The sequence below is a fragment of the Artibeus jamaicensis genome, unplaced genomic scaffold (genome assembly GCF_021234435.1).
Source record: "Artibeus jamaicensis isolate MK-2021 breed Jamaican fruit bat unplaced genomic scaffold, CSHL_Jam_final scaffold_2172, whole genome shotgun sequence".
In the NCBI taxonomy this organism is placed as follows: Eukaryota; Metazoa; Chordata; class Mammalia; order Chiroptera; family Phyllostomidae; genus Artibeus; species Artibeus jamaicensis.
Genome location: NW_026522031.1, coordinates 3,527,706 through 3,599,075, shown reverse-complemented (window position 1 = coordinate 3,599,075; position 71,370 = coordinate 3,527,706). Strand labels below are relative to the sequence as shown.

Below are 71,370 nucleotides of genomic sequence, written 5' to 3'. Positions count from 1 at the left end.
GGATAAATGTGTTATGGGTAATATCTCACCATGAAACAGCATGATGAGAGTAGTACATCTGTGGGTACCAAAGTGAAAAGACAAAGTTCTCTTTCTTAAATCCACCTAAAGTTGTGGCAGTCTGCCTGCCATGTTCTAAACTTAATTCAAGATGATGCTGCCAGTAAAAATTACAAGGCTGACCAATAAGTCATCTAATGAAAGCACAAATCTGTGAGATCCCCTGATAGGAGGAACTCCCACAGCTCCTGGTCCTCCTTCCCACCCTCATATGTGTGTGTGCGCAGATGCAGGCCCACAGCCCCCTCCCCACAGTGGCTGTGTGTGCATTGGGGGTCGGGACTCCTCTCAGGAAGGCCTCTGAAGCAGTTGTGCTGACTGAGGAAAGTGGCCACTCTGAAAGTGTCCAGAGCAGGTGTGTTAACATGTTAGGAACTGAGGTGGAACTTTGGAAATGAAGGTAAGATTTACTGAGCAGTGTAACAGAACACTGGCACTTAATTTATCAAGGTAGAAAAAATTCCTTCTGTGTCATTTGCAGTGCATAGGATTCACTTAGTAACTGACAAACAGCACAGAAGTGTCACTGAGGATGCTTTCTGAGGGAAGAAACAATGACACACACAGGTCTACCATGTTAAACACGTCTCTCAGGGACTCAGAGGTGCTGAGCTCTCTCTCTTGTTCTTTCCCAGGAAAATGGGGGGCAACCAGACTTCTGTCACAGAGTTCCTCCTAGTGGGATTCCCACTCAGCCCAAGGATGCAGTTGCTCCTGTTTGGGCTCTTCTCCGTGTTCTATGCCTTCACCCTGCTGGGCAACGGGGTCATCCTGGGGCTCATCTCACTTGACTCCCGACTGCACACCCCCATGTACTTCTTCCTCTCCAACCTGGCCACTGTGGACATAGCCTATGCCTGCAACACAGTGCCCCAGATGCTGGTCAACCTCCTGAACCCAGCCCAGCCCATCTCCTTTGCTGGCTGCATAATCCAGACCTTTCTCTTCTTGATTTTTGCTGCCACCGAATGTCTTCTCCTGGTGGTGATGTCCTTCGACAGGTATGTGGCCATCTGCCTGCCCCTTCGGTATTCTACCATCATGAGCTGGAGAGTCTGCATCACCCTGGCAGTAACATCCTGGACTGTCGGAGTCCTCCCAGCCCTAGTACATTTGGTGATGCTATTACCATTGCCCTTCTGTGGTCCCCAGAAAGTGAATCACTTCTTCTGTGAGCTTCTAGCTGTTCTCAAACTCGCCTGTGCAGATACCCACCTGAATAAGGTTATGGTTTCAGCTGGGTCAGTGTCAGTGCTGGTGGGACCAATGTCTGCCATAATTGTCTCCTACAGTCACATTCTGCGTGCCGTCCTGAAGATCCAGTCAGCAGAGGGGCGCTGGAAAGCTTTCTCCACCTGTTCCTCCCACCTCTGTGTGGTGGGACTCTTTTACGGCACAGCCATGATCCTGTATGTTTGGCCCCAACATGGGGACCCTCAGGAGCAGAAGAAATACCTCCTCCTGTTTCACAGCCTTTTCAATCCCATGCTGAATCCTCTGATCTACAGTCTGAGGAACAGAGAAGTCAATGCTGCTCTGAGAAGGAGGCTGAAAAGGAAAAACCTTCATGAGAACCTCATTGATAAAAAAATAACTGAGTATAAACAGACCCAATGTGTCTCCTTACCCAATATGTGCACAGGAATACAGAGATGCTCTAGGCCTAGGGCATTCTTTGCATGTTCTTGAACTTCTCTGTGACTATCTCCCAATGAAGCCATTTTGCTGCCTGTCTACAAGGATGCTGCACAAGGAAATGAGGGCTCTTTCCAGCCCTCTGCTTTGTGCATGCAACTTGTAATATGGTCATGAGGGATATTCTGAATAAGATGAAATAGATTTATATATTCCATAATCAGTATTTATAGACAAATTTCTATTGAATAAACCAAGATATTGCCAGAATATTTAAAATTTAGGAGTTGAGATTGATTATATAGTAATTATTGAAATATTGTATTTTTGGCAATGGGTCATCTTCAAAAATTGCCCTAAATTTAAAATATTTGGTTGTTTTCCTGCATATGTCTATGACAGTGATGTTTTCTGAGGCATCAAGAACTTAAATTAGGAAGAGCAGGAGCCAGGACTTCAAGGGAAAGAAGATTAAGGGTGTAACTCTGATGGAACTAAAAACAAGGAGAGAACCCTGAATGATGTCAGGCTACACACAGACACATTGGAACTTTCTCTGCCACTGTGTTTCTCTGCCTTTGCAAAGTAGGTGGAGATCCTGGATGGTGGGGATGAGAGGAAGAAGGCAGAATGGATGTAGCTGAGAGTCCAATGTTTTCTCTCATTGGTTTGGTCACTTGTCTCCTATGGGAAATGACCAAAACTTAGAACATTGTCACAAATAAGAGCAGACTGTGTAATTGCTGTGATGACTGTTTTACCAGTGATATGAGGCTATAAATTATCAGTAATAATTTGCTCTGTAAAGCAAGAGATATGAGGTGAGTTAAATAACCATTTAGCATGAAACTCCAACACAATTATGAAATGATAGAACACAGTTTAAGAAGTAGTGGAAAAGAGTGTATAGAAACTTTTTTCAAAGCTTTCCATAAATCATATGCTAAATTAAACCTGAATACTTAAACTGCATCAAAGGGAAATATTTACTTTTAAAATTATGTTTTATGTGTGTGTGAAAAGTTTTTAAACAAAAAAAATGTATGGATTTCTTTCTTACAAAGCATGCTTAGATTCTTGGAAGTTTAGATTTTTTATGTGTAAAATAAATTCACTAACTAAGGTTTATTGAGAGGAAATACTATGTGCAAAATGCTTAGCAGAATCCACAAATTATAATTAGAGCTCAAAATTGTAATCATTAATATTATACTCTACATACTTTTGGGGGGTGACTTCTTCGCAAGTCCCCCAGTGCCACGGACACAAGTCAATGAGTAAATATGGCTGAGAGATGCTGGATCTGTTTAGGGGAGCAGGAGTGGGCTGTGGCCAGTTTCTCAGGGGAGACAAAGGCCAGCAGCAGTCAGTTTCTCTGAGGAGAAAAAGGCCTCAAGCCCCCTCATCCATAGCCTTTTATTGGGTTGTAATACACAGGAATACAGGTAGGCAAGGATCAAACAGTAGATAACACTTCAAAGATATCTGAGGGCTTCAGAGTCTGAGTCAGTGTCTGTCAGGAAGAGAGTTGCAGAAACTTTGGGAGACATACTCCTTTCCTCTCGAACCCTTATCATATTAATGAAAGTACTCTTAGCAGAGCAGATTTCACAGGATTATCAGCAAGTCTTTGTGATGCCAGATTTTTTCCCAGAACACGCTCTAGCAAGGCAAGGAGCTGCACCCCTCCCCATCAGGTATTCAGGCTTAAGGGAATTAGAACCAGGAAGCCCTTCTCCCAGAGAACATGGGGACTCTGGCTATGTCAAAGCAGTGGGGGGAGGAGTCCATTGCTCTTTGTTGCAGCTCCCCCCAGTCCTTCCATGAAGGCCTCCCAAGTGATTGAGTCTGGCTTAGGTTGCCCCCCACTGTGAGAAGTTTTACTCTTCATTGACTTCTGACCAAGCTTTGGGGGCAGGGAGAGGAACAGAGGCAGTGTTCACTACCAGAGACAGGCTTTGTCTCCTGAGGCTGGCATTCCAGAGGTTGTCCCTCTGGCCCTTAACCACAAGGGGTAGAGATACAATTCCTAAAATCAGGCAGAGGGGTCTACAACAATACTTTTATCATTTAAAAAAAACAAGGACTATGACTTAATGAGACAAATAAAATGCAATTTGCTACTAAATGTCCTGGGCGTTCAGCTTCCCCCTGGCCCTTGTTCTTGATTTGTTGTCCTGAAACTGCCCTTCTGGGGGCTTCATGAAGTCAACCACTTCTTCTGTGAGATCCTGTCTGTCCTCAAGCTGGCCTGTGCTGACACTGGGCTCAACCAGCTTGTCATCTTTGCTGCCTGTGTGTTTATCTTAGTGGGGCCCCTGTGCTTGGTGCTGGTCTCCTACATACACATCCTCTTTGCCATCCTGAGGATCCAGTCTGGGGAGGGCCGCAGGAAGGCCTTCTCCACCTGCTCCTCCCACCTCTGTGTGGTCGGGCTCTTCTTCGGCTTTGCCATGGTGGTTTATATGGTCCCTGACTCCAATCAACGAGAGGAGAAGGAGAAAATTCTGGCCCTGTTTTACAATCTCTTTAACCCAATGCTGAACCCACTCATCTACAGCCCGAGGAATGCTCAGGTGAAAGACGCCTTGTGTAGGGCACTAAAGGTGAGGTCCACATGAAGGGAAAACTCAGAAAGTTCTCCTAAGTAGAAGTTTCCTAGCTGTGTTTCACACAGCTGAAGTTTCACAGCTGAAAAGAGTAGCTGTGTTTTATAGTTCTGAAAAACCTTGAGGTGTTGGTTAAGCAGAGATCAGCTGGGTTGACATCTACATTCTCTCTGCTGCCTCATCAAAATCATGTTGCCTCCAGAAAGACCCCCTGTGAACTTCCCAGAGAGTGAGGATGAAGAAGGCAAAGTGTCTGAGCATGATTGTAAAAGTGGTTCAGACCTCACAGTGCCTTGGAAAGGTTCTCAGATATTTCCCGTGGTCGCTGGGACGCACTCAGAGGACTCATAACAGTGTATTCAGACTTCAAGTTCCACACCTGTAAAGTGAATATTATGATCAGATTGGACTGTGTGGTGGAACTATAAGGGGTTTGGCACATTTTCTGAAACATAGAAGGACCCACTAGTTGTTGTTCATGGATGCTCTAATCATTCCTCATTTGTACCTATGAGCCCTGAGTGCAGACAGGCAACAAATCCTGGCTTGGTGGGCCTGTTTTCTCTCAAGGTTTCCCTAACAGGTTCCACGGAATCCCACCCTCTACAAGATGTAGAGAAGCAGGCATTCATAACAATAATCATTTTAAGAGCATGGCTGCCGTCATTCGTGGTGTCTGTCTCAGGGTTAAAGCTCCTGAGATTCCTGAAAGTTCATGTAGAAACAGCACAGGGCTAACAGCTGCCCCGCCTGGTCCCCAGCTCTCTTCCCCCAGAGACTGTCAGACCCGATCTTTGCTCTCCTCCACAGAGGAAATTCAGAGAGTTTTTCTTTTCCTGTAGGGAGAAGACAACTAGGCAGAATATCTTATGATCCTTGTGGGAATGTGAACTGTCAGTAGAAACTCCATAAGGTTTTTAGTTCATCTGATTCTTGAATGGAAGCTCTGCCTCTGGGCTTCTCTGAAGGACCCACAGTAAGACCTGCGGCCCCTCCAGTGTCTGGGTCTCCACCTGCAGAAGCTGCAGAGGGGCAGGCTGCTGCCCATGTTCACAGGTGCATCTCTGTCCTCCATTGGGTTTATTCCAGGTCAGAGTAGGTGCTCGTGAGAAAATCCCCCACAGAAGAGACTGATTTGTGCTGGGAGTTGATGTTCAGTGTGGGTACTTGGGGCCAGACAGGAGAGCAGTCGACACCACCGTGGCTGTGTGCATGAGACTGGCATTGCTGGGTGCTCTTTCCTCCTGACTCTCACAAGGCAGTGCAGGTCAGTGGAACTGGTGCTTAAAATACACATTTTTTTTTAACTAAAAATGACAATCATCTATTTAACAAACATTTCCTGAGTGCCTGTTTCATCTAGAACTATACTAATTGGTATGAAACATAAAAGATGTGTAAGACATATAAAGATAAAAAGTTCATTACTTGGTGAAAGGGAATCTCAGCTGAAATAAGTGATATTTGATTTGAATCTCCTTTTATCTTTGATATGTCCTGAAGTTTACCCATACCCTTATAATGAGGATTTAACTGTTGCAACTGTTGTTATTGGTGAAGCCCATACTCTTATTGGGTTTCTGAAGAGCCCCCCACAAGAACCTAGCCTAACTTCCAAGGGTAGAAAGACACTTTTTTCAGGCTGTCTGACAGCCACCCTTTCACTGGGACCCAGGGATGATCAAGCAGGCAACCACCTTTCTCCCTGTTGTAACTGGCTGTATCTACAATGTCATGGTTCATATGAGGAAGGTGTGGTGCCCTGCAACACCCATTGGGGTAAAACAATGAGGGCAGTGGTTGGCCCAGTGTGTCAGCACCTGGGTGTGTTTGACCCATTTGCATGCCCACCTGAACGCACACCAGCTCCATAATGCTCAGTTACTGAGGCCTGACTGCCCCCCCTCCAGTGAAAGATAGTAATTCTCAGCAGTTTTAAAATTACCAAATTAATGCACACTAACGAACTGTCCGCTCCCCTGAAGCCTTCCTGTAAGGCCTGTGTGGTGCAGAGGGGTTAAGTGATGGTCATGTGTTAAAGGAATTGTTTAACTTGTAATTGCTGAAGAGGTAGGAGCCTTCTCCTCTTGTTCGTATACAGTGAGAGTCATGTAATTACAGGTGCCGTTTACCCAGAAAACAGGGGTTCCCCTGAAGCCAGAAACTGGAATTGAGAAGAAAACACTAGACGAGGCACTAATGAGAAATCTGTGTCTCTTGTTGTTCATAATGTAGATGTAAAGATGTCTAAGAGGAAATCCAAATGCTGGTGTTGGGGTCATTTCTTTCACATGGACCATGTGGAACCTGGGGTGGAGGAGGTAGGACATGAAATAATGCCACAGAGAATGTGTCAGTTCCTTCAAATAAGAGAGTATATAGCTCAGGTGGCAGGTCAAATAAGAAGAAGAGGGATTTTCAGTCTGGTGACCAAATAGCTGCACACATTATAAGTCAGGCTGTTCTAAGCTCTGTAGAGCATTTAACATCCATCTGAGAGAAGAGTGAACTGAAGAATGAAGGAAGGTGAAGACCAGCAGCCTTTCACCTGCGTGTGAGGAGAGAACCAGCACACCTGGCAGCCAGCATGGTAAGAGCAGCCACCCAAAGTGGAACAACTGCATGGTGGAAGTGAATTCAGGAATAAGGGAGCCAGGACTGTGGAGTTAGACACCCTTCCCACTGGGTGGTTTGTTACAGAACTGAGTCTCCCTGCTGCTGGGTTTTTTTTGTTTTATCTTTAGATGACTAGAGATAGAGCGATATGTGAACACAGATACATAAATTGTGTGAATGATTTCACTAAGCACTGTCAAATCTCAGACTTACTAGAAGAATTCATGAGTTTAAAATTTGCTCACTGAAGAATTATATTGCACAAACCTAATGAGATAATAAATAAAATACTTATACTCAAAGAAATAGTGTGCAGCTGTTCACAGCATGTTCCATAGAAATGTTTTGACCTAGAAAATAGTTTCTGATATGTTTCCAAATGAAAGAATTGTCAACTAGCAATACTGCTTGATGCATGTATTTAAATTCATAATACATATGAAAATGTACAGTAAAATGGTATAACTGTATATACACATTATTAATAATGCTTATTTGTTTTTTTCAGGGTATTACCTCTTTAGTATTAAATAGAGTTTCATAATGTTTTTCTAGGAAAGTTCCAAAACTTGATGTCAAATGCTCATACAAGGTGAGAACCACCGTAGACACACAACAACCCATATTCTTAAACTTTAATCTTTAAAATGTTTGATTCTGTGATTTTCTGAGTAGGAATGAAACAATAATACAAACTTGGTAATTAATAAGGTGTTAGTTACAAATATATATTTTACCTAAAAATAAACTACTCAATAATAACAAGACTATTTTCTTCAATGCTAATGTTAATTTAGTGAAATAGATTTGACTCCTGAAAGGGAAGTCAGTTAAGCTGTTTTCAATTTTCAGAAACATGAGAATGTGTTATCTCAGGAACAATTTGTGTTCCTTGCTAAATTTTATGCTTGCCTTTTTAAAAGAGGAAATCAGAAATGTGACAAAAGTTCTGATAAAAGTGTAAATAATTGAGATTAAGATACTGGTTTATGAATATGACTCTTCCCTAAAGTAATCAGACCCTTTTGGAAAAGTGTCTGTGCCCGTGGCTGAAGTGGGGAATTTATGAGAAAAGTGTGAAACAGAAGTACAGAAGTGCTCAAAAACTATGGAGACGTGTTAGAAAACAAAAGGGCAAGCTTGTAGGACACTGGGGGAGCTTCTTTTCCCCCTTTTTTGGCTTATTTTGAGCCCAGTGTGCTCTTACATATCTTTAGTCTGGAGTTTCTGACATCTTTGGCATGTTAGTGAGAAAGGTGAGGTCGCACGTCTAGCAAAAGAAGAGAGAATTTAAAGAGCATGGGGTGGGGCTTCAGTGAGGACAAGCTCTGAGCTTCCTAGCTCCTAGAAACATTGCAATGATGGCAGGTATTTATTACTTGATTGCCCATAGTGATAGAACTGTGATAGACATGAGAGTCCCTATCCCCGGAGTTTATCTTGCTTAGCACACTAGCCCTGTGACTCCTTGGCATATATCCTGGGATTCTGGAGGCCAGAAAATGGTCAGAGCTTGTACTGGAGCCACCAGATCCAGCTGCGATGTGGCCACCATTTGCGGGATACCCCCAGCGTTCTCATGAGGCCTAGGATACTTTCTCTGTGTCCATCAGCTTCACCAGCCAGGTTTGAAGGTGTCAGAGTAGTGGACATGGCACCCAGACCTGACTGGGTGCTGTGCCTTATGACATCCCTTCTTGGCAGGTAGGTCTTTTCCTCACTTCTTTTCAGAAACTTGGTAATCCAGATGTCAGTTTCAACTTTTATATGGTAATATATATGTCTTCTTTAGGTGAAGGAGTTCTCATACCTACTATCCAAGATATCCCAGTTCTCTTTTCAAAAATCTGAGAAATGTATAAAATATAAAAATGTGGCTCAAGGTACCCAGAATCACAGACAATAAAATTTAACAATATGAAAGGGGATTTAAATAAATTCTTTAAGGAAAACTTTCCTTAATCAATCACAATGATCACAATCAGAATGTTATCCTAGATAGTAGAAGTGCCAGGGAGTCTTTCCCATTGGGCAAGATGGTGGCCCGGGGAGGTTCTTTTTTTTTCTTTATTTTTTAAAGTATATTTTATTGATTATGCCATTACAGTTGTTCTATTTCCCCCCTTCATTCCCCTCCACCCTGCACACCTTCTCACCCCACCATTCCCCCCCTTTAGTTTATGACCACGTGTCTCAAGTTTTTTAGATTCTATATTTCCCATACTATTCTTGCCCTCCCCCTATCTATTTTGTACCTACCATCTATGCTACTTATTTTCTGTACCTTCTCCCCCCTTTTCCTTCTCCCACTCCCCTGTTGCTAACCCTCCATGTGATCTTCATTTCTATGGTTCTGCTCCTGATCTAGCTGTCCTCTTAGTTTGCTTTTGTTTTAGGTGTGGTTATTAATAACTGTGAGATTGATGTCCTTTCACTGTTCATCTTTTTTATCTTCTTTTTCTTAGGTAAGTCCCTTTAACATTTCATATAATAAGGACCGGGGAGGTTCTTATATGAAGAGTGCCAAAAGCTAGAAATATGAATGGATAGGGCCCTAAGCCTGCCAAAAGCTAGCAAGATAATTGGATAGGGGAAAAAAGCCTTCCCATCCCTATCCCTGTGAAAATATTGTGCTTGAGCAGGAAATCATATGGTCTCTCTGACAGAAGTCCACCATTCTTTTATGTTGTATAACATCTGACTAAAACCTCTTTCATTTTGCCTCAGTGCCTGCGTCACAAGTTTGGCCTTCATTGTGGCAGGCAGCCAAAGCTTCATTTGTTTGCTTACAGCTTTTGGGATCATGTGGACCTTGGTAAGTCCTGGAGGGCCCGGGCTGTCATGCTAGCTATTTGTGGCAGGCCAACCCCAGGAGAGAACTGTGAGGGTTTCCCAGCAGGTGCTGAGAGCTTTTCTCAGGAATTTCCTGCACTCCTTCTCAATCTGTCAGCTGCCTGAAATGCTTGGCTGTTGAGAGGAAATGGATTTCTCGGGAGAAGACAGACTCCAAGACTGTGTAAGTCAAACTGGTGTGCACTTTGAGGATCCTCTATTTCTGCTGCCTGGGCTTTGTGCCACTCGGGTCCAATTAGGACTATTTGTGGTACTGGCCGGTAGGCTATCCCTGCCACTTGGGCTTCAGGCCATTTGTGTTTGGTTTGGACAGCTTGTGGTATCAGTTGGCAGAAGATAAGACACTAAGATTTGCTTGTGAAAACTCATGTGGAGTGATAGAATTGTGGAACCAAGTTCTGTTTACATGTTCCCACTTTCTCTGGGGTCTTGTTATGGTTATGCTTTTGAGTTTGTACTTTCATGCCATCAAGGGTCTTTCTGTTTCAACTCCTGAACTAGGAGCTTATTGGGCCAAATTTTAGCAGATTGGTCCATGTACAGCTATGATCCAATGACTAAGAAGGAATTGGTTTTTTATTGTAACACTGCTTGGTCTGTGTATACTATCCATTATGGGGAAAAATAGCCCCTAAGTGTTTACCTAAAGTACTACATTGTTACACAATTGGAATTGTTTTGCCAACAGTCAGGGAAATGGGGTGAAATCCCTTATGTCCAGGCATTTATGTCTTTACACAATAAGGATTTGAAAAAGACAGGGAACAAACTAATGATACAGAGAAGGGAATTGACTTCAAAACCTATCCTTGATAGTAAGACACAGGAAGAAGAGGAAATGAGTCTCTTTAATGTCCTGTCTGAACCCAGGGGATGCAGTAATAGCAGCAGAAAGATCCCACCCCCTCACTGCTAGGTACCCCTGTATGATGAAGGAGGGATCTTTCCCTCAAAGACCTAGCAGGGAATCCAGTTTGGCCAGGGGTATCTCTATCCTGAGCAGGACAGCTCTCTTTGAGGCAATACCCTACAGGTGGGACAAACCAGGTAGGCCAGTCCACAAGATATTGTTGGGCCCATACTTCATTTTTCACTTCAGATTTACTGAGCAGGAAGAATTCCAACCTTTCACAGAATCCTCAGAAAATGATGGATCCTTGAGCGCGGGCCTGCGAACCAGACAATCGCAGTTCGATTCCCGGTCAGGGCACATTCCTGGGTTGCAGGCCAGTTCCCTGCAGGCCAATTCCCAGCAGGGGACGCATGAAAGGCAACCATACATTGATGTTTCTCTCCCTCTCTACTTCCCTTCCCCTCTAAAGATAAATAAATTAAAAAAAAATGATGGATCTTATTACCTCCAATTTTGCTACTCACTATTCAAATTAGGCAGAAGTATAGGTTCTTTTAAACATCCTGCTAGTGACAAATAAAGGGCAGGTAGTTATAAATAAAGCCAATAAAGAGGCTTATTGCCTCCATAAAGGGAATCCCAATGGGACCTCCAACACAACCAGGGCAATTCTGTTGACAGAGCCCAACTGGGACCCAAATAGTGGAAACCTAGTCTTCCTAGAATATTATAAAAGGTACATATGGGAAGGGCTTAAGAAGGGGATTCCTAAAAAAAGAGCCTGAATATCAGACTGCCTGTTCAACAGAAATCAAACAAGGACCTTCTGTATTTTGAGAAAGGATCTAACAGGCCTATTAAAAACACACTGTTGTTGACCCATGGGTACCAGGAAATGTTCACCTGATAAACATGACTTTTATTGGGTGAGTCTCCTGCATATTAGAAGGAAGCTCCAATGTTTAGATGAGGTGTGGGGAATGAATTCCTCCCACATGGTGGACATAGCCTTTAAAGTTTATCATGCTCGAGAAACAAGGAGATTAAGGCAGGTCACTCTTTGCTTAGAAAGAGTGCAGGGAAACCAGAAGGTAAGACAGGACACAAAAAGAAAAGAAAGACTCAGTAGGCTTCAATCAGTGTACCTGTTGCAAGGAGGAAGACCATTGGAGAAAGGACTGCTCAGAACTCAAAAGGAAAAATAGAAAGAATAGAAACCCTTGTTGAGAAATGTTAGAAGACAGCATACTGGCTGACAGCAGGTGCTTGGTAAAATACCAAGCCATTTAATTTAAAAGATAGCCTAAATGTTGCCTTGTAAACCACTGTTATTAAACCTGGTCACCCTATTCCCAGAGTCAGAGGGAGCCTCAGACCTCCAACATGATTGTTTAACCATCATTGACAAAGTTTATTCCAGCAGACTGGATCTATTGTACCAGCCACTGACAGAACCATACTGGGAATTATGTACAGTTGGGAGTGGTTTAATGGAGAATGGTCAATGATGAGCAGTAGTCACTTTAGGCAAGATAATAGGAGCCCAAACCCTTGCCATACGAGCCTTGGCATGAAAGGCTATACTAATAGCCCTCACCAGAGCCTTAGAACTGACCCAGAGAAAGAATATTAACATACACACTGACTCTAAATATGCCTTCATGGTAGTCCATGCCCATGGGACAATATGGAAAGAAAGAGGGCTCTTAACCTGAGGGAATAAGGACATCAAACATGAAAAAGATATTTCAAAATTGTTAGAGGCAGTGAATCAACCCAACTGGATTGCCATAATGTTCTTCCCAGGACACCTGGGCAGAGAAAAGTGGTTTCCAAACAAGCCAGGGAAACCAAACTGCCAATAAAGCAGCAAGATGAGCTGATTGAGGGCTGCCATTTCTTGAGGCTTTAATTCACCACCAGGACTTGTCAGAACTTAAACCCCATTACACAGAATGAGATGAAGAACCGGCCTGTGAATAAGGATTCTCTGACGTTGACCCTAATTCTATGTGGAAGATCAACACTCATGATATGCTTTTGTGCCTGAACCTCCAGTATATCCTGTCTTCAAACACCTACATGAAGGGGCATCCATTGTGAAAAGGATGCTTTAACAGGCCTCATTAGAACACATTTAAAGTGCTTTCATTTACAAAGGACCATCCAGAAGACTACCCAAGCCTGTCAGATACGTACCAAAAACAGTCCTAAGACAGAAAGTGCCCCAGCAGAAAAGTGAGTTTATATAAAGGAATATGCCTATTTGAGGACTGGCAAGCTGACTTTACACAGATACCTAAAACCATAGGATACTTAAATTCTTATTAGTTTTTGTAGACGCTCTTCCAGGATGGGTAGAGGCATGCCCCCCTACAACTGAGAAGTCGACTGAGGTACCAAAACTTCTACTCAAAGTAATGATATTTGGGTTTGGACTTCCTTATAGCATTCAAAGTGACAGTGGAGCATTGTTCACTTCAGAGATCCCCCAGAAGACAGGAAATGCACAACAGATTTTATGAAAACTGCATGCATTTTGGAGACCATAATCTATGGGGAAGACTGAGAAAATGCACTACACAGTAAAGAAGACCCTAGTGAAAATGTGCCAGGAAACACATTTGAAATGGGACCAGGCACTTTCTATTGCCTTACTCTGGATTAGGGTAGTGTCCTGAAGTGGCCTTAAATTAAGCCCCTTTGAAATAGTTTATGGGAGACCCAAGTTTCTGTTTTATGAACACCCATTTATATTTAGAGTATGAATTAAAGATCAAACAATATGTACAACATCAAGGCAAATACGAACAATTTTGCACAAGTTTGCCCATTGCAAGTCCATCTACCCATCTGATAAGCCCTTACACCCATTCCAGCCAGAAGTCTGAGTCTTACTAAGACCTGGAAGACTCAAGGTCATGAAGGCAGTTAGCTCTTCAATGGACCAGACTCTATGATGTCTTGCTGACAATACACTCTTTCCTAAAGCTCATGGGAATCAAGCCTTGGATCCACCACACATGAATAAGCTAGAGCTACCTAAAGAGGACTTGGATATTGCTGCTGCTGTTGATACTTCAAGGGAAAGCTGGACCTGCACTTCTGAAGAAGATTTACAATTTTCAGAAATGGACAGCATCTCCCAAAGCTAAGTACAATGTTACTTTTATTTTATTCTGCATTTCCCAGACAGTGGCTTCCTCAGCAAATTTATCCTGCTGTTGGTGTCCCACCAAAAGCCCCACTGAGGGTTAGATCATGGGGATACCTTAGTCTCTCCAATTTCTGATTTTACTACAATTTTCCCTGCACTACTAGACATCCCTTCACTAAACAATTGGCTGCCTGCACCATAGGTCTCACTTTGGAAGCCCACGTGCAACATTGTTTCTTGAAACATGAAGCAGTCTCCAGCTTCACTTGTACAGCAGTGCCACCTTTTAGACACTGTGTATGCTTCCCTCCGAAGACAGGGTTCCTTCTCCCTTGTGTAAAAGTTTCCCTCCATTCCCAGCCTCCCTTTTTCCTTTAGTAGATAATAGGAATCTCTGAACTTGGAGATAAGGAAGACTATGTTCTTTGACAGCAGGAAGACTATGTTCTTTTAGCTACAGAAGGTGAGACCTTCGCCCATTTACCCTTGTGAGATTACAAAGGTCCAGAATTTTGAAAAGGGGAGTTGTTACTATAGAGAGTCAGTCGGAGTGCTTGGAGACTCTCCTTCATTGGTAAAGATGGCTGCAGCAGGTGATTCTTACACTAAGTGTGACAAAAGCTAGAAATATGAGTGAATAGGTTCTGAATGGATAGGGCCCAAGGGCACTGAAAGCTAGAAGTGGATACGGCCTAAGCAAGCCAAAAGCTAGACATATGAATGAATAGACCCCAAGCACACCAAAAGCTTGGGTAGTCTTCTGGATGGTCCTTTGTAAATGAAGGCACTTCAAATGTGTTCTAATGAGCAACATAATTGGGTAGGAATAAAAAGGTCTTTCCTCCCTATTTCTACAAGAATGGTGGGCTTCAGCAGGAATTGAATGGTCTTCAAGATGGAGTCCATGATTCTCCCAGTTCACAGCATCTGAATAAAACTTCTTTTCTTTTGCACCAGCACCTTCCTCATGAGTTTGGCTTTTGTTGCCAATGGCAGGCAGCCAAGCCTCAGTTTGGTTATGAGAACCCAGGTGGCTATAAACTGAAGTGTCTGTATCATGGGTTGTGTTCAATAAGCTGTAGTAAATTCCACCTGTTTGTTTTTCTCTTTTTTAAAGACTTGACCCAGCTATCTCATTTCCGGGAATATATCCAAAGGAACCCAAAACACTAATTTGAGAGAGCACTCCTATGTTCATCGCAGTGTTATTTACGATCACCAAGATAAAGAAGCAGCCCAAGTGTCCATCAGCAGATGAGTGGATAAAACAACTATGGCACATTTACACAATTCAGTACTATTCAGCCATTAAAAAGAAGAAGAGTTTACACTTTGTGACAGTATGGATGGACCAGGAGAACATTATGCTGAGTGAAATAAGCCAGTCAGAGAAAGAAAATGCCATATGATCTCACTTATTTGTAGAATTTAATGAACAAACTGAACTAATAAGGAAAATGGGCACAGATTTGTAGAAGGAGAACAGCATGACAGCTGAGGTGGGGAGGCTATGGGGGAAGAGATTGGGCAGAAAGGAAAGAGGACTCATGGACATGGTGTTGATTGCTTTGGTGGAGGAGTTATAAGGGGACTAAATGATAATGGAAAAACACAATAAGGATTAAATATAAAAAATAAAGAATCCAAGTGAAACATTGAACTTTTGACTTTTTACCATTCATCTACTCCATAAATAAAATTAATAACAATTTACAATTTTCTATGAATTGTATGCCTACCATGACTTTCTAAATATTCACTCATCATTGACTTGGATATTTATTTGATAAATTAAAAGCCAACATTATGCAACACAATTTTCAGGTAATTTAGTTTGAGAGTTGTTTAAATGATCAGTGTGTTGATTTCTACTTATTCGGCTTACGAATACAAGTTACGTTCAAATTTTAAAGGACCTCCCTAGACCCACAGGAGCTATAAATGCAGGTTGAAATGAGAGCCGTGATTACAGAAAGTGCCCAATGCTGATGGATAACACACATATCAAAGGGCATGTTTATTGCAGTTAAGAGCTGGCTATGTTGTGTGTGTCTGTGTCCTTTGTGTGTGTATATATATATATATATATATATATATATATATATATATATTTTGTGTATGTGTATGTTTTACTCTGTCCACTTTTAGAAGTTGTCCACAATTTAAAGGAATGTCACCTTGAGAGATCATAGAAAAAATGTCATTTTGAGATGATTCATTTTCCTAGGTTAAATTTTGGTACCTTAAACATTTTAATATTTTAATTGTCTTTTTAAGGTTTTTACTTTTTTATATTTGATGCTCAGAGAATGATGAACATAGAAAACTATGTCCCAAACCAGTGATTTTCAACTTTTTTTATCTTATAGTACACACAAACTAACTACTAAAATGCTGTGACACATTAAAAATACATTTTTGCTGATATGACAAAAATAGGTATAATTTTGATTCATTTACATTGGAGGACTGTTGTCAGTGCTATCAAAGAACAAGGCCAGTTATCCCACGAAAAGGATGTGCCAAGTGATGGAGGGCTTCCTCCGAGCCCCAGGTGTGCCTCAGGGGTGTGGTCTGTGCTCCGTAAGGCCTGGAAGATGAGATTACTTATAAGAGGCTGGTTGTCCTGGATGGTGAATCTTATGGGCAGAGTCAAACAATTATGGAAGCCCTTTTAAATGCAATCAGATTTATAGAACTACAGGAATCCAGGACCATCTCTCATTTTGTCTGAGCCATTGTTCCTAAAGCGCCACTGCCTTCTTACCTGATGCTTCCCTTAGGTCTCAGGTGGCAAACACAAGGCCCCCCAGGCCAAATACAGCCCTCCACCTTGTTTTATTCTGCCCAGGACCTTTGTTTCTACCCATGGCAGCACCAGAATTCTCACTTAACTGTGAAGGAGTAGTTACATTTATATAGCCCTAAAATTACACTTGGCCCTTTGAAGGCAACTGTGAGGTTGCCCTGATGTGGACCCCAGTGAAAATGAGTTTGACACCCCTGCCTCAGGTCAACACTTGTCAGAGTTTGAACTGGTGTCACATGGGTCTTCAGGTTTCCTTCCTAGTTATTTTACTTTCTTGTAAACTGGTTTTTCAGTGAAGCAATTTTCCTGAGACATTCTTATAAGAATCACTGCAAAGCAGGTGTAAGACATTAATTCATTTAGGTGTTGCCATTTTCTACAATTATAATATGGTTCTCGTATCTTCACGCTTATTCATGCATACCCTGTAGAAACACTTTTCAAATTACATGAATTATTCATGGCATTTTGAGTTCATAGCAATTTTCAAATGATTAAATTCTGTGAAACTTTTTCCAGTAAAGTAGAATTCATCAGATAGAAACTGATGCTTGAAGATGCTTTCATAGAGGGAGACTGTAGGGAAGCATAAATTCATAAAACTAGAATAAAGTAAGACTTTGGGTACTCTGATTTTTAATATCTCTTTCAGGGTTATGACCCTCAAGATATTTTTTAAATGTTTGTGGTTATAGTATAATGCAGTATGTGACCAGCCATATAATCTATTTTATATATTTATCTATCTATCTAGAGGGAGGGAGGGAGGGAGGGAGGGAGGGAGGGAGGGAGGGAGGGAGGGAGGGAGGGAGGGAGAAGGGCAGAGATAATGAATTACAAGTTATTTTTTTCCGTTTAGCAAACACTTGTTGAGTGCCTGTTTCATGTAGAATTATATTAGCTATCATAAGACATATTACCCACTCACAGGACTATTTTAATCAGTTAAAGGACTCATCTCAGTTAAAGTAAATGATGGTTGGTATTAAACTCCACCTCATCACCAAGTGTATCTTGAGGATTAAATAAATTTCATAGTGAGAATCTAATTCTCTTTTATTGTTATTATTGTCCAAGCCCATACATTTGACTGGGGACTAAAAGGCCACCTCATAGCAAACTACTCTAATTCTCTAGAGTAGAAAAAGGACTCTTGAGTGGATGGATATGTTTATGGCATAGATTATGGTGATGTTCTCATGGTGTGTGCTTATCTCCAAATTCCTCAAGTTGTATATATGAAACATATACAGCTTCTTATATGTCACATACCTCAATAAAGTGTTTTTTTAAGAAAATGACCAGTACAATATTCAGCTTCTCTCCTTCATGTCCCATGGAACCCTCGAGGTAGAGGCCCATTGCTATGTGGGAACCTGGTATGTGGTTTGGAGGGTGGCTGCAGGGCCCTGTGGAGACACGACCTCCAAGGGGCTAGTCTGAGCTTTTCCAAAGCCTTTTTCTGGGTCTTGGAACCAAAGACCAGAACATTTTTCTCACTGCCCTTATGAGTGGAATTGCAAATGTTAGGTTCTGCTCCACAAAGCAGTGAAATGAGACAGGAAACCACACAGGGATCCCATAGGGTGTCCAGTCTTCTCAGAGTTGAATTCCCCACCCCCCACCCCCCCACCCCCCGCTAAGCATTTCTGTCACTCATGGTTCCAGCTGCACTCGGCCACCAGCTATCATTTATTATCCAGCATCTGGTTTGAATAAACCCCAGATTTATTTGCAGTCTCTAAAGGCTGTAGGCAGCAGATGCAAAGAGCAGCTTTCCCTAGGGAGGGCTGTGTGTAAGGGGACCCCTTCTTTTTTGCATCCTCAGGCTATGATGGAGCTCTCTAAGGATGCTCACAGGAACACCTCTTCCCTCAGTCCCAATCTTCCCTCACTGGTCCAGTCAGGCTGAGACAAAAGGTTCTGCCCTGAGATCCCCCCTCTGCATACTACCAGGAGATAAAGCAAGAAGATAGGGATTCATTTTATTTTATTTTATTTTATTTTATTTTATTTTATTTTATTTTATTTTATTTTATTTTATTTTATTTTATTTTGGGGGAGAGGAGTTTTAACTGTGACCATTTAAGTACATTGCTGACCCCGTAGTACACAGACCTCTACTGAAATTTTTCTGACATTGTAATTCAGGGAGGTGCTCCTTCCCAGGCTCTGAGCTCTTGGAGGGTGAAATTTTTGTTGTGTTAACCTTCGAGTTCTTAGCATCTAGTACAGGGCATAGCCCATATGCTCAATATACTTTTGTTGAATGAATAAATACACTCATTTTAATATGGTGGTTCATAGTTTACTATGCACACATATGTTTTTCTTTGGCTCAAAAAAAACCCCACAAAATAGATATTATGATCACCTCTGTTTTCCACAAGAGGAAACTGAGGCTGAGAGAGTTTTCACAACTTTCCAAAGAGCACCCAGAATGGGGACTCAAATCTCAATCTTTGATACCAAAGTCTGGATTCTTCTCATGTGCCTCATCAACTCTAGGCATTTCCAACCATCACCTAGAAACCAGCCAGTTACTCAGCCATCTGAGCAGGAAGACAAAAAGATTACCCCACTGGGCAGGTCCAGGAAGAGACACACAGGCTGGTGTTCAGTCCGGCAGCAGGTGTTCTCAGGAGCGTGAGCATCTCAGGGTTGGGACGTGGCCTTCAGAACATTCCCAAGGCCCCTGTGGGGACCCGTTTGCCAATTTTTACTCCTTATCAACTAGTTTCAGAGTGGTATCTTTTAAAGATTTAGGTAAAAACATGTTTGTTGCCTGGTGTCTGTCCTTAATAGTTCATGGTTGGGGAGAGGGGACTAGGGCACTAGTTGTCTGTCTTACAGAGAACTGAAGGGCTGTGTTTTAGGGATTGCCAAGGGTTGTATGAAAGCTGAAGAAATTGAAAGTGGCAAAAATATTTGGACAGTTGCAATGTTCAAAACAAGGCAAAGCTGTATGAGTGTCTCTGATCTACGGTTAGGGTGATGGGTTTGGAGGTGGGTTCAGTGCCTCCATGGGCTGGAGAAAGTACTGAGTGCATAGTCAGCACACTGCGGCTTGGGGGTCAAATCCGACTCAAATAAATGGGTCAAATGCCTACTTTTGTAGAGCCCTCAACCTAAGATCGCTTTCTGCATGATTAAATGGGTGAAAAAAATCAAAAGATTATTTTGTGCCATGTAAACATTAAATGAAATTCACATTTCCGTGTCCGTAAAGGAAAGTTTGTTGGAGCACAGCTCTGCCCATTCATCTACATGAGTCTCCAGTGGCTTTTGTGCTACAGTGGAGGAGCTGAGCACTTGAGACAGGGACTCTTGTGACCCACAAAACTTGAAATATTTACTATGTGTCCCTAGACAGAAAGTGTGCTGACCTCTAACCTCGTGCCTGCTTCATTCAAAATAGGCAGCTCGAAATAACATCCAGGGGGTTGAACCCTGGAATTCTAGATGCCTTTCAATGTTGCCGGGAGGGATACAAGCTCCCAGAAGCCCTCTCCCAACTTGGATGATTAAGCTGCTATGGAATCCATGGCTGCATCCTGCCCCTGAGCCTGTGGTCCAGGCCTCACCCTCTGTGTGCTCCGGCCTTCTCACACCTCACAGAACCCCACCTTTCAGCCTCACACCCCTACCTTGGCAATATTCACAGCAAACATTTATTGAGAGCTTCCTCTGGGCCAGACATTCATTTCTCAGGATGATATAGATAATCCTAGGAGGTAGGTGTCATCATCATTGTTACTGGTATTCCCATTTTACAGATACAAAACTGAGGTTCAGGGAGGTGCAGTAACATGCCTGTGTCACACACCAGTAAGTATCAGAGCCAGGACCCAAACTTAAGTCATCTTGACTCCAGTGACTGCGTGTCAGGAGGGAAGGAGGGGAGGTGCAGTGACTGAGCAGTGGCTGAGCTGTGATTATTTTTCATTGCTGTTCTACCTCGGAATTCTTCCCTTAGATCCCCTCTCACTGCTGCTGTCACACCCAAACCCAGCCCAACCCAGGGGATTGTTGATTCTTTTTCTCTTTAGACTGTTTTTTCAAAACCACTTTTCTCTTAATTTCTCCTGATGCAACTGAGAGAGGGCAGAACATTTCTGAGACACTTTACATAAAAAAAAAAAGATAAGGAAAACCAAATGGAGACAAACTGGGAATTTATAGACAAATCCATCCCTACCCCCTCCCCACAGCGAGGCTGCTCCACAGCCAGCTTGGCAGACACAGCACCTCCTCAACGTGGCCCCCTGCACAGGGAAGCATCACACCCCAAGGCCTTCCGTGGGAGGTCCAGGAAGGCTGTGCTCTACTCTGGCTGGTGGGGAGAATCCCCAAGGCCCAGCAGGAGCCTAAGGCAGTGCAGGACTGGTCCAGTCTGTTTTTGGCACTCAGCGCCTTCCTGCTTTTCATTTCCAGCTCCTTATGGGGCAGCCTTGCTCCCCACACCTTCTGTGCTGAATGCCACTGCTTTCTGCCCGGGCTTGCTCCTGCTGGGCCACGTGCCAGGTTCTAAAATGCTTCTGTCCTCACAACAGAAACGCCTAACTATGTAACCTGTTCCCTCCCTTCAGAGGACACTGGAGATGAGCATTTCCCTCCAACCTCCAGCTCTGCTACAGCAGGCAACTCTGGCCCTGTCTTGAGAAGAGGTCCAGAGGGCTCCCTATCTATAAACAGGGAGGTTGGCTCCCCAGCTGTTTATTCTTGCTCCTCTTCCCACAATCCATCATTACTGAACATGTCAGAAATTTCCATTCCTCCTGTCTCTCTCCTGAGAATTGCACTTTCTTCCAGAGGGAAGAGGGAAATTGAGTGGGATGGGTGGGCTCTGTCTCTCAGCATCTCCCCCTTCGCATCCTGCTGTGATTGCGTCTGTGTTCGGCTGCCCTCCCCCAGCTTGAGACTTGGTTCATTGGACTTCGAGGTTCTTTTCCCTTCCTCAGTAGATGTTTCTGCCCCAGGAGCTTGATGTCAAGAATAAAAGAGAATTCCTGCAGAGTGTACTCACAGGAGAGCAAGCACCAGGGTGGAAGTTAGTGCACACTGAGTTAATAGAGAGGAAGGTCATGTTTGACTGTGGGACAGTCTGGTGACCCTCCAATCCCAGTCTTTAGCTCTGCCCTGGCCACTAGTCTTGTCTTCATGTGTGAGAATTCGCCCAGGTTGGAGACCCCAGCCCTGAGCTGGGCCTTCCAGATTGGAGTCCCATGGCAGCCAAAACCCCCTTAGCTGTTCCATTGTCCGGGGTGACTTTGTGGGTGAAGGAATCTTCACATCCTAACCTTCAGCCTTTCTTGGGACAGAGGTGTCACACAGAGTTTGCAAAATGGATCCTTTAGGACTTCCGATTTCTGTCGAAAGCCAAGCAATTTGAAGACAGGGTATACTGGCTTGTTCTGGAAGTTTAGGTGGGTTTTACAGAAAGAAAGAGGATGAAAAGAAGGAAGGAAGAAGGAAGGGGGGAGGATGGAGAGAGCTTTATGCGAAGGCAGTGCACATGAATATTGATAAGGGTGTCACATCTTTGAGGCACTTGATAGCTGTCTGCCACTCTTACAAACCATGAGGAAATATTTCTTTATAATAAGCATGCAGAGGAATTATGCAATTTCTTATCTTGGCATGGTTCAATTAATGACACAGTGACTTGAAATCAATTTTCTATTTTTCTCTTTGGTGCATTAGAACACACTCAGTGGACATGTATGTGTGTATTATTTGAAAAAACATGTATTTCTCTGTTTTTAGGAAATGAAATGAAACCTCAAAATCTCATTTGTCTTACTATAACAACTATGCCAACTCTAAATAGTCATATAAATGTCACGTAGGAAAGCTACCAAAATAGTGTGTTTCATAAATATTTTTATTTCCAGTTAAATAAGTCCCAAGACTCTCTCTGAAATATGTGCTCTAGAGCCAGGAGCTTAGATTTTAGTCTTTGCTATTGACCGTACATTTTCATTTGGGAGCTACTTAAGTTTGATATAATCAGTAGCATTCTTTTTACATTTTCCTCAGTAATTCTGATTTTATTTTTTTAGCTTTATTTTTTATTGTTGTCCAAGTATAATTGTCTCCATTTCCCCACCACCACTTTCCTCCATCCCATCCACCCCCAACTCCCACCCTCGATCCTACTCCCCTTTGGCTTTGTCCATGGGTCCTTTATACATGTTCCTTGACGACCCTTCCCCTTCTTCCCTTCTTTATCCCCCTTGCCTCTCCCCTCTGGTTACTGTCAGTGTGTTCTTTATTTCAATGTCTCTGGTTATATTTTACTTGCTTGTTTGTTTTGTTGATTAGGTTCCACTCATAGTTGGGTAATTCTGATTTTAAAAATTGCAAGCACAACAAAACCCCAGCTCCTTCCTTTCTGATTCCAAGATCCCTGGCGGGTAGGGTGTCACTTTGTGAACTGCCCTTTGAGGCAGTGCTGATGGTGTTATTCTGAAGAGTGACAATGAAGAGTAATGTTTTCCTTCTCCACACACAGCCACTCCCAGGGAGCCTGGTCTTGCCCCACCAGTTACTCTGAGGTGACCCAGAACTGGTAAAGCCAGAAGCACAGGTGTCACTCCCATTGTCACTGAGTCAGGAGTGAAGCCAAATAGACTTTCTTTAACTCTGGCCTCTTTCTATTTCCTTTCTGCTTCCCACACCTTTCACCCTAATTTTTCATTCTTCCTTTCCTCTCTTCTCACTTTGTCCCCTATTATCTGGGATAACAAAGCATTCATTTGACTGTCCACGTAGCCAACTGCAACCTTGTGTCTCATCTTCCTCTCCAAACAGCCTCCCAAGATGACTGGTCTTTGCAAACTCCCTCGCTGTTCCCATCGCCTTCTCTGGGAACTCCTGTAGTCTGAATTTCACATCATCACTCAATTAATAGTGTACATGGCCTCCCTGTGGCCAAATCTCGAGCCTTTTACTTCACTTCATTTTCCGGGAAACCTCTCCAGCACTTGGGAATTTTGGCCAGCATCTCTTCCCTGAACCCTTTTCTCTGTAGGTGTCTGGTTTCCCTTTCTTCCTCTCCCTTAACTGGGGGTTAGTTAGGTGCCTTAAGTAGGGTGACCAGACCAAGATATACTTAAGAATTAAAGGTGCTCAGTGACCACAAGCACAAACAGAGATCATCCTCGACAAATGAAGATGTCTGCCACCCTCTCCTGAAGGCCTGGGGGAGGAGGAAGTGGAGAGGCACTCAGGGCAGGATGTGAATGAGCAGAGATCAAAGAGCATTCATAAACCCATCTCAGAGCTGCTTAGCTACTTCTGCTAAGAAGCTGAAGTTAAAAATTCTGCTTCACATCTATGAGAGGATATAGTTACCCGAGGAGAAGTGTCCGAGCAGGATTAGGAAAGAAAAGATGGATGAGAAGAAGAGGTCCAGGTGAGGAAAAGGCAGAGCTGCTTGGACCAGGTCCTGTGGACTCCAGTCACAGAGGCTGCCCTTGCAGGTGAAGACGAACTCGAGACTGAAGCTGCTTCCAGGCCCTTCTCAGCCCAGGGTTGCCCAAGATCAGCAGCACTGAATGGCCAGCTGGGCAGGCAGCCATGACGACTTTGCACAAAATACTCCAGGAACTGTTGCTGTTGAAGACATGGGACATAGAAAGAAATAGAGCACCTGCGTTGACAATGTAAAGAATGAGAAAGTAACTGGTAGCTCTGATGGCTCCCACGTGGGCCTTCATGCTGGGGTCCCCAGAGCCTGTAGCATTGCTTTCCATGTGTAGAATGTGTCTCTTGAGAGAGAGGATGAGCAGGGTGGCCGCCAGGATAAACACGATGAGAGGGATGAAGATCCCCAGGTTGTAGAGTAGAGCCAGGTTGACCACATTGGTCTCAGAGAAGTACTCCTTCCGAGTGGCGTTGGATGAGGGTATGGGAATGGAATTGTTCACATACACATTGAAGATGTCTTTAAAGAAGAAAAAGCTAAAGCCTAAGGAGATGAACAGCGACAGCCTTAGAAGCCCAGGCATGAGCACCAGGATCTTCCTCTTCATCATGGAGAACAACGGGTGAGTAAAGTTTGCAATTTTAAGACAGTAGAAGATGGTAAGCCAGGCAGCGAGCCAGAGGTTGGAGTAGTTCAGGAACACGGTGATGACTTTGAAAGGGATGTACACTGTGTTTTGGTTATAAATGACCCAGAAGAGTAGACTGTAGATATTCTCCAGCATCATCCAAATCTGCAGCAAGAGCCTGGAGATGCTCAGCATCAATAAGATGCTGTCACCCACCAGGAGCTTTTTGCGTCGGGCCCACTCAGCCCCATGGATGACTGCGATGAAGCCGTTCCCAAAAATGCCAGTGATGCACTCGATTCCAGAGACCACCAAGGTGAAGATGACCTTATCCTTGGACATGCCCTTGTCCGTGACATCTGTGTTCACTATCACCATTCTTTTGGGCCCCGACTTTTGGGTTTCCTTGCTAAGAACTGGTGCCTGTTCTGCAGTCTTCTGCCTGTTGCTCAATGGTGTTGGAATGCTTTCTCAGTTAATGGTTATTTCTAATTTTTCTTCATTTGCTTGTCCCATGACTACAGGTTAGAGGCCTGAAATGCAAATGATGCCAGTATCTGGTTACTGGCTGTCTCCATTTTTCATAAATACCATTTGTCTTGGGCTGTCTAGAGCTCACTGGAGAGTCTTGGAGACAGGTATCTGTTAAAGTACCTTCTTACCCGATTTACTTTAAGTCCATATCCACCTGGCAGAGCAAGAGTCCCAGATGAGGAGACTTCATGCCCCCTGGCCTTTTTACTTGTCTCACAAGACCTGTTACCTGCTAAATCATTTGTAAAAATGCTTTCAGATTCTCTGATCTGCCTTCTTCTGCTTTCTGTATGTCTCCCTTATTTGGGGATTTTTTGTTACTATGGTTGGCATGTTTACAAATAAGAAATTCCCATCAGCTCATACATGAACATCTTTGACTTAGAACCACATTTCTTCCAGAAAGGCCAGCTGTTATAATATCCTCAAATAGTACACAGAAAAGCCAACATTGGATGCTATTTGGGTTAATTAGACATGAGAAAGGTGTGACCATCACATTTTTATTGTGTGTGTGCATGTGTATCACTGATGATAGTTGATTGGTATCCACATCACTGCTTGAGCTCAGAATCAGGTGGAGGTAGCCTGGGAAGGCTTCCAAGTGTTCTGAACATGGTGTTGAGGCTTATAATTTGATTCCTCACTAGATCCTGGCCATGGAACCGAATGAACTCCAGCACTTTAAAGACTATGTGGGTGCCCAGGACTCATTCCTGATCTAGTGACTCAGGACCTGGGCCAGGGCCCAGGCATGCTGTGCTTTCTCAGGACCAGGGCTGAGAAACCAGTCTCAGCCAGGGTTCAGGGAGTCTGGGCCACATCTAGTCTGCACTGGCGTTTGGTCTTGTGCTGGGTAAGATTGGACAGCGTCAGTGCACCAGGGCTAATGTTAGGCCTGGAATTAGATAAAAGTAGCCAACAGGAACAAGGAACTTGAGGCAGAGTCCAGATAGAAAGTACAGAAAGTACAAAGAGTGCTGAACAAGATAACCGCCTGTGCATGACCTTGTCTTTGCAGAAAAGTATCCACTGCTGCAAGCAGAAAGCATAGCCATGTGTGTTCCCTCGAGATAGCCAATGGCTAACAGCTACGTCCGCTGCTGTATTTGCTCGCTTGCTCACCCCAATAAAAACCCTAGGCTGTAAGCGCCAGGCGGGACTCTCATTTGCAGCCCTTTCTGGGCACCGTGTCTCCGGACACCTCGAGAGTTGGCCCCTGCTTTGGCCAATAAAGTTCCATTTTAAACTCCTGAAAGCTTCCAACCATTTGTTGCTCGCGTTTGTGGATGCTAAACTAACTATATTTTTTATTGGCCAGCATTTCCATTTAGGAGATTACATATATTTGGGGGGAAAGAAAAATCTGTCTTCTCCTGAAAATGGGAAGATCTGGCAACATGACGTCTGCAGGGTGAATCGGCTGCAGTGGGATCGTGCCTGCCCACCTGAAGCCAGACATGTGCGCACGTCCCAGTTTGTCCCAGCGTTCACCCATTCCTTGGGTCCCCTTGCCCCTATGCCTCAGGCCAGTGCCTGCCCTAGTACACTTTTTATGACATAAAGGGAAGGATGATAGAACTCGAGTTCCTCGACCCACCGAGTATAGACGTCAGATTTATTGCTATTATAAAACTGTCTTGCATTATTCAATCATACTTGCAAACATTGAGAAAGCTTTGCTTGGAGAAATGAAAGTTCCTGTGGACTTGAAGGCTGGTGCAAGAGTGTCCCCAGCAGCTGTATCCATAGCAGCCAGAAACAGTGAGCAACGTCTGCCAGCAGACAGCCACAGCGGCGGTAACCTCTCTCCCTTCTGAGGAGAGAGGAAAGTAGTGTTTGTCAAACAGCCCTCACAACTCCCAAAGCCTCACACTCATCTTTCAGTTTAGTTTGTCCCAATTTAGGCGAGATGGTAAAAAATATCTCCCCAAATTTCTCACACATGATTGCTGATTTCCACAGTTCTGACGCCATCTTCCATTGGCTTTCATGCATATCTTTCTTTGGTTTTAGGAGGTGAATGGAGGCAACTTTATTTTAGGAAAGATCTCAGTGGGGTTGGCGGGAACCGACCACCAAAGGTTCCAGATTCTTGGCTGTTAAGTCCAAAGCTTTGGTGCAGGTGCAGGAGGGAATGGATTTGGAAGAATCTGTGATAAGAGGAGCCATTTCCCTCTCACTTCTCTCTCACACACCACCAAGTGGACTTGAACATGGTTTTCATTAAGAGGAGTGTCGGAGGAGGAAGGCATCTCTGGAGCAGGGCCCTGTACCGGGGCTACCCCTCATAGAGGCAGAGGAGGGGCTGCAGCATGGCCTGCCACGCTCAGCAAAGCCACAGAAGCTTCCTTGAGCCCACAACAAGGGCCTGGGAATTTGCTGAGGGGGTAGTGGATTCCAAAGGGGTCCAGTGGTCCTCCCAAGGCAGCTTTGGGAGCAAGGGCAGAGGAATGACCTTGGAAGAGGCCCCTTTGCCCCCCCCACAAGGCTCTGTTTGACCCCAGGTAACAAAGATGTTATATCCAGGAGGACAGGCAGGAGAAATTCTGAGCAATCTTGTAATGATACTGGTCAAGCCTGGTGTGACTGAGAAAACACACGTATCATTCATTGGTTCAGGGAGCAGAGTCGGCTCAGTGTGACAAACACGAACAAGTTTCTTTCCTTCAGCCCATGCTCAACTCTGTACCATGGTAGCTCCCACATGCCATTGTGGTGTCCTGGGCAGGTTCCCTCTTTTCCAGTCTTTTTTGGTTATGAGTACTCAACTCAATTTAGTTTCCTAGTTGGTTCAAGTCTTTTTAACCTTCTCTCTCTCTCTCTCTGAGCACAGTTTGCACTGAGACCCCATCTGCTTGGATTGGATGGGGACGAGCCAGGTTCTGGGACAACCATCCCTCCCTCTGCAGCCCCGGCTCCGCCAGGGTACTGCTGGGAAGAGAGGCCGCAGATGCCCATTGCTTTATTTTATTGGTTTCTGTGGTCAGTGCACTTTCCTAGGCTTGCTGCTTCTTCCCCACTAACGCCACCTGGCTCTTGGGGACCTTGGGGGACTGGCATTTACACTCATATGTGGGCCGTCTGGTGAGGAGCACGTGGAGAATCCCTCTGTGGCAATTCTCCAGGGTACCGTCTGTCACTCCAGCCACCTTGCTCTCATCTCCCTTCCCTTTATACACACAGAGCTCAATGTGGTGATCGTGGCTGGTTGCAGGAGAGCTGCTCCTGCTGCCTCTCAGTAAACTGTGCAGGGAGGTGTCCATCACCAGTCCTCAGCTGCTTTCTGCAGGTCTCTCGTTTGCAACCTTGCCGACGGTTGTCTCAATTACCTGAAGGGCTTTAAAAAATGTGCATACCCATGTCCCCCACCCTTAAAGACTGTCAGTAATTTCTTTGGAGAAAAGCTAAGCATTTGGCATTTCCAAAGCTTCCCACTAAAATTCTAACGTGGAGCAGGGGAGGGTGGGGAACCCTTTGGGACACTTACCTACTTGGCTTACCATGTGGGCTATCGGGTTGATTCTGGGGCAACAGAAACTGGGCCACTGGGCATCCTTGTGGGTGTGATGTAATGACTTCCTGGAGGGGACTAAGAGGTTGTGTTCTTTCAGGTGGAGGGAGACCAGATCCAGAGGCTGAATTATAGAAAATAATTACCGTATTTTGCAAAACTGAGCTTTTGGCTGTGAAAACTTCTCCCACGATATAGTGTTAGAAAAGCGAAATGTGCCCTGGCTGGTTGGTGCAGCTCAGTGGATTGAGTGCGGGCCTGAGAACAAAAGGATTGCAGTTCGATTCCCAGTCAGGGCACATGCCTGGATTGCAGGCCAGTTCCCAGGAGGGGACACACAAGGGGCAACCACACATGATATTTCTCTCCTTTCCTTCCCCTCTAAAGATAAGTAAATAAATAAAATTTTTTAAAAAGAAAAGAAAAATATTTCCCAAATCTTTACAAAAGGTAGGAAAAAGAAGACAGACCTGGAGGCCATATGCTCCACCTTGTAAATTGACCGTTTCCACATGCTTACTTGGTTGGCATTGGGCATAACTGGAGAAGACAGCTGAGGGGCTATTTGAAACTAACGGCAGCCAGGACAAAGGCCAGGGGTGTGGAAGAGACATACGGAGAACTGAGATGTCAACAAGGCTTGTTTTGCTTTTTTAAAATAAACAGTGTTGTGTTTATGTGAAAAAAAATCTGCCTGGGACACCCAATTCTCCACCAATAGCACGTCGTAAAAGAGTGCCTATTGAATGCAGCGGAATCGTGTCCTGAAAAGATATAAACACATGCAAAAGTGAGACTAGAAACACTGTCTCTCAATGTACTGGAAATAGAGCTCGGAAACGAAAGGCAAATTGTGTGAAAAGTTTAAACACTTCAACATTTGCTCCTGCAGCTGATGATGGTGCAGATTTGGTAATATTCAGATGTAAGTCCTATTGACTCACTGAGACTTTGAGGACTTTTATACGACTGAAAATGTTTTAAACAGTGTGCTTACAACAAGCACACACCAGGAAGTAATGAGGAAATCAATCGTTCTGACAGAGAAAATGGTTGAACCACCTAACAGAGACTGGTGTTCTTGAGACAAACGCTGCTCTCGTTGGACTTGCCATAACACTGAAGTTCCATGTGGTGAGTTATGTAAGGACACAGGTCTACATCTCCTCCTCTGCAGTGTGGCTTTCTGCTGAGAGTTAAAAACGGAATGCGTCTTGGACATAGAGCTCACCACCTGTCAGCTGGCTCCCCTCCTGCGTCTGGGGCCAGGGAGCCTTCTGGAACTGTTTGATGAATTGGACACAACACAGCATTCTGCTCACTGCATGGAGCTCGGGGTTAGTCACAGCAGGATGCTGAGGAGGGTGGTTGACCTGCTGAAGTGAACTCGTGGACATCATCGGAGGAAAGGAACTCGCTGCATGTGCTCAGGCAGTAGATTGTTATCCCACAATCAGCTGTTGGGTCGACACTTTGGCTGTTTCCCTGAAAGAAGCATCCATGAGTAATTTTAAAAGTCCTGGAGAAAGTTATCTAGCTGTTGAGTCCTCTGTTCTGTCTTAGAATTGGTTTCTGAAAATGTAACATAATGGACATTGTGATACTTGAAGACACAGTTCCCAGATCACGTGCAGATTTCCACCTCTGTGAGGCCAACCTCTCGCACGCGTGCGGCTCAAGCGCTCTGTGGTGGTCCGCCGGGGGTCCCAGCGGTGTGACCCAGGACAGGGCACGCAGTGTCCGCACACTGCAACACCAAACTATCGGACAAAGATTTTTGAAAATCCTGATTTTGCACAGCTCGTTTCCATGATTCAACTAAGTAAAACCACGTATGGATTCTAGGCAGGGCTGCCTGTCACGGCTGAATTCTGCATTCAAGCAAACTCGATGCAAGATACAGTGTTGATATGTTGGGACCAAAGGCAAAAGTTGCAGATTTCTGGTTCCAGGACCAAAATATAAAAGCTGTGAAAGAAAATGTTAAAATTAAAATCTTTTTATTTTTATCTTCTTTTTTCTCTTTTGAATTCAAGATATAATCATCAATATCGTACACAATATGCATTATATCGTACAAATGTAGGCTCCAAACAGAAAAAGTGTTTAGAAAAACAAAGTTTGATTCTTTTCCTTGACTTGGTTTGCTTTTATGCCACGTTAAACGTTTATTAATCCATAGACATGTATGTTCCTGGCTCCCGTAGGCCTGGAGTTTTCAATGATCTCTTTAACGCCTGTCTTGCGTGGACAATTTAACTAGGTAATGGTCTAAAGCTTAGCTGTCAGTTTGCACCACTAGATGGAGCTTGAGTCCCGCTTGAACAAATTGAGCAATTACTCAATTCGTCCACTAGTGGGCAGGCATGCTCTTTTTTTCTCTCTCTCTCTGCACAGGAGCCTGAGGAAAACCTTTGAAAACCTCTTAGGCAGTTGGCTAAGAGTTTTATCTGCCCACCTTCAGGGAGAGCTCTGAATCTTTATACTCATGGTCAGAATCATTTCAGACAATTTTCATAAGAAAACATGTTTTCTTTAAGATTTCATTTATTTATTTTTAGAGAGGGGAAAGGAGGGAGAAAGAAAGAGAGAGAGAGAAACATCAGTGTGTAGTTGCCTCTCATGGCCCCACTGGGGACCTGGCCTGCAACCCAGGCATATGCCCTGACTGGGAATCAAGCCTGCGACCCTTTGGTTTGCAGCCTGCACTCAATCCACCAAGCTACGCCAGCCAGGCCAAAACATATTTTTTTTCTTTTTCTTTTTTTAGATTTTATTTTTTTATCTTTAGAGGGGAAGAGGAGAGAGGGAGAGAAATATCAAAGTATGGTTGCCTTTTGTGTGTCAAAACATATTTTCTTTTAGTAAAGTTTCTTTTATTAACAGATCAGTTAATATTTGTTTTTGAAAAACGATGCTTCTTAAACAGACTAACTTGAGTTGACTACAGAGCCTTTTATGAAGAATCCAGAGCATCAGGGAACTAGGATTCTGGTACTGCACGTGACCTGAGAGCTCACCAATCAGGATGGGTGAACTAAGCAAGGCCTTCCAGAGTGCAGGGAGCTGCCTAAGGCCTTACACCTGCCCAGCTCATATTGGGAGCAGAAGTAATGCATCTTGGGTGGTCCCTTTACACTTGCCTTCTGATCACAAGTGAAGTAGTTCTCCACAGGCTCTCTCCACTGCCATCATCACATCTCCTCTGCCTCCACCCCTCCTGCCTCCCTCTTACAAAGACGCTTGTGAGTGCATTGGTTCCATCTGGATAATCCAGGATCATCTTCCCGCCTGAAGGTCCTAAACTTCATTACATGTGCCAAGTCCCATTTACCAGGGAAGGTGATATGTCCACAGGTTTTTCAAGTCAGAATGAGGACATCTCTGAGGAGGGTGTTCTCCTGCCCCCTGCAATCAGTATGTGGGCATGTGCCAAGCAGAGGGCCTGAGCAACCAGGTGCACCAGCAGCAGTCAAGTCAAACCATGCACTTCCTACTCCCTTCTTGCCCCTGCCTTCTCCCCGGACCTGGAAGCAGCTGAGCAAGTGGGAAGGGAAGTGTGAGGAAAACAGGGCTCACTCCGGCCTTCCTGGTCACTGGAGCTGGAGGTGATCTGAGCGGCTCAAGCCTCGCTGGAGAGAGGTTTTGAGCAAAGTAGGACTATACTTTTTTTTAACTGAAAAATCTGCTGTATTCATTCCAAACATGTTTGGGAACCCACAGGCTCTACCTGGAGGGCAGCTCATGGCTGGAGAAAGGAACTCTTTAGCAGTGAACCTGAAGGTAATGATGGGGAGAGAAAGCATCCACATGGCCCCTCGTAGAACCAGCTCATTGAATGAACCTGGCAGGAGTGATTGTGGGTGAGAGGGGATTTCAAGACACTGTTGATTCACTCCATGAACTGGAAAGACCCCCTTCCCAGATGGGGAGAGACAGCTGAGTGTTGAGTCTGCTGTGCCAGGAAGCTGAGGGGTTGGGGGCAGGCACTGGGAGGCCCATGGCTTTCGGATGAACACTGGATGATTTTCCCCTCACCTAGAAATTTGGGCTAGGTGGGGGTAGGTAGAGGAAGGAGAGGAAAGAGTGGGGAAAAATGGAAGGACCTGGACTGGTAATTGCAGACTCTCCCATGGAGACAAACAGATGGACACCATTGCAAATCTATGCTGGCAGGAAGAGCCGGAGTGTGCGGCCACCACACCAAGGTCGGGACACCTGTGGCTCGGCAGCTTTGAATAGACGTTAACGTGCTTCCCCAACGCGTGACTGTCCGGCCTGTCTAAACCCTCAAAGGGTGACAGAAAACTTTCATGGGCTTCTTGAGGGCACCAATTAGACATCTAAACCCAAGATTCTCCCCGATGGCCAGATGACCCTGCTCCCTTCCTTCCCTGCTGGGGCCCAGAACACAGGAGAGCAGGCCCCACATAAGACTAAACATGGTGAGTGGCGATCATCAGGCTAAAACCAAAATTACCACCTACTCTTTTTTTATTACATGTGATATGTAATTATAATGCCCATGTTAAGAATTCCATAATGACAAAACTATTCTATTGACAGTTCTTCTACAAAGACAGACATAGAGGTTTGGGGTGAGGGGACCCCAAATTTTTGGAGGGCGATTACAGAGCACCAAATTGGATGTGTGTTTTGTGCAGGAGATGAGACGTTGGTATTTCTGTTTGAATGGAGTGGATGGGTCAAGATAAAAGGCAGCAGGTAACGAGCACAGTGCAAGGAAACAAGCAGATGTTTTGCGTCTTCCTCATCAATATACGGCCCTGGGAAATGAAGAGCATGAGAAGAGGTCCAGAAAAGTGACCGGGGCTCCAGGGTGCTATGGGGAGTGGCAGAGGGCGGTGAGAGCCGTCAGGGACAGCTCCCTTAGCCTAGGTGCCATGGAGGCATGAACGTTACAAACGACTCCAGGTGCGTTGTAGAGATGCAAGTGGGGCGTTGCTTATGCTGGTTGTTTATGTGGGTGCAAGCTGCTCCTGGTCCAAACTCTTACCCCGGATTGTTTGGCAAAGAACAGAATCTGGGTATCTGGGTACTTTTGTTTCCAGACTTGTAGAAAAGTTGCAAGACAGCCCAGAGGATTCCTGCAGGTCCTTCACCCAGATTACCTAAATGTTGTTAATTTACCACCTTGCTTGATTCTTTCTTCTCTCTAAATACTGTGTACAAGGTCTGTCCAGAAGGTATCCAGCCAGGTAATATGAAAAATAGAGAAACATTTGTTGAAGAAGATACAGGATATGAGAAACATTGTACATAGGACAATGATGCCTCAGTCCCCTTCAAAGTAGGCACCTTGGGACCTCACACATTTCTCCCAATCACCATCAGCTGCTCTATCATATTCTCCTGAATCTCATTGATGGTCTGAAATGTCTTCCCTTTCAAAGATGATTTTAGTTTTGAGAAAAGCCAGAAGTCTCAGGGCACCAAGTCTGGGCTGTAGTGGGGCTGAGTCACCTGGGTGATTTGATGTTTCACCCAAAAATTCTGCATGAGACATGATGCATGAGTGAGTGCATTGTTGTGATAAAGCTGCCAATCACCAATTGCCCATAGCTGTAGCCTTCTGAATCATCTGAATAGTTTTCATAGCGAAATGTTCAAGTTTAATGCAAAATTTGATGCAGATTTGTTGTTCTACTTAGTCATTTTGAGTGAGGTGGCCACACAGTACACATGCTCATTCAACGATGTCTTCTGCCCCCACTGACTAGTACAATGAAGTCATCACTGTTGATGCATGTGCATTCCAGTCCACTCTCCTCAGCTGCCAGGTTACATTGGTGTTGTATAAACCATTCTTGTTACATTAACAATGGCTGGACTTTTTCTGGACAGACCTTGGGCATATGTCTTTTTCCCATGAACTGTGTGAGAGGAAGCCTTAGATATGATGCCCCTTCACTCCTAAATACGTCAGTGGGCTTCCTAAAAACAAGGACATTAGGATTGTGAGTGTGTTGCAGCCTGGCCTAGCCTACTCTGGATGAATACAGACAACTTGGTGGAGTTCCTAAGAGGGGAAGCTTCAGTGTAGACAAGAGGTCAAAGTTGTAGAACAGAAGTTACACAGAGTCCATTAGGGAAATCCAGGCCAGAATCTGGAAGCTTAGAACCTTAAAGCAAACAGGTTTTTAACTGATATTTTATGATATGATATGATATATGATATGATGCAATAGAATTTAGGGAGCTCAATAAGGGTTGCTGGGAAGGGAATTACTACATTCAGGTGTGTGGATAGAAGCGACTTCAGGAAAATCTGTTTCATGAGCAAGACCAAACTGGACTTGGTTTCTGCTTCGTGCCCACGATTAACTATTACCATCACTGTATGTTGGAATGTTTTCACTAATCACTGTTGTTTGCTCCAGACCTGAAAACATGCCACTGGTGATGATGGTGACACTATTACAGAGGATGTCATTACTGAAAGTATAGGAAGGGGTCTTTGGGGGATGGGTGGGAGGGCTAGCCACTGAAAAGGACACTCATTCGACCAATGGGAATTCAGTCCGTTTAGGGTCAGACACTGGGAATGCACTGCCTGTCCCTCTGTCCTGACAGTGGCACAGACTCATTGGTCCCCATTCTTGGAGCTTTGTTCTCTCACTCCTTTTTCCAAATCCACCTCCAACACGAGCTCTCAGGCTGTGCTCAGGAACTGGTTTGAATGGGCCCCTGATTTATTTGCAGTCACCCGGGAATCTGGAGTATAGATGCAAATGACAGTTTTCTCTGGTAAGTGTCAGTGGCAACTGGCTCATTTCCTGATTTGCATTCCCAAGGCCTGGGCTCTCAGGAAACCACATCTCCAAGGCCGTCTGGTGGGGTTATTTTTAATCTCGGCTAGAAATGCCAGTACATAATAGTTCCGAAAACCGAAAGAGCTTCGATATACAAGGCAGAGAGTGATTAGGGACAGCGTCATTCGTTGAGCCAAATTCTGGGACCAAAGAGGAGAGAAGGAGAAGGGACTCTGGGCATGGAGGAGGTTTGGCCTGAGCAATGAGAATGCAGGAGTGTGCTCAGAGAGGGAGACCTCCCTCGGGTAGTTGAAGCATTCTGCAGTTTTCTTTCCAAGTTGGTCTAATGAGAACCCCTATTTCTGAAAATAGTAGTGACTTCCCAGGGTTTATCTTTACTCATACCAACTCTTGGAGTCTTGTCTCTCACTGGCTCTGGGCCTTGCCTGGAGGTGATTTTACTCCAAATCGGACTCCAGGTTTAGAATTGATTTATATGTAGACAGTTGTATGATCTGTGAGGATATTTTGAAATCTCAGATGAGCTCCCACATAAAGCAAGAATGAAGTTTTTTAAATTGCACATGGAGTATGAGAAGAAGCAAATTACATTTAAAAAGTAATTTATTAATGTTACCCTGATGCATTTAAATTAAAAAAATTCAAAAGTAATTAGTTTAATATTGGCATTGGGTCCTCTCAGTTCCCCTGGTGGATGTAAATGTAATTCTGGGCAAACTGACTCATTTCATGCGACACTCATCCCCCTGAGACGTTCTCTGGGGCTCTGAGCCTGGCTGCTAGTGAAAGGAAGGTACTCAAGGGGTGGGTTTCCAGGCCAGACATCCTGTCTGCAGAGTCACTGCCTGTGCCTCCCTCCCCTCTCACTGTGAGACCTCCTTTCAGGTGGCTCTCCATCCTCCCCCTCGGAAGGCCCCTGCTCTGGCTCACTTCCCTGGTGCTCGCTGCTCCAACTTGGGGCTCAGCTCCCTTTGTTGTATGGAGTCCCAGTCAGTACTGGATGGCTGGGGTAATGTCCCCAATGTGAAACAGGTACACTTCTTCCCAGGAAATTGACCACCATGTCTTCTTAGCTTCGTGGCAGACAAGTCAGTGTTGGCCAGGAAGGCCTGAATTTGGCTTTTATCTTTTTTAATGCATATATATTTATTGAATTTTTGGGGGTTATGTTTGTTCATTAAATAGGCTCCAGGTGTGCAATTCTATAATATATTATCTGTGTATTATATTATGTGTTCACTATGTAGTCAAGTCTCCTTCCATCACCATTTATCTCCCTTTACCCTCTTCTGCTTGTCCCTGCTGCCTTCACTCTAGTAATCACCAAAATGATGCCTGTGTCTATGAGGGTTTTTTTTCTTAATCCCTTCACTTATTTCATCCCCTCTGACAGCTGTTAGTCTGTTCTTTGTATCTATGAGTCTGTTTCTACTTTGTTTATTTTCTTCATTAGTTCCAACATGTAAGTGAAATCATATGGTATTTGTCTTTCTCTATTTTCACTTGCCATAATACCCTCTAGGTCCATCTATGCAGTTGCAAAAGATAAGATTTCCTTAATGTTTACAGCTGAATAGTGTTCCATGGTATAAATGTACCACAGCTTTTTTATCCGCTTTATCTACTGATGGACATTTGGGCTGCTTCTCAATCTTGGTTATTGTAAATGATGCCACAGTGAACATAGAGGTGTGTATATCTCTTTGAATTGGTGATTTGAATTTCTTCGGATACATACCCAGAAGTGGAATCACTGGGTCATAAGGCAGTTCCATTTTTCATTTTTTTGAGTTATTTCCATACTGTTTTTCACAGTGGCTGTACCAGTCTGCATTCCTACCAACAGTGCATGAGGGTTCCCTTTTTTCCACATCCTTCTCGCCAGCACTTGTTGTTTGTTGATTTCTTGATGATGGCCATTCTGACAGGTGTGAAGTGACATTTCATTGTGGTTTTAATTTGCATTTCTCTGATGATTAATGATGCTGAGCATGTTTCCATATGTCTATTGACCATCTGTATGTCCTCTGTGGAGAAGTGTCTATTCAGATCTTCTGCCCAATTTTTAATTGAATTAGTTGGGTTTTTTATTTTGGTGTGTTGACTTGTCAGAGTTCTTTATATATTTTGGATATTAACCCTCTATCAGGTGTATCATTAGCAATGATCCCATTCAGTGGGTTGTCTTTTATTTTGTTCATGGTCTCCTTTGAGTATAAAACTTTTGAGTTTAATGTAGTCCCATTTGGTTTTTTTCTTTTATTTTCTTTGCCTGAGGAGATATGAGTATATCAGAAAAATATATTGCTGTGAGAAATATCTGATATTTTACCATTTATGTTTTCTTCTAGGATGTTTATGGTTTCAAGTCTTAAATTTAAGTCTTCAGTCCATTTTGAGCTTATTCTTGTGTATGGTGTAAAGAGGTGGTCTAGTTTAATTTTTTCTGTGTGTGTATCCAATTTTCCAAACACCACTTATTGAATAAGTGGTCTTTACCCCATTGTATGCCTTTGCCTCCTTTGTCAAATAGTAATTAGCCATAAAGCCCTGGATTTATTTCTGGGTTCTCTATTCTTCTTTATTGGTCTATAGGTCTGGTTTTATGCCAGTAACACACTATTGTGATTACTTTGATCTTGTAGTATATTTTGATATTTGGTAGTGTGATGCTTTTAACTTTATTCTTCTTTCTCAAGACTGCTGAGGGTATATGATGTCTTTTGTGGTTTGATATAAATTATTGAAATATTTATTTTAGTTCTGTGAAATTTGACATTGGTCTTTTGATAGGAATTGCCTTGAATCTATAGATTGCTTTGGGTAGTTTGAACATAGTCATGATGTTAATTCTTCCTATCCATGAGAATGACATATGCTTTCATATATTTGTATCTTTGTCGATTTCTTTCTTCATTACCTTATAATTTTCTGAGTATAGGTCTTTTACCTCCTTGGTTAAACTGATTCCTACTTACCTTATTATTACTATTTTTGGTTGCAATTGTAAATGGGATTTCCGCCCCCCCTGACCACCCCAGAATGTCTCACAAAACAGCAGAATATATTTCTGGAGATAGCAGGCAAAACAATGTGAGCTTTGTGAATTTCTCTTCTTTTGTGAATCCATGAATTGCCACATGTTGACAGAAAGGAACTCAGTGAAAAGACTGGGACTGTTTTCTTAGTTCCTCTTTCTGATAGTTCATTTTTGGTGTGTAAAAATGCTAGCAATTTCTGATTCTTAATTTTGTACTCTGCTACTTTACCAATTTTATTGATCAATTTTACTAGTTTTGTTGGATGGAGTCTTTAGGGTTTTTATGAACAGTATCAAATTGTCCACAAAGAATGACAGTTTTATATCATCCAATTTGGATGCCTTTTCTTCTTCCTGTCTGATTGTGGTGGCTACAACTTCCAGTACTATGCTGAATAAAAGTGATGAAAGCAGTTTTGTTCTGATCTTAAGTTAACTACTTCTACTGTTTGCTCATTGAGTATGATGTTGGCAGTGGGTTTGTCATATATGACCCTTATTATGTTGAGCTATGTTCCCTCTATTCCCACTTTGCTGAGAGTTTTTATTATAAATGGGTGCTGGATCTTACCAAATGCTTTTTCTGCATCTATTCATATGATCATGTGATTTTTATCCTTCATTTTGTTTATGTGGTGTATCACACTTATTGATTTGCAAATATTGTACCAACCTTGCATCCCCAGAATAAATCCCACTTCATGATGGCATATGACCTTTTTACTGTATTGTTGGACCCAGTTTGCTAATATTTTATTGAGAACTTTTGCATCTATGTCCATCAGGGATATTGGCATATATATATGTATGTATGTATGTGTATATATATGTGTGTGTGCATATATATATATATATATATATATATATATAATCTTGTTTTAGGATTAGGGTAATGCTGGCCTCATAAAATGAGCTTGGGAGTCATTCCTCCTCTCACATTTTTTGAAATAGTTTCAGAAAGATAGCTGTTATTTCTTCTTTGAATGTTTGGCAAAATTCACCTGTAAAGCCATCTGGTCCAGGACTTCTGTTTGCTGGAATTCTTTGGTTACTGCTTCAATTTCATTAGTTGTGATCTGTCTATTCCTATTCTCTAATTCCCCCTGATTCCGTTTTGGAATAATTGTATGTTTATGGGAATTTATCTATTTCATTCAGTTGTCCAATTTGTTGGCATGTAATTGTTTGTAATATTTTTTATTATCCTTTGTATTCCTGTGATATTAATTGTTATTTCTCCTCTTTCACTTTTGATTTTATTTAATTGGGTCTTCTATTTTTTTAATTTTATGAGTCTAGTCAGATGCTTGTCAATATTCTTTATCTTTTCAAAGGACCAGCTATCATTTTCATTGATCTTTTGTATTGTTTTTTCAGTCTCTATGTTATTTATTTATGCTCTAATCTTTATTATTTCCTTCCTTCTACTTATTCTGTGCTTTGTTGTTCTATTTCTAGTTCTTTTAGGTATAAGGTTAGATTGTTTTTCTAAGATGTTTTTTGCTTCTTTTCTTCTTGGACTGCTTTTGCTGTGTCCCATAGATTTTTGGTTGTTGTGAGTTTACTTTCTTTGATCTCAAGGTAACTTTTGATCTTGTTGTTAACCCACTCATCATTTAGTAACATGTTATTTGGCCTCCATGTGTTTATGTGTTTTTCAGATTTATTCTTATAATTGATTTCTAGTTTATACCATTGTGGTAAGAGAAGGTGCTTGATGTGATTTTGATCTTGAATTTATTAAGACTTGTTTTGTGTCCTAACATGTGGTCTATCCTAGAGAATGTACCATGTGCCCTGAAAATGAATGTATATTCTGCTGCTTTGGGAGTGAAATGCTCTGTAAATATCACTTAAATCCATCTGTTCTAGTGTGTCCTTTAAGATCACTGTTTCCTTGTTGATTTTTTTTTCCTGGAAGATCTATCCATTGATGTCAATGGGGTGTTAAAATCCCCTGCTGTTACTATATTACTGTCAGTCTCTCCCATATGTTCATCAAGATTTTCTTTATATATTTAGATGTTCCTATATTGGGTGCATATGTTTACAAGGATTTATATCCTATTGGTTGGATTGATTCTTTTAGCATTATGTAACGTCCTTCTTTGTCTCTCATCATGGCCTTTGTTTTGAAGTCTATTTTGTCTTATATAAGTATTACTACCCCATCTTATATTTTCATTTTCATGGAATATCTTTTTCCATCCCTTCACTTTCAATCCCTGTGCATTTTTTTGTTCTGAGGTGGGTCTCTTGTAGACAGCACATACATGGATCATGTTTTCGTATCCATTCAGTTACCCCATTTCCTTTTATTGGAACATTTAATTCATTTATATTTAAAGTAATGATAGCCTTGCTGGGTAGAGTCTTGGTTATAGGTGCTTGCTTTCATCACTTTGAATATTTTTGGCCAATCCCTTCTGGCCTGAACTGTTTCTATTGAGAAATCAGCTTTGTAGGCGACTGTCCTTTTCTTGATGCTTTTAAGATTCTCTCTTTATCTTTAACCTTTGTCTTTTTAATTATGACGTATCTTGATGTGACCCTCTTGGGATTCATGTAGTTTGGGGCTCTATGTACTTCCTGTACTTGTGTGACTTCTTCTTTTACCAGGTTAGTGAACTTTTCAGACATTATTTCTTCAAACCAGGTTTTGAGCCCTTGTTCTCTCCTCCTCCTGTTACCACTATGATGTGGATGTTGTTATGCTTGATGTGGTCCCCCAGACTTTCCTCATTTTAAGAAATTCTTTTTTCTTTTTCTGCTCTGCTTGGGTGTTTTCTTTTATCTTGTCCTCTAAACCAGTGGTTTGATCCTCTGCTTCATCCAACTTGCTGTTGATTCCTTCTAGTGTATTCTTCATTTCAGATTATACTCTTTATGACTGGTTCTTTTTTATGGTTTCTCTGTCCTTTTTAATGCTTATGATCTCCTTGTTTAAGTTCTCACTGAGATCATTCATTCTTCCCCTAAGGTCCTTGAGCATTTTTATCACCATTGTTTTGAACTTTGGTTGCTTCCATTACATTTTATTCTTTTTTTCTTTTTTTAATTATTATTTTTTATTTAATTATTTTTCAAGTACAGTTTTCTGTCTATTTCTCCCATCCCAGCCCACCCTGCCCTGTGCTCCCCACCTCCCTCCCATTTCCACTCCCCTTAGTTATTGTCTCTGTGTCCTTTATACTTGTTCCTCTAAATCCATCCCCTTTTTTTCCCCCTTACATTCCCTCCCCTCTCCCCTCTGGTCACTGTCCCCCTGTTCTCTATTTCAGTGTATTTGTTTTTATTTTGCTTGCTTGTCTGTTTTGTTGTTTAGCTTCCTGTTAAAGGTGAGATCATATGGTATTTGTCTTTCAACCCCTGGCTTATTTCACTCAGCATTATGCTTTCCAGTTCCATTAATGCTGTTGCAAAGGGTAGTAGATCCTTCTTTCTCTCTGCTGCATAGAATTCCATTGTGTATATGTACCACAATTTTCTGATCCATTCACTTACTGATGGGCACCTAGGCTGCTTCCAACTCTTGGCTATTGTAAATTGTGCTGCTATGAACACTGTGGTGCATACATTCTTTGAAACTGGTGTTTTAGGATTCTTAGGATATAATCCTAGCAGTGGAATTGCTGGGTCAAAAGGCAGGTTCATTTTTAGTTTTCTGAGAAAATTCCATACTGTTTTCCATAATGGTTGTACCAGTCTGCAATCCCACCAACAGTGAACTAAGGTCCCCTTTTCCCCACAACCTCTCCAACATTTGTTGTTTGTTGCTTTGTTTATGATAGCCATCCTGACCAGTGTAAAGTGGTGTCTCATTGTGATTTTAATTTGCGTCTCTCTGATGGCTAACGATATTGAGCATCTTTTCATGTGTCTCTGGATCTTCTGTACATCCTCTTTGGGGAAGTATTTGTTCAAGTCTTTTCCCCATTTTTTAACTGGGTTGTTTGTCTTCTTAGAGTGGAGTCATATAAGTTCTTTGTATATTTTGGAGATTAAACCTTTGTCTGAGGTATCATTGGAAAATATGTTTTCCCATACAGTTGGTTGTCTTTTTATTTTAATACTGTTTTCTTTAGCCACACAGAAGCTTTTTATTTTGATGAGATCCCATTTGTTTATTCTTTCCTTTATATTCCTTGCTCTAGGGGACATATCAGTAAAAATGTTGCTGCATGAAATATCTGAGATTTTCCTGCCAATGTTCTCCTCTAGGACTTTAATGGTTTCATGGCTTATATTTAAGTCTTTTATCCACTCTGAATTTATTTTGGTGTATGGTGTAAGTCAGTGCTCAAGTTTCATTTTTTTGCACGTAGCTGTCCAGTTCTCCCAACACCATTTGTTGAAGAGGCTATCTTTACTCCATTTTATGTTACTGCCCCCTTTGTCGAATATTAATTGACTATAGAGAGTTGGGTTTATTTCTGGGCTCTCTGTTCTGTTTCATTGGTCTATGTGCCTGTTTTTATGCCAGTACCAGGCTATTTTGATTACAGTGGCCTTGCAATACAGTTTGATATCAGATATTGTGATCCCTCCTACTTTGTTCTTGTTTTTCAAAATTGCAGCTGCTATTCGGGGTCATTTATGGTTCCATATAAATTTTTGAAGTGTTTGTTCTATGTCTGTGAAATATTCCATTGGTACTTTAATAGGTATTGCATTGAATCTGTAAATTGCTTTGGGTAGTATGGACATTTTGATGATGTTAATTCTTCCAATCCGTGAACATGGTATATGTTTCCATTTGTTTGTGTCTTCCTTGATTTCTTTCTTCAGTGTTGTGTAGTTTTCTGCATACAGGTCTTTTACCTCCTTAGTTAGGTTACATTTCATTCTTTTTTTTAGAAAAATTTCTTGCTCTTTCATTGGGGGCATGTTTCTTTGCCTCCCCATTTTGCCTTTTTATGTTTATCTCTCTGTATTAGGTAGACCTGCTATGACTCCTAAACTTGTTATGATGCTTTTATGTGATAGGTATCTTGTGGGGCTCAGTGGCATACTCTTACATCACCTGAGCTGGGTGCTCCAGGAATGTCTCTTGTGTGGGTTATTTGTGCCTTCATGTTGTAGTTGAGTCTTGAATGCTTTCAGCTTGTTTGTGGGTGGGTTAACTCTTGTGCTGGTGGAATATAAGGACAGACCCCAATCACAGTGTATGAGCTGCTGTCCAGGGGCTGTACCCCAAGGTGGAATTGTTCCAAGCAGAGTCTGGATTCTGCCAGGACCCTTCTTTGGATGTGCCACTTATGTGGCTAGTTGGGTTGAACTCTGGTATGGTCTGAAGCCCACCAGTGGTTGTTTCAGTTCTGGGTTTTGGGGGGCAGGGTTCCAGTACAGGTTGGTGTCAAACAGTGCCTGTAACTGGCCTTTGGCTCTATGTCTGGAGCTACCATGCAATTTGCTGTTAGGCTGCCTCTATGGATCATAGGTGTGCATGGGAGGGGCAAAACTGTATACAAGGGTCAGTTTCCCCCAGTTTTAAACCAGGGGCAGACTAATAGGAGGCCCAAGGCATACTGAGGTCCATCTCTACCTGTTGGCCACTCTGCTACCCTGGGAGGTTGCCTGGTCTTCTTTGAGAGTCTTCCAAAGAAAGACTGTAGAGTGGGCCAAGGCTGGCCACAGCACACAGACCATTCTACAAACAAGGTGTGAGCTTGATAGGATGGGGCAACCAGTGTTGGGAGGATGGGGCAAGGGGGACTTCTCCTATGGGGCAGCACACTCAGGCATTCATTGGGGTAAATAGCCCCTACTTTAGAGCCATGTCACTCAGTCTCTGCCAGAGTCTCCAACCCTAGCTCCCTCAGGAGGAGTGAACCTTAGGTTCAGGCTGGGTGCAGCAAGCAGCTCCTTTGTAGGAGCAAGCTTAGCAGGGCTGAGCACCGGCAGTTGGAAGGACAGGTCAAATGCATCTCCCGTTCAAGGGGTGGTGATGACTGTGCTTGCCAGAGGTGAAGTAAAACTGGCTGTAACCCCCTGTGCTGTAACCACACAGTCCAATGCCCATTTGAGTCTTGGTGAAGAGCCTTCCAGGCAGATGCAGTCCAATGATTTCAACTTTTTGTAAATGTCCCATAGTTGCTTTATCCACTCACCTACTGATGGACACTTGGGCTGCTTCCATATCTTGGAGATTGTAAATAATGCTGCAATGAACATATAAGTGCTTAAGTTCTTTCAAATTAGTGTTTTGGGTTCCTTTGGATATATTCCCAAAAGTGGGATCTCTGGGTCAAAAGGCAGATCCATTTTTTATTTTTTTAGGTATCTCCATACCTCTTACTACAGTGGCTGCACCAATCAGCATTCCCACCAGCTATGCAAAAAGAGTTCCCCTTTCTTCATATCCTCGCCAGCACTTGTTGTTTGTTGATTTATTGATGATAGCATTCTGACAGGTGTAAAGTGATAGTTCATTGTCATTTTAATTTACAATTATTTTTTATTAGTGATGGTGAACATCTTTTCATATGTCTCTTGGCCATCTCTATGTCCTTTTTGGAGAACTGTCCACTCAGGTCCTCTGAACATTTTGTGATTTGTTTGTTTTTTTTGGTGTTACATTTTGTAAGTTCTTTATAAATTTTGGGTATTAACCCTTTATCAGATGTATCAGCAAATATGTTCTCCCATTCTGTGGGTTGTCTTTTTATTTTGTTAATGTTATCCTTTGCTATGCAAAAACTTTTTAGTTTGATGTAGTCCCATTTGTTTATTTTTTTTTCTTTTGTTTCCCTTGCCTGGGGAATATATCTGATAAAATATTGCTACAAACAATGTCTGAGATTTGTCTGTCTATGTTTTATTCAAAGTTTTTATAGTTTCAGGTCTAACATTTAAGTCTTTAATTCATTTTGAATTTATTCTTCTGTGTGCTGTAGGAAGGCGGTGTAGTTTCATTTTTCTGCATATACCTGTTCAATTTTCCTAATGCCATTTATTGAATAAACTATCCTTAGCTCCTTGTATGTGTTTACTTCCTCTGTCAAATATTAACTGATTATAAAGTTGTGGGTTTATTTATGTGCTCTCTATTCTGTTTCATAGATGTATATGTCTGTTTTTTATGCCAGTACCATGCTGTTTTGATTACTATGGCCTTATAGTATAGTTTTATATTAGGTAGCATGAGTACTCTAACTTTGTTCTTCTTTCTTAGAATTACTGTCACTACGTGGGGCCTTTTGTGGTTCCACATAAATTTTTTTAAATATTTGTTCTAGCTTTGTGAACTATATCATTGGAATCTTGATAGAAATCGCATTGAATCTATAGATTGCTTTGGGTAGTATGGACATTTTAATGAGGTTAATTCTTCCTATCCATGAACTCAGTATGTGCTCTTTTCAATTTCTTTCTTCAGTGTCTTATAATTTTCTGAGTATTGGTCTATTATATCCTTGATTATATTTATGCCTAGGTATTTTTTTCTTTTTGATGGAATTTAAATTTGTTTTTTTTTTAATTTCCCTTTCTGTTAGTTTGTTATTGGTATATAAAACTGCAACTGATTCCTAGATATTAATTTTGTATCCTGCTACTTTGCTGAATTCATTTATGAGTCCCAGTAGTTTCTTGGTGGAATCTTTGGAATTCTGTATGTACAGTATCATGTCATTACACAATGGGATACTACTCAGCCACAAAAAGAAGAAAGTTTTACCCTTTGCAACAGTGCAAAGGGTAGACCTGGAGAACATTCTGCTAAGTGAAATGAGCCAGTTAGAAAAAGACAAATACCATATGATTTTACTCATATGTGGAATCTAATGAATAAACTGAACTAACAAGCAAAATAGTGACAGCCTTATAGATAGAGAACAGGATGACAGCTAAGGTGGAGGAGGGTAAAGGATGAAGGGATTGAGCAAAAGGGAAAAAGGACTCATGTACATGTACAACAGTGTTGGGGGGACAGGGTATAAGGCCCTAAATGGTATGGGAAAAATACAATAAAAAATTAGTAGGAAAAAAAACCCCAGAATGATTTACATACAAAACAATGACAACAAAGATCATACTCCAATCCACATGCAAGACTGAGCTCAGCAGGGTAGGGCCACTGGGCATAGGAAGTACAGGCCAAGAGAGTCACCAGGTGGCGGGGGTGGACATAGGGTGTGCATGAATGAAGTGGGGAATAATAACCCTTTCCCCAAAATTACATAACTCAGTGACCATCTGAGTCTCCACCAGGAATTCTCTAGAAAGACCATGCACCAAAGGTCTCTGTTGGATGCAGCCAGAAGACCTTTATGTGGGACCCCTGCGTGGCAGGGTGGTGGTGTTGCCAGTAGTTGGAGAACTGGAGCAGTACTCTCCAGGCTGGTGCTGTAAGAATAGGAGTGCCCCACCCTAGGAAGATGGCATCTGAGGGCAGCATGGGACAGGGAGGGACTCAGCACATGGACTTCAGTGTGTGACCCTCCAGATCTCTCCTGGGGCCATACCACCCAGATCTTCTCCGTATGACTCCTGTGTGCTCTGGGTCACCTTCCCTCTCCCCAGATGAATGTCCAAGAGCAAGATCCTGTGCACTGACCCTTTAAAAGAGCACCTGGTCTTCTAGCAGACTCCCACCTCTTCCAGGCAGAGTCCCCACTGATTTTTACAGCCAGATGCCACGCAGCTCTTCTTTCTGGCTCTGATTCTCTGAATTGGGGCATCTTGGTGTGGGGTTGGGACCCCCGTGCTGCTCAAGGGGGATTTTTGTGGGCGAGATATTCCTCTGGATTCTCAACTGGTGCATATGGGTGTAGACTTCTGTAAGTCTTTGGTTATAAAACTTCTGTTCAGCCAGCCTTCTCTTGGTTATTCTGTTGATTGCTTTGAAATTTAGCTTTAAATCCAGTTGGCACCTGAAGAAGGTAAGTATAGCTTCCACCTACTCTGCAGCCATTTTGGAATGCTCTTCTCTTTTATTTTTTCTGTGTCTGTTCTTACACTGTTTTGGAAAACCGCACTAGAGAATGGTGAGGGGCGTGCACATAGGTGTGGCGAGTGCAGGCTGAGAGGTCCAGTATAGACGTCTGTCTTTATTTTTAGAAAAACACCACTTAACTGACCACTGATTGATGAAAACCTCTCATTTTCAGCCCAATAATCAGTTTTTACCAAATTAAGATTTCAGGAAATTTTCTATGAAACCAGTAAGAAAAGGAAATTAGGAGCTGCCACCGTTCAATCAATTTGATGGGTTGAGAAACTTTCTTATGGGGTCACATACTGAAGTTAGCAGGTGGGAAACACACCAGCATGAAACAAAAACAAGATAAACCTATTATCAATGGAGTTCACATTCCAGTTCAAAATCTTCTTGAGAAATTTCCTGTAGAAAACCAGTTTGGGGCAATTTGTGACCTCAAATTAAGATTTGGGCAATACAAGATTGAACTTTTGAAACAGAAGTCTTTGTGTAATAATTAAAAATTTTGTGTAAGTTTTTTTTATTTTAAATGTTAGACCACATAAATGCATTTGTTTTTCCTTTCTTCTGAGACCCAATTGAGAACAAACAAATCCCATGATAATGAAGAGAGAAGTGGGGGTGGCCAAGGGCAGATGAGTGCCATCATCCCATTTCTTGGATGTGAACCACCACTTACAGCACAGTTTGCATGAAGTGGAGAAGGGGGTGTTCAGAATGTGCATGTGCTGGGCCTTGGGAATATGGTGCCTGGTCAGCTTACTGAAAGTCTTGAGGGACCTGGATGTAGGTTCCTATCTTTGGGTAGTGGAAGTGAGGCATGGTGCAAAACTACCTGCATGGCTGAAATTCTTTCTGACAGGCAGCTGCTTCAGGGCCCTCTCCCAACCCTTTCCCCACCACTGCACACAGAACCTTCAGCAGCCCCCATATTGGTCATGCTTTTCAAGAGAAATCGAACATGTTTCCCAGGAAAAAAAGCATGGCTTCTAGTGCAGGTGTGTGCACACATATTAAATTCTTTCTTACTATGCCATTTTAGATTTATGGGATAATGTCAGGTTCCTCGCTCATGTCTCCAAAAGAAAAGCCAGTTGACAGAAGCCAATCCTGATGTAAGGATGGCCCTGTTAAAAAACCGAGTTCCCAAACATCCTTTCCAAAGCAGGAGAATGTCCTACCGGGGAATACTACTCATGAAAAACAGTCTTTCATTTTCCTTCATGAGTTAGTAACCAAGCATTATCAGAAACAAGAGCAACCTAAATGACAAAGACCAAGATAAACATTCAGGATAAATGACCCCTGAAGAAATTACAAAAAATTCAAACTTATATCCCTGGAGAAGGCAGAAAAAATATTGCATCCATAAAATTAGAAAAGGATGCTATTAAAAACAAATAAGAAACAATAAGAAGCTTTTAGAAATTAAAAATATAATTTAAAATTATGTTCTGTTTAAGCCCTGGCTGGTGTAGCTCAGTGGATTGAGCATGGGCCTGCGAAACACACAATCACGGTTCGATTTCCAGTCAGGGCACATGCCTGGGTTGCAGGCCAGTTCCCAGCAGGGGATGCACAAGAAGCAACCATACATTGATATTTCTCTCCTTCTTTCCTTCCCTTCCTCTCTAAAGATAAATAAATAAAATGTTTTAAAAATTTTTTCTTCTGTTTATATATGATTTCAGTGAAAAGAAAATAATTTCTCTGAATACAGAGCAATTATCAATGAAGAAGAAGTTAGTAGAGAAGATAAGAGATACAGATGTTTTATTCAGCAGGTCTACAATCTGACTGAAGGGGATTTGGGGGTGTAAGATTATAGAAAATGGAGAGGAAGATATAATTTTTTTAAAAAAGAAGAAAGTGCTAAAGAAAGACAAGTTCTGTTGATGATAAGCCCTGAACTGGTCTTATGCAAATGGAGCACTTGATACTAGTTGCCAAGCCCTCTTCCTCATTATAAGTAAGTATTGACAATCTCATTTTAAAAAGCCATATATGAGAATCTGAGTGGTGATGCTTTTAATTGACAGCTTTTTGGCAATCAGGTTATTTTGCAAAAAAGTAAAACCTTCCAACATTATCAGAAAATAGTGACAAGCAGTTGTGACATGGGACATTGACTTCCCTAATCTGTTACTCAGATGGATGGGATCTCCTTGATGAGGAATCTGTTGTTTCCTGTAAATATTCTTTTACAGGTGGTTCAATGATGGTGTTAATGCTGCATTTTCTGCAGCCCGTGGCCAAAATCCAGTAGTCATTGACTTAACATTTTCAGCGCCTGAGAATGATGAGAGAGGGAAAGGCATTTACAGAGTTCACCTACCAGTTTTTTCAGCATCCGGTGCATTATTCAAAACTACTTTGTTAAGGTACAAGGAAGCATACTATCATTTTGAATATCAAATACATTTAAAAAAACAACAATAAAATCCTCTGTAGGGATCAAATAACAATGTGACAATAATGATGCAAGTCTGACACTCACACCTGAAACAGTCATGTTCCTTCCTGGAAGGCTTTCATGGTGTCCACAAAATGTCTTATTACTTGTTGGTAGCTTTTAAGGATGGGCACATGTTAGGAACGCTGTCTCTGGCCCAGCAAGGCCTACCCCTGAAGTGCCCATGTTTACAGATTGTCCTATAGGCTGGTTATAAAGTGGGGGAGGAAGTTCACCCCTTCTCCTCTCAGCATGGTGTCCCTTCCCACTCCAGGTCATGAGTGATGACTCAGCCCAAAGTTCTGGACCTGTGTCGAATAGATTCAAATGACCCGCAGCACCTCTTCCCTAGATTGAGAGTTTCAAGGTCTCCCTTGCATTGTGCTCTTTTGCCTTGATTTCCTTGTAGAAGTTCAGAAGGTGAGACCCTTTAAGGGTCTCTGCACTTTTTTGAAAAGAAAATGAAGTGCCTTGATTTCAAAAGAAATCTAACTTAATTCTTTTCAGATAGAAAGAGAAGGTGGAATAAGTTTTATTTGCTGAATTTATCAGGTTAAGTTCTGCAGATGGTAATCCAATGTCAATTGCTATTTCTTTCTTTTTAAAATATTTTATTTATTTTTTTTTTACAGAGAAGGGGTGGGAGGGAGAAAGAGAGGGAAGGAAACATCAATGTGTGGTTGCCTTTCATGCATCCCCTACTGGGGACCTGGCCTGCAACCCAAGCCTGTGCCCTGACTGGGAATCAGACCTCAGACCCTTTGATTCTCAGGCCTGCACTCAATCCACTGAGCTACACCAGCCAGGCTCAGTTACTATTTCTGATGTGGTTCTTTTTAATAATGAATATGATTATCTTGTATCAGTCATTTATCAGGAACACATATCTTAATTATTGTTCTGGACTCTCCTGTGAGATTAATGTTATTATTTGCCTCATTTTTATAAATATTGCAATTCTATTTAATATTCATAAGTTGGAGAAAACTGAAAGGGGAATTGTTACCGAACAAGAGGTCTGGGGGGGGGTGATATTTGGTCCACCTAGGGATGCCAAATATTGCTACATAACAGGGGCCCCTCCCAAGGACAGAATAATAATATCTACTGGGCTCTTCTGTCTGCTGCCAATTGGAAAGACATCTCTCAATGCCAGAGATTCGTGAAAAGAAAACTAAATGTTTATTTAATGCTATTCAGGCCTAAAGCCTCCACTAAAATATCAAAGTCCTTTAGGGTATACACCTACACCCACACAGCGCTCCCTTCTCCCACTGTCCCAACTCTGGGTACCATAAATCAGGAAAAGAGCACACGTGTGTGTTGCAGGCCACTGGTATCATCAGCTGTGTCAGGCAGGATCTCTAGTTAATCCAAAGTACTGTGGTACCCCCTCATGGTCCACTGACAAAAGTTCTTTGTACTCAGTTCCAGTCAAAGTCTCTCCTGCTTTCCAGGCCATGTGGCCAAAGGAAGCACCCCAAAGCCAGGTGGGCCACTTCTACCAAAGCTGCAGGGGTTCACACTCCACCAAAAGTGTGTGTCTTTCTTCTTCACCTGGCTGCAGGGACCTCCATTCTGGCAAAGCTGCGTGATTTTTCCTTTCACCTGGGCAGTTATTGCCTCATGTCCTGGAGCCCATCTTTTCCAAGCTCTCACGCAGGCACCCTCACTCAGGAGCACAGCCCCTGGTTCCATCTTGAGTAGAAGCCACTCTCTTCTCCCTGTCTCAAAACTTGGCCACAGCTATTTAATGTATCTATTAAACCAGTTAAAGGTTATAGATATGTTAAATAATCATTCCAGAGGTTAGCTGCAAAACTGTTGCTATGCAAAATAGCTCTCAATGGGCCTGCTCCATTAGTCCCTTCCCCCTGGGGCGGGGGGAGTGAGGACATCTTATATGTCTCTCCAATATTCCTATACACCTTGAATTCTGGACACCATTACAAATCTTTTTTTTTGCCCCCCCCTTGGCTGCACCCTGTATCAAATCTAGCTTTGAATGTGCTACCTTTGAGATGCCTCTCACTGATCTGCTTCAATATATTTTTTATATTCTAAAACATTTAAAAAATTAATTTCAAAATTCCACAGTCAGCTTCTTAATGCTCACATTCAGGGGCCACCAGATATTTGAGAAAAAGCTCAATCATGAAAGATAGAAAATGAAAACATACAAAAATGGAACTTGTAGGAAGGAAATATATATAGAAGAAAAGTCTTTACAGCATTTCTACTTTTCTTCTTCACAGAGAGCACTCCTTCTATTGAAATAGGAATATGGGGGAAACTAGGTGGCTTTATAGGTTTGCTAATGGGAAGATGTAGGGATGTCCTCCTAGTGACTTGTCAGAGAATGTAAGGGCAGCTCTGTCAGTGGGGAATAAATCAGGGAGAAGGGGGACTGGAGGGATAGTCATTCAGGGTAGTTAATGTGTGACTTCTCCAGGGAAATACAAGATAGAAGTACCCAATGATGTTACTTATTCAAGGCTGAAGAGCATGAATCTAAGAACGTAGGTTCATCCAGTTATAAAATATCCTCCAGTAACAATAGGCTGTTTGGAGGTCAATGTGGAGTGTTAAAAATAGTCGAGTTCATCTAGATGTGGGATTTTCCATATGCTTGGGATAAAGAGGGAGAGGGTCAGGAAATTGGAGTATTTAAAATATATATATGATTCACTCATATACAATTATACTAGCAGAATTTCAAACATATCCTGGAATGGAGAGACTAAAGAATCCTCATGTACCTGAGACCTAGTTTGAAAGAAATCATCAACATATGACCAATCTAAACCTCTCTACTCTTCACACCTTTGCCCTGTGCAAAATTATCTTAAAGCAAATCTCAGACATAATTTCCATCTGTAGTTACCCAAAGTATTTTTAAGGGTATGGGTAAAATGCTTAACCAGTAATCCAAACTGAATATGAAGGGAAGCAAAGAGAGTGACAGAGAATTTAGATATGTCAATGGACTGAACACCCATGCCTTTTCCATGGCAGCCCTTGAGTGAGTGAATAAAATGGAAAATAGGAGTTAGTGAGAGGTTTAATTCATGGGTTGGGAGGTTTGCATTTTTTATAAAAACATAGTGAGAGGGTCAGTCAACTTATACAGTCTTCTCCCTCAAATCTTCCCAACTTAGTATCTAGTTCTCTTTCTTATAAATAACATCAATATAAATCACTTGTAAAGTATGAAAATGTCAAATCACTGCATTGTACCCCTGAAACTAATATAACCAATATAAGATTGCATATGAACTATACTTACATAAAATTCTTTTGAAATTGAAATTAATGCATACATGTTCTGAATAGTTCAATCAATGCAGGAAAATGTAGTATAAATGTTTAATTTCTCCCTAGTTAGCCAGCCATGTTCAGAAGTCCTCTGTTAATCATTTTGGTACCCTCTTCCAGAAACTTCATATACATACCTATACACATAAGAAACATAAGCATATTTCATAAAAGAACATAAATAGAATATAAAATATCTCCTCGATTTTTGTACATGACAATATATTAGAAATATTTTCATTTCAGGATATACACAATTGTCTCACTTTAAAAATTCTTACACAATATTTTACTTTGGATAAATGAGACTCCTCATTAGTGAACAATGCCACAAAGAAGACCTTCTTGCACACATCTCCATATATGTTTATTGCAATATATGACCCTACCTTATCTATAGAAAAATTCTTAGTGCTTTTTAGGTTTAAGGGTATTTTATTACTGTTAAATTTGATAGATATTTGCATATTATTCAGGTTGTATTTTTTGAGAATGGAGACAAAATGCATTTCCAGCTGCTCCTTAGAAGGCTTCCTGGGTCCTCTGAATGTCTTGAGGGCAAGTGGATGGGGAAGCAGAGGGTGCCAAGAGCTCAGGCTGCAGAGTCTGCCTGTATTTTGGTGGCTGTATCAACTCTGGCTACGCATCAGAATCTTGCTGGGAACTTACAAAATGGTCTACATTCCAACACCAGAAATTTGGACTTAATTGATCTAGAATCAGACCTAGATTGGAATTTCCAAAAATCTCTTCTAGAGATTCTAATTTGGAGCAGTGTCTAGAATCTCTGCTTTATATAGAGCAAGGGAGGCAGAAATAGAAGGCTCAGGTAGAGGATATACTAGGCATCACTAAGATTGTGCCCACGAAGCAAAAGAGAGAAATGAAGATCACACTCCTCTACAAAAACCACACCAGGTGAAAGAATCAGCTCAGGTTTGGGCAAGAAAAGAAAGGGGATGAGAGAGGTCTGGGTGAAGGAGAGGCAGAGCTAGCCAGGCCAGGTGCTGTGATGCTTTCATGGGGTCGGTCATAGAGTTTACTTTTTTAGGTAGAGAGCAACTCTAGACTGAAGCCGCTTCCAGGCTCTTCTTAGCCCAGGGTTGTCCAAGATCAGCAGCACTGAGTGACTAGCTGGGTAGGCAGCCATGATGGTTCTGCACAGACTATTCCAGGAACTGTTGTCATTAAAGATGTTGGACATATAGAGAAATACAGCAACTGCGTTGACAATGTAGAGAATGAGAAAGTAGGTGGTAGCTCTGATGGCCCCCACGTGGGCCTCCATGCTGGGGTCTCCGGAGCCTGTGGCACTGCTTTTCATGCGTATAGTGTGTCTCTTAAGAGAGACGATGAGCAGAGTGGCGGCCAGGATGAACATGATGAGAGGGATGAAGATCCCCAGGTTGTAGAGCAGAGCCAGGTTGACCACATTGGTCTTAGTGAAGAATTTTTTCTTGGTTGAGTTGGAGGGGGAGACAGGCACAGAACTGTTACAGTAAGTGGTGTAGATGCCACTGCAGAAGAGCATACTGTAGCCCAAGGAGACAAATGTTGACAGACACAGAAGCCAGGGCATCAGCCCACTGATTCTCCACTTCAGCTTGAGGAAAAGGGAGCAGGAGAAGTTAGCAGTCTTCACGAAGTAGAAGAAACTGAGCCAGACAGAAAACCAGAGGCTACAATAGTTCAGGAACATGAAACTTACTCTGAATGCATTATAGATGCTATCTTCTCTATAAACACGTGGAGCTGCTGAGTGCACGGTAATTTCTAGCATCATGAAGATTTGGAGAACTAGCCTGGATATACCCAGGGAAACCAGGATCCTGCCACTCGTGGAAACTGCCTTATTCTGAATCCATTCAGCTGCATTTATAGCCACAATGAACCCATTCGCAATGATACCAATGATGCACTCAATGCCTACAACTGTGAAAAGTAAGATGGTATGCAAGGACGACAACCCATCTTCCGGGGGACTGCATTTTTCAGTCATCCTGAGATGTTACTCCTTTTTGGTGTCCAAGAGAAAATGTCTCCTTAGCATTTGGTAGGCAGATCCTGATAGCTTGCACAATTTATGTCACAGGAGGAAGCAGTTGATGTAGCATTTCCAAATTCACTCCATTTGTTTATCTCAGAATTCTTAGTTCTAAATGTGGAAATGCAAATGATGGAGGGATTTGGTTTCTAATCCTCTCCCACACCCTTGTCTTACAATTGTGTTTGTCTAATCTTGGGGCCAAGGGAAGGATTTGAGAAGACACTCTTTTATAAACCACTAACATGGTATTGAGAGCTGTGTTATTTACTAGCTCCAGTTAATTCAGACATCTGTGTACCAAGCCATCATTGAATTCAGTCTCACTTATTACTTTAGAAAACTGATATAAAATAATAATAACTTTAAAGACACAGACAGTGGTACATCAGTACTTGTTGTTAACTCATTCTAGAACTCTAATTCGTGCCCAGTGCTGAAACCAATGAATACCAAATGAAATTTTTTCAAGTGATGAGTGATGAAGCATTTTCTCTTGTAGGGGTGGCATGGTGACTCATAAACGTTCTAGCAAGGGCAATGAGTCCCAAGCAAGCGCCGAGTGCTGAAAAAAATGCAATGTATATAGGGTTTGGTGAGTTCTGAAGCTGACGAGTACTGAGGTGTGACTGTATATTTCTTATGATGTGTTAAGTACTGTTTAAACATCACATTTATATATACTATCACATTTAAGCCTCACAACAATTCTATGAAGAATGTACTTTTATTATCTCTACTTTCCTGATGAGGAAACTGAGACTGACTAACTTGTCCAAAGTCACAGACCCAGAGAGCTATAGAACTGGGATTTGTCCCTGAGCCAGCTGGTCCCAAAGGCTATATTATCCTACCTAGACCTATGGAATAGTGTGTGTGTGTGCATTCCAAAGACTAAATGCAGTGCTGACATGACTGTATCATTTTTTCCTGATAGTCTTTTATGATGTTTCACTATTTAAGGGGAGAACACTTGAGCTGAAAAAATAAACAGTTTTTCACCAGTTGTAAAGACTTTCTTTACACTTCACACAGGCACTTCACTTCTGACATTTTGGTCACCAAATATATGGGTCTCCCCCTCCCAATACCAAGTGATTCTGGGTGTCCTACCATTTAATTCAATTCTGACACCATTTACCTGGAGGTAGTGTCAGATCCCACAGGTTAAGGGCTCAGTACCATAGACAGTCCCCACCCCATGTCAGATGCCACCTGCAAGTCCAGGTTGTCACCCTGTGCTTCAGACTCACCAACTGTGAATCAGAGGCTCCCATGAGCCACTCCTTGGGTTTGATTAATTTGCTAGAGTGGCTCACAGAACCCAAGTTTACTTCCGTTTACTGATGTGTTAGAAAATGATGTGATAAAAGATACAGATGAGCATCCAGATGGAAGAGAGGCGTAAGACTAGGTCTGTGGGAAGGAGTATGGCACTTCCATGCCTTCCCAGCACCTCTGCATATGTTCACCATCCCAGAAGCCCCCAGAACACGGTCCTTTTGTGTCTTTGTGGAGGCATTTTTACACAGGCATGTTTGATTAAGTTGCTGTCCATTGGTGGTTCAACTCAGTCTCTAGCCCTTTTGTGGTCCCCAGAGGTGGGGGGGATGGGTGGGACTGACTCTTCTAACCCTCCGATCACAGTGTTGGTCCTTCTGGTAACCAGCACCCATCCTTGGGTGCAGTCCAAAGTCATCTCATTAACATTGCAAAATATAACTTTTTGTCACTCACTGCTTAGGAAATCCAAGAGTTTTTAGGAGCTCTATGCCAAAAAGAAGGATGAAGACCAAACATTATACATATATTTATCATAAATCACAAAATTGCCAGAGATACTAATTTTCAAGAGGTGAATTTCTTTGCAAAATAAAGTACTTGAGGAATAGTAAATATCTTTTGTTATATATTAATATAAATAATTACACACATACATTTACCTTTCATTAAAAAAAAACTAGGAAAATAATGGTTGAAGAAAAAATTCCCTAATGTTTTCCCAGTATAGCCTAACCATCATTAAGGTAAAAAACCAACCCCCAAAGGCCACCCAACATATTTTGGAATATTACAACCAAGAGATGAAACATGGGTTGCCTTTATCTTGGTGGAGGGAGGTGCTTCTGATATAAAAGTGTAAGCATGGGTCACATGATAATACACAGTCTTCCCTATGCAGAGTAAACAAACTTTTATGACTGTACATAATTAACGATAATAAAGTAATTCTAATAACAGGAAGGCTGGTGAGTAAGATGTCTCTGAAAATTTTCATAGTGTTTGGTTTTTCCCTTGACAACAAGGCAAACACTGACTTGATGGCTTTCTGGCCCCATGAACTGTTTTAGACAAGTTGTTACTACCTTAAGAATAGAACGCCAAAGTGGGAGGCAATAAGCGTTTGTGTGAGGTCAAAGAGTAGCTATTTGGGAAACAGTTACCCCAAATCGTATTCCCATTACAGGGTGGAGGCGGGGGGGGGGCGTGTTATGAGAAAAGGAAGGAAAATAATCACATGAGTAGAAGGAAAGGATTTCTCTTGGTGTTAATGAGCCAAGGACTGCATTCCTTAGTGAAGATAAGCTAGGTTACTCCTTAGCTATCCCCAGCAGTGCTAATCATGAAGAATGTGGGCAATCAGCTGTTGGTCAGGAGGTCTGTCCCTTGCAAGCTTTACAGACAGGTGTTGGGAATATGGTGCTGGCTGGCTCAGTCCTAGGTTATTTTGTCTAGTTCACACGTTCTAGGGCTCTGAGGAGTGAGACCAGCAACGCAGTTCCTCTGTAATGCCTTTATCTTGGTGGAGGTGTTTCTGATATAAAAGTATAAGCATGGGACACATGATGACACACAGTCTTCCCTAAAATAGAGCCATGGCTCTATTTTAAAACGGCTACATTTACATTATGACTCGCTTTTCACATTATGACTCTTACCATCTTGTCTTTAACTTTTTAATCCTGAACTGCAAATATTTCCCTTGAACACAGTGTAATAAACAACTGTTCTCCTTTGGTGATTCCCACATGCTGTACAAGCAAACCTGGAGTGTCTCAGGACCTCAGGTCTGGTTTGAGAGAGCCTTTTTCTGGTCCCTGTCTCTCCCCCACTTTGGCCACCCAGGTTTCCACGGGTCCCTTGGGGGAATGACATAGGGTCCCTTGGAGTCTGATGCTTCTCTCATTTGTTTTGCTCATCACTGTATCCCATCCCCAGATCCTAGTGCAGTGCCCAACCCCCACAAGGCAGCACACAGATGCTGGCTGGTTAATGAATAGTGGTGTCAATGACCCTCAGCACAGAGAAGTTCTTTATACTGAGGGGCTCACAGAGAAAGGGCAGTTTCACAGCCCTGTGGATCTTGAATCAAGTGTGGGAGCATGAAGTTGAGGTTGAGGGGAGAGCACAGCAGTTCTCGCTCTGTGTGAGAAACACTGCTGGGAGACAGGGCAGAGGAGCAGTATACAGGACTGGAATAACCTCAGTCATAGGGGTAGAGGGTTCACAGTGTTGAGGGGCCATGGTAGGGAGGTGGCAGGGACAGGGGTCATGGGCATCATCAGAGGCATTCCAGAAGAGTCTCTGCTTGTCAGAGCTTAGGGCTGAGTTGTGTTCCTCTGTGGAAAGAATGTTGTTGCTGGGAATTCCCAGGGGCAGCTTGAAGTGGGATGAAGAAATCTGTTTAGGTGAATAGACTACTTTTTGAAGTAGACCTTGGGGACTGACACCTAAATAGCCCATCCAGTTGTCTGTATACATTCTGGGTGCATTCAAGTGCATTTCTAGCAGAGGAAAACCCAGGAACCAATAAGGACAGAAAGACTGACTTAAACACGCCCCGTTTACTTTGTAATGCTTTAAACTAATTTTGAAATAAGTTTTGACCTACAGATGTAAAGATGATATAGACACTTCCTCTACACCCTGAATGCAGCTTTCCCTGATATGTACCACCTCAGGAATCATGCTTTTAATGTTATATCTTTGCCAGATCCAAGGCCACAACGTTTTTTCCTACATTTTTGAGAAGTTTTATAATCTTACTTTCCCTATTTAGTTTGATTTACCACTTGAAGGGATGTGTTCAGGTGTTTTGGTTATTGTTTGTTTGTTTGTTTGTTTTGCATTTGGATCACCAGTTGTTCCAGAATCTTCTGTTGACAGAGAAGTATTCCTACTTCATTGAATTGCCTCGACACCCTTGTCAAAAATCAGCCGTCCGTATCTGTGTGGGGACTACTTCTCCACTGTCTCTGCTGTTTCATGGATCTATGGGTCTACCCTTCTGTTAAGAACACACTATTAATTATTGTAACTTTATAGTAAGTTCTGAAATAGGACAGTGTGAATCCTGCAGATTTGTTCATACTTTCCACATCTGTTCCACTGTGAGCAGAGGTTTTGGGGAAAAGTCAGAGCAGCTTCTTTTCAGCAGAAATCGCTTCGACATCTCAGGGGAGCTTCTTCCTCCTGGGGATTCTGTTTCCTGCCAGAGAAACTGCTTGCCCAGTCACTCCTCTCAGATTGAGGTAAAGAGCAGAAGGATCTTCCTTCCTTCCTTCCCTCCTTCCTTCCTTGGTCCCTCCATCCCTTCCTTCCATTTTTCTTTCTTACCAAATCCACATGCAAATGATAATCTAGACTGAGTTCTGCAAGGGTATCAAGGTTTGTGTGCCACATGTATTACACTCTAGAGATCCAACACATGGTAAGCTCTGTGTTTCTTTTCTCCACAATGTGCACGCCAACAACTCTGCTTACATATAGGAATTCTATGAAAATATATGATTGGGTCAAGTATAGTTTCGATATTAATAATGATTACTTCTTGTGTATGAAAAGTAAACATTTTGAAATAAAAAATAAAAAGGACTCATAATCCCACTACTTGGCAATGACTATTGAATTTAATATTTTGCATAGATGTTTTATTTTAACATTGTAAAAGCAATGAAAGAATAATAAACATTTTCCCAAAATAAAAATCCTGTAGTTGTATTTTGTAATTGGTTCAGATATGCTATGTTAAAAAAAATCTTCCCTTTGACATTTTACAGTTCTTAAAAACATTTTATTTAAAGGCTTTTTCCACATAATAACAAAAACAGTGATAGCAAACAATGCTGAAACAAGATAGAAATTTCATCTGTTTTATATGAAAATCTGGAAGTAATATGAAAGGCTACACAAAGTCCTCAGGGACAGTTTTTTCTGGCTCATTCATTGTTCTTCCATCTCTACGGTGTAGCCCTCAGCCTATAATTCAGGGTGGCAGTCACATTTGTATTTGCATGCAGAGTGGTAGCGTAGAAGAAAAAAAAGAGACAAAGGTGTTGATGTGACCCTAAAATAACTCCTATGAACTACCACGTAACAGTTCTTCTTGCATACTATTGATAGAATTTAGTTATACTGAAACATTTATCTGCTTGGAAATGCAATTTCTTTGTAAGTAATTATGTGTCTGGTTAAAAACACTATTCAACTGGATACAGAGAAAGATGACTATTGAGGGAAAACTAGCAGTGTCTGTTGGAATCATAACATATTTAAAATTATATACTGATGAATTTAATTCATTAATATTTATTTAGACTTTTGCATCTACATACCTTAGCGAGATTTATTATTTTCCTTTTTATAGAATTTATTGGGGTGACACTGGTTAACAAACTTATACAGGCTTCAGTTGCACAATTCCACAACACGTCATCTATACACTCTGTTGTGTGTTCACCACCCCAAGTCCAGTCTTCTTCCATCACTCTTTAGTCCCCTACACCCTCCTCAACCACCCATCACTTCCTCCCTGCGTTCATCTGAGTCCATGAGTTTTTTCACTCTTCTTTTTTTTTTGCTCACTCCCTTTATAAACCTACCCACCTAGCTCTCCCTCTGACAGCTATTATTCTGTGCTCATCTGTGAGTCTGTCTCTATTTTGCTTACTAGTTCATTTTGATCATTAGATTCCACATATGAGTGAAATTATATGGTACTTGCCTTTATCTGACTGGCTTATTTCACTTAGCATAATTTCTTCAGGTCCATCCATGATGTTGCAAAAGGTAAAATTTTCTTCCCTTTTATAACTGAGTAGTATTCCATTGTGTAAATAAATCACAGCTTTTTAATCTACTCATCTAATGATGGGCACTTAGGTTGCTCCCAAATCTTTGCAATTGTAAGTAATGCTACAACAAATGTAGGGTTGCACTTATGCTTTCAAATTAGTATTTCAGGCTTCTTCAGATGTATTCTGAGAAGTGGAATCTCTGGGTCTTAAGGAAGATCTATTTTTCATTTTTTGAGGAAACTCTATACTGCTTTCTGCAGTAGCTGCACCAGTCTGCTTTCCCAACAGTGCAAAAGTGCTCCCCTTTCTCCACGTCCTCACCAGCACTCAGTGTTGGTTGATGTATTGATGATAGCCATTCTTAAAACATATCTCCAATAATACATCTGAGAAGGAGTTAATATCTAAAATTTACAAAGAACCTATAAAACTCAACACTGAAAAGCAAACAATGTAGTTAAAAACTGGGCAAAGTGAGATTTATTTTTTACTTTCTTCTCTTGCACTATCATTGTTTATGAGATCTAATTAGAATTATTAGATTAAAGACTTCAAGTGCAGTCTCTGGGAAAGCCCCAGGGGCCAAGTTACAGAGTAGACCAATAGGATTCTTGAGCAAAGCAATACCATCTGCTTCAGAGAACTATTCGTTGTTTGTTTGTTTTTTTAAGAGTACAGGGGTACTATAAAGTCCCAACCTGGTCATAAACACCAAGCAACCATGGGATCAGAGTCTGCCATCATGAGTGAGGAATTGTCAGACCTACAGATTATATATTTGGGTGTTACGGCAGCAATCCATCATACTATGGAAGTAGCACAGCTAAGATCGGACCCAACCTGGTCCAGAGGGCTTAAGTTATAGAGAAAGTGGTGGTTCACACTTCATGTCAACTACTTTTGCTGCACTAATGCTCTTCCATTTGGACCTACAGCCTCATGGGTGGATGAATTCCCCTTGGCTAGGTTTCAGAGGAAAAAAAATAGGAGTGGCTTACAGATGAGTTGGCTCAGCATGTTGCTGTGAGTTAAAGATGGACCATTGCCACATGGAAACTTCACTCAGGAGTGTTCCAGGAAACTCAACTGGGGTGGGGGAGGGGGTGGGGAAGAACCCTCAGTGGGCAGAGTTGTAAGCAGTACGCCTGGTCATCAGTTTTGTACACAGGGAAATGTGATTTGAAGTAATATACACAGATGATTGAACAACAGCAAGTCTGTTGGCTGGTTGGTCAGGGGCCTGGTAGGAAAAAGACTAGACTATTCAACAGGAGGAGACCTGGAGAAGAGCTGCTCGGGTGAATCACCAGACGTGAAGGCAAAGTGTGTGGTTCTTTGCAACTCGTGTTACTGCTCATAAGATGGAAACAGAGCACCTGAAGCAGGCACAGAGGGCACTTGCTAGTTACTTATTGAATAAATCAATACCTAATGCACGTGGTTTTTAAAGTTTTGTTTAGCTTTAATATTTTCCCAGCTTTATTGAGATATAATTCACATAAAACATTCTGTAAGATTAAGGAGTATGATGTGATTATCACCATATAGAGTTAGCAGACACCTCCATCACCTCACAGAAGTGCCATTTCTTTTTGGGGGGAAAACATTTAAGATCTACTCTCTTAGCAACTTCCAAGTAGCATTAACTATAGTCACCATGCTGTACCTTAGATACCTGGAACTATGCATCCCTTAACTGGAAGTTTGTGCACTTTGACCAACACCTACCTAATTCCCCCACAGACCATCCCCAGTGACTACTGCTCGACTCTGTAGACATGAGTTCAGCTTTTGTAGAACTCATCTACAGTGATGTCCTACAGCAGCAGCCTTTTGCTGTCTGTGTTCACTTAGCATAAAGTCCTGAAATTTCATCCATGTTACACATGGCAGGATTTCCTTCTTTTCTGTGGGTAAATAATATTCCATTGTGTACATGTATATATGAGTAGGTATATATGTATGAGTGTGTGTGTGTATATATATATATATGTAGTAGTTTTTAAGAGGGCCTGTGATAAAGGATATAAATGAAAATATTCAGTGCATTTTTGCCACATCTTAGACATATAATCAATACTGCTACTGAGTATATGAAGTGATCTTTCCCAATGGCTGTTCCTTGTGCTGGATCTGATACCCCTTCAGGCTCAGTGGTCTAAAAGCTAGGGCCCCATCTTCTTGCCCCTACAAACTGACTTTGTTCCTGTCTCCTTGTCAGCCTCCTCTCCAGGCCATCTGGCTTGCCTATTAATCTTGCCCAATGTCAAGGTTCTTACCTGCCTTGAGCATGCTTTGGGCTCTTGGTGCCTACTCCTCTATCTGCCCGGATGCCCTCTGCCCCTTTATGCCCATGACTTTGACTCAGGAAGCACCCCCTCTGGCCTACTCTGCTCTTCCACTCACTGTGCCTGCTATGCAGCCCAATGTCCCCCAGCATCACTTAGTCCATCATTTTTCGCTGTTTGAAAAGAAGCAAGACAATAGGTAGAACACTTATCATTTATCTTGGGGGCCACAGACTCTGCCCCCAACTCTGCTATATGCAGCTAACTCCCATATCCTGGGATCCACAGGGGCTCTTTGGGGGGACAATGGGACATAGAAAACCAAAGAGCAGGGAGGCTTGGATGCTGGTCCAGTTCCCACCCCTCAAGGGCTGGGTTTTAGGGCCAGTATTTCCTCTCTGTGAGACTGGCCCTGCTCTTCTCTATTCCTTCTTCTCTCCCTCTTTCATGGACAGTGGGAACTCATAAGCTCTCCTCAGCAAAGTTTCTTCAAAGAAAGAGAGTTCTAGAAAGTCTGGGCACTCTGAGGCTTCTCTGGGAGAGATTTTGGAGGGAAGACACAATAGAACATAGTGCAGCCTGTGAGAAGTTTATTTTACAGACCACATCGCATACCCCAGCCAAGCTCCCTCAGAGAAAACCACCCCGGGGAGGGGGGGTAAGGTGGGGTGCGGGGCAGTCAGGTGAGGCTTCCGGCCAGCTCAGACAACAAACAGGGTCCTCAGGAGAGTGAAACGGTTTGCTTTGATGGGGACCACTGCCTCGTCATTGGGGCAGATACCCAACTGAGGAATGACATCAACCACAGCAGCCATCCTTACAGTACCTGGAAGAAACAAGGACAAAGATGGTCTCCAATGGCACTCTAACCTCCAGTGTCCTAACCTTTCTACAGGTTGCAGGTACCTTCCCACTGGGACTCAGTTTCCTCAAATGATTTGCAAATGTATTTTCCTTCTTAGCATGGTCTCCATCTACTCTGCCCCCTTTCTCCTACCCCCTGCCCGCTCCATCCTTCTGCACCTTATCTGGAGCCATGCTTCTCTACGGTTTCTCCTCTCTGATGGGCAGGTCTTCCCCTGAATAACTCCTGTACTTACTGTTGACCTGAAAGTCCCAGTAGAAGGTTCTTGGATAATCGTTACACAGGCAGGCAGTGTATCTATAGTTAAAAGGTCCATCAATCGGCTTGCTGCTTGCCAGGTAAGTTTTAATCTGGGAGGAGGGGGTGGAGAAAGATGACCTAGTATTAGCATGGGGAGCAGGAAAGGGAAAGAAAGATGAGGAAGGGTCAAAGGAGAGAAGAAGGATGCCCTTGGTGGGCAAAGAGCAGGGATGGAGGTGGGGAGAGGCACAGGAGATCGTTTGTAGAATCATTTCAGGAGCTGAAGTCTAGGTCAGAAGGTTTTCTGTGCTGTGCTCACAGTGCTATAGACTCACATGGGTGTCTGGCTCAGGAGGGCAGAGGTGAGTGAATCCCTGGGTCCAGGAGCACTCGTCCTGGGCTCAGGCCATCTGGGGGGCAGGCTTGCTTGGGTTTGCAGCCAGGGCTTCACGAATTGCCCATGACCGCAGCCAGACTGATTGGGGGAGAAAGCCGAAGCCAGCCCTGTTGCAGCACTGTGACCTCCACCGTGCTCCTCTCAAACTTGGTGACCTTCGGTAATGAACATGATACCTGTCATATTCGCTTTCCTCAGTTGTGTGAGAACAACTAACTGCTGCCCAACCTGGCTGTGAGATGAGCAAATGCAACCTTGAAGGTATGCTTGCTTCGATCTTCTTTAACCTGAGAGTGCTTTACAACTTACAATCCCAGAGCACTGTCTCTGTATGTTTCAGCAGCATCTGGTTCGTGTTCTAGTTCATGTTCAGCACAGGGGGGTTAATCCTGGGGTTAACCCAAGGGGTCTGTGAATAGAAGTCAGCGAGTCTGTGAACTCAGACAGAAAGAAATTGTATCTTTATTTTCCTGAGCTCCCACTGAAATGGAGTATTCCTTCTGCCGTGAACATCATCAGAGATCTACAGTGGCATTAACAGTGAGTGATTTTATCACAAGGAGAAACACAGACTTGTTGTGCTGCATTACACATTCATAGATCTCAGAACAGTGCCTGCTCTCATCGCTACGCCAGGTACAGGGGGGTTATCACTGGGCTCCCTGGGCATGTCAGGGGCTGGCTGTCTGTCTCCTGAAACCTGCCTGGGGCCACTGGCTGGTGACTCTCCACCGAATAGCCCCTTAGCCTCAGACAGTGAATTCAAGGGTTCTCACCACTGCAGTTTTACTCAAAATGCTTTGGAGATGCTGGTGTTTTGTTAGAGAAGTTTAACCTTGATTTGCTTATCTTTTTTGTTACACTGACAACAATATATGTTCATGATTCAACATTTTTTGACTCTTGTAAAATCCAAACAAAAGATCAGGGCTGTCTAGGATGACACGTGTGATGTGTTATCCAAGACAGTACCCAGTTGAGGGCCCTCAATCAAGCTAAGCAACCCCAGCCACCACAGAGATAATCTTTATAAAATAAAATGTAAACATCCCATTACAAATGTATTACCTTTTTAGCTAATGTGTGGATAAAGACACACACATATATATTACTGTATCACGAGTTTGTTATTAATAATTTTATCACTGCCCTTCAGTCTCATAGTTTTCCTATATAACCCAATGCACTTTCCTTAATTAAGGAGTAAGCTTTCTCTTCACTTTACTCCCTCCCCAGGGATGCTACATACCACCATACATTCTTTCAATTCCGTTTGAACTACAAGCTTCCCGGTGACTTCTTCATTTGACCTTGTCACTTGGGGCACCTGGAAGTCCATTAAAATCGACTGTCGAGTGGCTCTGGGAAGGACAGAAGCAGGTGGAGAGCAGAGGTCAGTCCATCAGAGAGAGAGCACAATGAGCAGGATTGAGGGACTGGGACAATGCAAGGAGGAGATGTTTCGCTGGGGACATCAGAACCCCCTGGGCAGTTTTGATTTTTAGGTAGTTTGGTTAGTTCGTACTGATTTAGTTTTGCTTAAATAAAGCACCTTGGATACTTTATTTAAAACTGAGTATCATTTTTCCTTCCACTGACAAAAAATATATTATAGAAACAATAAAGGTATAATGCCACATGACATCTCCTAATAGAATTCTATAGGTTCTGCTGATTGGCCACTGAGCAGGAGGGCTCATGTCACCATTAGTGGAGAATTTTTGTCCCAACAGAATCACAAACAACTCAATGCACTAGAGGAGAAACCATTCTTGATGATCCCCCTTCTTTGGCTCCTGGCAGGGCATAGGATTTGTATTTATTTAGCTCTGTAGGGGATTTGGACACAGAGCCTTATTTGGAAACTGTATACCCCACCCTGCATTCTGTCTGATAGGGAAAAGGGCCCAGAGACAAAGGGAACACTCAGGTCTTCCCTGTCAGCCAGCAAGGGCAGGCCTCAGGACCAGCGCTGTCACTGTCTTCTTCCCTTTGCTGATGGGAAAGCAAGAGGGAGGTTGTTGCTTGGTCCCTGGCCCCTGATCTTCCCAGCCGCACTTTTTAGAGAAAATATCTGATTCCATAGAGACTCTGCCTCTCTGCCAGCTGCTCTGGTGCTCAGCAGGCAGGGGAGAGTTGTACATTCTACCCATCCCTACATGAATTTAGGACTGATAGGATGACCAGCATAGCTAGAGTGACCCACCTTCCGGTGTGCCCAATAAGGATGGGTTTGCTGGGGTGGGGGGCTTTCAGTGCTAAAACCAAGAAACTTGTGGGCAAACTGGGGTGGCTGGTCAGCCTGATTAGCACAGCTTATCAACAATCTGCCACCTCTCAGGGCTAAGTGGAGTGACATTGTACCTGAAGTTGTCCCTCTCAGGGGGGACACCCATCCTCCCCCTCCATTAAATCAGCTTGTCAAGCCATGGAAGATTTCTTGCAGGATGAAGCATCTGGTCCTGTCACAGAGGGCACCAGCAGAATCGCAGTCCAGAAACCCAGCATCCAAAACTTTTCTTTTTTATAGGGAAAACTCCCTAGATTTGATGAGCGACCCTGCTTCTCCCTCCAAATTGTCCCATTTACTGCTGCATTTTTGCATGCCCCAATTTTTCTGCTTCCTTCAAACACATACCCTCAATGAGTTGGCCTATGATTATTTGCTCCCAGGTCGCTTGGCGGCAGGGGATGCCATGAACAAGTGGTCCTCACATTTGTGTTTGGATTTCAGCATAGGAAGAATGCCTAAACTTCTAGGTAAGCTCAGCCTTGGACCGTGGGGCCAAGGATCAGTGCTCAGGGCCTCTGATCAACTCAGTGAGTCCTGCCAAAGGTGCTCAAAGCTACTGTCGGAACTCACAGACCTGCTCAAATCTTCCTATCCAGGAGGCAGGGTGTGAGGAGGTGAAGTTTACCAAGCAGAAGTATAACAAAGATGTAGATTATGAACAGCACAGTGTGTAGGTCAGAGGCTTGGAGAAAGACTAATGGTTAGTTGCAGCCTACATTAGGGGTACTGGGAGCCTTATGTCCATGAGCAACTCAGAAGCACCCAGTGGAGATGTGAGGGGAATTAACGGGCCTCCTAAGAGGAGAGAGGTGGGAATGCGCATAGGTTCATGAGATTCGATTCCTGGGAAGTTAAAAAAGTTTTCAGGAAGGGGTACATAGATTTCCAGGATAGGAGAGGAGCCCTCCCCACAAAGATTATTTGTGTGTGTGAGAGAGAGAAGGAGAAAGGCATGGCTCACGTGTCTTCCTGAGCTGTGTTGGTCCCCAGCTGCAGACAGAAAACCAAGAGCAGGGCGGCATGGCTGGCCCTCAACAGGAACTGCAGGGATTGCATGCTGGAGGAGGCAGATCTGCTGTCCCAGAGAAGTAGGGCTCCGGCGCCCTATACTCTTTATATGCAGATCCAGGGAGCGGGAGAGCTGCCATGCCAACCCACATGACTACTCGCTCTATTACCCCTTTTCACTCATGATCTTTCCTTGTTGAGCTCGTTTGTTTTTCTATGGAAAAAGTCAACATTCACTACAGTGTTTGAGTCTGGGAGAGAAGTTAGTTTATCTCTCCTCGTGTGCCCAGTACTAGAGTTTCTCCGAATGACCAGGACCTCAATAGATACTTAGCTCTTCCTGAGCTTACAGAAGTGGTTTCTCATTTCTCATCATGCTACACCTGTCTGTGCAGCTGTTTGTAGCCTCATTTCAGTCCTTCTTCCCATAGCCTCTGGAGGTGAGAGAATCCAGCAACTGTGGCAGACTTAAGGTCACAGTTCTAGGACACATCTGCTCAATGCTCTTATACTACATTCATGAAGAGACATTAAAAAAATTGGTTAGGGAGCCAGGCTGGCCTGGGCTTCCCTAAGGGCCACAACCAACCAGAGATGAGCCTCTCTGGATGGTGGAGAAGTGAGGCTCTAGCACTGGGTGACTTAAAGATTTTTGTGATTCATTTCAGGGGAAATGCTAATGTACCACAGATGCTGAAGATCCCCAGCTACCCAAAGTCCCCAGTCCAGGGCAATGTGTCAACTCCAGACTGTTCCTGTAAATAGCTGGCATCCCCAACCATGTCAGACTTCCTGACACTACCAGTCTGCCTATGTCACTATTGATATGACCACTTTCGTACACTTGTCTCACAGCATGAGGCGCACAGCGAGACCCACATGAGAAGAGTTTCCTCCATTAGAATAGGACCCAAACTGTGTCCAGAAGATGGTTCCGACCCTGGAATTTCTCTCCCTGGGATGGGAGGGAGACTCAGTCTTTCTGACAGTGACATTGTGACATTTCTCTTTAATCGATTAAATCTGTTCCTTAGCCCGTGACATCTGACATTGTGGAGTTTGTTCATCTTTTTTGCATGACAGAGGGCAGGCCAGGAAGATCATCTCTGGCATGAGTGGGAAAAATCAGAGTTCTGGGAGTTACACGTTTGCTGTCATAGACTCGATTCAGAATCGACATCTAGATACACGCTTCCGGTTTCTAGAAGTATCTTTCTAAATTGCTCTGCAACTTATTCTGCTCCAGCACCTCCCTCCTCATTTCTTTGAACTTAGCGTCATTCATGTCATTTCTCACTTACAGCTGCAGCTATTGTCGGGATCCTTGGCCTTCTTTGTGTCTGTTCCATGTGCTCAAGAACAATGCTTTCATTTCACCTCATCCCGGTCACAATGGGCCTCCTTTACAAATGTTCTCCCACATTGTATTTTCCTTACAATCACTCTTTTGCTTCCTCACTTCAATAATTTTCATCAGAGGGACATGTTAGCTGAGATTAATGAAGAAGGAAAGCCAGGGAATGTAGGAAGCATTCATGTGGGACAGTCCAGGAAGGGCCTCTTTGCTGGGGTTGAACTCCCTTTGCAGACACAGCCCATCCCTGAGGATGTGCCTCTGAAGCAGACTCCCAACGAGGCAGAGCTCCAAATGGGGTAGATGAGAATCTATTGAAGGTAAAGAGGCTCTTCTCACATAGGCCAGGGGGAACTACAGCTTGCAGAACCCTCAGTATATATGACAGATCTTAGGTGCTGTAAACGTCAAGGCTAGTGTGGTGGTTCCTTTTATGTTTCATCCTGGCTAAACTGTGGTACCTAGCTGTTGGTAAAACACGAACCTTAGGTGCCACTCTAAAGGTATTTTTAAATCAATAGACACTGAGTAAAGCTGGTTACCTTCTATAATGTTGGCAGGTCTCATGCAATCAGTTGAAAGCCTTAAGAGAAAGGACTGAGGGGAAGAGGGAATTCTGCCTCCAGAATGCCTTTGGGTGCAGCTGCCTACAGTAACTCCTCCCCGGGTCTCCAGTGTGCTAGCCTGTCCTGCAGATTTCAAACTTTCCACCCTCCACTATTGTGTGAGTCAGTTTCTTAAATAAACACCTCTCTCTCTCTCTCTCTCTCTCTCAGTAATGTTTTCTCTGGAAGATCTTTCGTTAAATTTCTCCTTGTTACTTGACATTTTATGACAATGTCAATGGTATGGTATACAAATCCATATTCTATTAGTTTGTTAGTGGTATACAGAAATATATATTTTTTGTAAATGGATCACGTGTCCAAAGTCTTACAAACACTTAGTAATCCTCATAATTGCTCATTGATTTTTTTTGGATCTTCTATATGTGCAAACATATCACTCACAAATATAACAAGATTTTCATGCTAACCTGTATATTATATCTTCTCTTGACTTGCTGAATCACTTAGAGCCTCTAGTACAAACTTTAACAAGTGACTGTTGAGGACCTCCTGTGATATTCCTGGCTGCAAAGTGGAAGCTGTTCATAGTTCAATAATAAGTGCAATATTTGGTGTGAATACTTGTAAGTACTCTTTGTAAGATTAAAGAGTTTTTTTCATTCCTAGTTGGGATATGCACAATAATGCTCCCCCCACCAGAAAAAAATCCAAGTCCTCATAACCTTACATGGCAAAAGGGACATTGCAGATGTGATCAATATTAAAGATTTTTGGCAGGGAGACCCCCCATATCTTTCAGGGGGGTCTAATCTAAACACATGAATACTAATATCTGAGACCCCTTTCTCAGCTCGGGTCAGTCAGAAAAATGTAAAGATGGAAGGAGAGTCAGAGAAAGTGTAGAAAGGGGTACATGAGCCAAAAAATAGAACAGCCTCAGCTGGATAAAACAAGGAAATGGACTCTCCCTCTGAGCCTCCAGGGCAGCACCCAGCC

At 42.7% G+C, this 71,370-nt stretch overlaps 4 protein-coding genes across 4 annotated transcripts; 1 reads left to right on the top strand and 3 right to left on the bottom strand.

Annotated features, from left to right (window-relative positions):
• Positions 1–699: 699 nt before the first annotated feature.
• LOC119052941 (olfactory receptor 2A1/2A42-like) lies at positions 700–4,316 on the top strand. Its single transcript, XM_053656624.1, has 2 exons — positions 700–1,208; positions 3,896–4,316. The coding sequence occupies exons 1-2, from the start codon at positions 700–702 to the stop codon at positions 4,314–4,316; spliced, it is 930 nt and encodes a 309-aa protein (XP_053512599.1).
• Positions 4,317–24,055: 19,739 nt separating this feature from the next.
• TAS2R40 (taste 2 receptor member 40) lies at positions 24,056–25,027 on the bottom strand. Its single transcript, XM_037150334.2, has one exon. It carries the CDS (start codon positions 25,025–25,027, stop codon positions 24,056–24,058), a length of 972 nt encoding a protein of 323 aa, XP_037006229.2.
• A 29,251-nt stretch (positions 25,028–54,278) lies between these two features.
• Positions 54,279–55,238, bottom strand: TAS2R39 (taste 2 receptor member 39). Its single transcript, XM_037150367.2, has one exon. The coding sequence runs from the start codon at positions 55,236–55,238 to the stop codon at positions 54,279–54,281; it is 960 nt and encodes a 319-aa protein (XP_037006262.2).
• A 9,068-nt stretch (positions 55,239–64,306) lies between these two features.
• PIP (prolactin induced protein) lies at positions 64,307–68,499 on the bottom strand. The gene is made up of 4 exons (XM_037150368.2): positions 68,405–68,499; positions 66,400–66,511; positions 64,749–64,863; positions 64,307–64,474 (listed from the first exon to the last, which is right to left on the bottom strand). The coding sequence occupies exons 1-4, from the start codon at positions 68,497–68,499 to the stop codon at positions 64,350–64,352; spliced, it is 447 nt and encodes a 148-aa protein (XP_037006263.2). The 3' UTR covers positions 64,307–64,349.
• Between the last annotated feature and the right edge of the window lie 2,871 nt (positions 68,500–71,370).

What these genes read in the sequence shown, in the direction of transcription:
- TAS2R39 (XM_037150367.2), bottom strand. Translation starts at nt 55,238, where the DNA reads ATGACTGAAAAATGCAGTCCCCCGGAAGATGGGTTGTCGTCCTTGCAT.
- PIP (XM_037150368.2), bottom strand. Translation starts at nt 68,499, where the DNA reads ATGCAATCCCTGCAGTTCCTGTTGAGGGCCAGCCATGCCGCCCTGCTC. An exon ending in AATTGAAAGAATGTATGGTG is followed by an intron (nt 64,864 to 66,399) that starts GTATGTAGCATC and finishes CCCTCCTCCCAG; the next exon opens with ATTAAAACTTACCTGGCAAG. An exon ending in CTGGGACTTTCAGGTCAACA is followed by an intron (nt 64,475 to 64,748) that starts GTAAGTACAGGA and finishes TGTTTCTTCCAG; the next exon opens with GTACTGTAAGGATGGCTGCT.
- LOC119052941 (XM_053656624.1), top strand. Translation starts at nt 700, where the DNA reads ATGGGGGGCAACCAGACTTCTGTCACAGAGTTCCTCCTAGTGGGATTC. An exon ending in CCATTGCCCTTCTGTGGTCC is followed by an intron (nt 1,209 to 3,895) that starts CCAGAAAGTGAA and finishes CTTCTGGGGGCT; the next exon opens with TCATGAAGTCAACCACTTCT.
- TAS2R40 (XM_037150334.2), bottom strand. Translation starts at nt 25,027, where the DNA reads ATGGTGATAGTGAACACAGATGTCACGGACAAGGGCATGTCCAAGGAT.